General features: G+C 42.6%; 4 protein-coding genes across 6 annotated transcripts in view; all 4 read left to right on the top strand.

Annotated features, from left to right (window-relative positions):
• The first annotated feature begins 2,948 nt into the window (after positions 1-2,948).
• LOC120057205 (amyloid protein-binding protein 2) lies at positions 2,949-18,653 on the top strand. Its single transcript, XM_039005710.1, has 13 exons — positions 2,949-3,303; positions 11,907-11,995; positions 12,181-12,332; positions 12,406-12,529; positions 12,643-12,811; positions 12,911-13,000; positions 15,986-16,053; positions 16,145-16,250; positions 16,328-16,452; positions 16,838-16,923; positions 17,167-17,357; positions 17,633-17,798; positions 17,914-18,653. The coding sequence occupies exons 1-13, from the start codon at positions 3,166-3,168 to the stop codon at positions 18,168-18,170; spliced, it is 1,761 nt and encodes a 586-aa protein (XP_038861638.1). The 5' UTR covers positions 2,949-3,165; the 3' UTR covers positions 18,171-18,653.
• A 5,999-nt stretch (positions 18,654-24,652) lies between these two features.
• Positions 24,653-52,791, top strand: LOC120057206 (ubiquitin carboxyl-terminal hydrolase 32-like). 2 transcript variants are annotated; one of them, XM_039005712.1, is made up of 34 exons: positions 24,653-24,900; positions 30,011-30,138; positions 32,423-32,528; positions 32,799-32,917; positions 33,274-33,433; positions 33,546-33,677; positions 33,768-33,875; positions 38,894-39,009; positions 39,130-39,192; positions 39,290-39,373; positions 39,464-39,525; positions 39,622-39,724; positions 39,833-40,025; positions 40,185-40,348; positions 40,465-40,605; positions 40,713-40,833; positions 41,473-41,627; positions 41,778-41,859; positions 41,946-42,020; positions 44,278-44,416; positions 44,586-44,691; positions 44,843-45,016; positions 45,199-45,373; positions 45,635-45,786; positions 45,891-46,008; positions 46,359-46,564; positions 46,673-46,857; positions 46,978-47,064; positions 47,156-47,276; positions 49,376-49,567; positions 49,773-50,016; positions 50,120-50,511; positions 50,637-50,729; positions 50,870-52,791. In XM_039005712.1, the coding sequence occupies exons 1-34, from the start codon at positions 24,843-24,845 to the stop codon at positions 51,041-51,043; spliced, it is 4,728 nt and encodes a 1,575-aa protein (XP_038861640.1). In that variant the 5' UTR covers positions 24,653-24,842; the 3' UTR covers positions 51,044-52,791. The 2 variants fall into 2 exon arrangements, with proteins under 2 accessions (XP_038861640.1, XP_038861639.1); XM_039005711.1 differs by having other exon boundaries at positions 24,654-24,900; positions 45,891-46,014.
• LOC120057523 (fibroblast growth factor receptor homolog 1-like) lies at positions 52,132-59,257 on the top strand. Its single transcript, XM_039006118.1, has 9 exons — positions 52,132-52,140; positions 55,182-55,320; positions 55,443-55,541; positions 57,959-58,119; positions 58,247-58,384; positions 58,476-58,590; positions 58,682-58,781; positions 58,899-58,998; positions 59,142-59,257. The coding sequence occupies exons 1-9, from the start codon at positions 52,132-52,134 to the stop codon at positions 59,232-59,234; spliced, it is 954 nt and encodes a 317-aa protein (XP_038862046.1). The 3' UTR covers positions 59,235-59,257.
• A 4,724-nt stretch (positions 59,258-63,981) lies between these two features.
• The window catches only part of LOC120057207 (amyloid-beta A4 precursor protein-binding family B member 1-like), a 17,817-nt gene continuing 10,755 nt past the window's right edge, over positions 63,982-71,043 (top strand). For both annotated transcript variants that reach the window (XM_039005713.1, XM_039005714.1), the window contains exons 1-8: positions 63,982-64,106; positions 64,887-65,695; positions 65,857-66,062; positions 66,336-66,398; positions 66,573-66,649; positions 66,753-66,813; positions 70,671-70,817; positions 70,903-71,030. In XM_039005713.1, the coding sequence (XP_038861641.1) occupies positions 64,906-65,695; positions 65,857-66,062; positions 66,336-66,398; positions 66,573-66,649; positions 66,753-66,813; positions 70,671-70,817; positions 70,903-71,030 (1,472 nt within the window). In that variant the 5' untranslated portion in view covers positions 63,982-64,106; positions 64,887-64,905. The remainder of the gene's footprint in view (positions 64,107-64,886; positions 65,696-65,856; positions 66,063-66,335; positions 66,399-66,572; positions 66,650-66,752; positions 66,814-70,670; positions 70,818-70,902; positions 71,031-71,043) is intronic.

A 71,043-nucleotide genomic window follows, 5' to 3' on the forward strand; every position in this document is an offset into this window, starting at 1 on the left:
TTTTGCAGTGGGTGCACTTGGTTTGAGCTTGGCGGCGCGTCGGTTGGTTCGCAATTTCTTCACATCCTATTTCGCTTTTACAAGGTTTGTGGACTTGGGGACATATTATGCACATTTGTCCAGTCTTGGCCACAAGAGCTTGTGGTGCTTTCAAAGTTGCTATTATTCAGCCTCTTAGTGGTCTCTGATCAATTTCTACAATGCCTGCTTGTCAAGGGACAAAAATATAAAAATGTATTTTGTGTGCTGCAGATCTGTTACGTTTATGTTCCAGGGACACACATATTTTTTTAATAAAAAAAAGGAATGACGTCCATAGGACAACGATGAATACTGATGATTCATTTTTTTATTTTATATTATGCTGTGAGTATGTGATTGATTGGTGACTGATTAACTGAGCAAGTATTTTGGATGCATTAAGAAAACACCACACACATTCCACTTCCATCTTCTCGCATCGCCAGATCAGAGTTTGCAATCGCTTTGGCAAGATAGCCATACAGCTGACGTTCCAGTACAGTCTACCTAGTAGCCTGACTGACGCGCGACCCACGTGACTACGCAGCAACGCTGTTTTTATGCCGCCTTCACGCACTTGTCGGAAACTCTGAAGTGTCCGATTGCTAACTGGTTGAACGAGGCACGTGTGTAACTACAACCAGTTAGCAAGTTGGCCATTTCAGAGTTTTCTAGTTCCGACTAGACCTTGAATGCATCATTAGCAAGAGTACGGTCTTCCCCGGTCTATCGACAGAATCCTGTGACGGGATCATCATCTGCGCAGCAGTGAGGGGATTCGATTAATGCCCAGGGCGAACCGGGTTAGCGTTGACTGCATCCGGTTTGGAAACTTGCTACCTCCCTGGCGCGAACCAGGTGCCCGATTTTGGCCGACGGCGATGTCGGCTCAAAACAAAAGTGAAGTAGGTTAAGCACGCATAATGAGTAACGAGTATGATTCTGTTTTCACATGCAAAAGTGATTGCTTTTGATTTTTTTTTAAATAAAAAAAAAGTATATCTGCCTTCCCAATGAAAACTAGTTTGAAAATTAGAGAATATATTTTTGGGAAACGAGATGTATGTTTCTGAATGATGCATCAGTTAGTTACTTTAAGGAGTAGTTCTCTCTGTGGGTCTAACCCCAAGAAGTTCTGGAAAACAGTTAAAGACCTGGAGAATAAACCCTCCTCACAGCTGCCCATGTCCCTTAATGTTGATGATGGGGTTGTTACTGACAAGAAGGACATGGCTGAGCTCTTTAATCACCATCATGATGACAGGATTCCAACATTTCCTCATCTCCCCCCCTTCTAATGCGACTATCCCAGATGCTTCTCCCTCTTTTTCCCATGCCCTGTCCTGGTTTGCTAACTACCTCTCTCAAAGAGCGCAGTGAATAAAGTCAGAACATCTGCTGTCTCAGCCACTGCCTGTCACCAAGGGAGTACCCCAAGGCTCGATCCTAGGCCCCACATTCTTCTCAATTTACATCAACAACATAGCTCAGGCAGTAGGAAGCTCTCTCATCCATTTACATGCAGATGATACAGTCTTATACTCAGCTGGCCCCTCCCCAAATGTTGTGTTAAACACTCTACAACAAAGCTTTCTTAGTGTCCAACAAGCTTCCTCTACCCTTAACCTTGTTATGAACACCTCCAAAACAAAGGTAATGTGGTTTGGTAAGAAGAATGCCCCTCTCCCAACAGGTGTGATTACTACCTTTGAGGGTTTAGAGCTTGAGGTAGTCACCTCATACAAGTACTTGGGAGTTTGGCAAGATGGTACACTGTCCTTCTCATCACATATCAAACCTGCAGGCTAAAGTTAAATCTAGACTTGGTTTCCTCTATCGTAATCGCTCCTCTTTTCACTCCAGCTGCCAAACTAACCCTGATTCAAATGACCATTCTAACCGTTTTAGATTACGGAGACATCATTTATAGATCGATAGGTAAGGGTGCTCTCGAGCGGCTAGATGTTCTTTACCATTCGGCCATCAGATTTGCCACCAATGCTCCTTATAGGACACATCACTGCACTCTATAATCCTCTGTAAACTGGTCATCTCTGTATACCCGTCACAAGACCCACTGGTTGATGCTTATTTATAAAACCCTCTTAGGCCTCAATCCCCCCTATCTGAGATATCTACTGCAGCTCTCATCCTCCACATTCAACACCTGTTCCGCCAGTCACATTCTGTTAAAGGTCCCCAAAGCACACACATCCCTGGGTCGCTCTTCTTTTCAGTTCGCTGCAGCTAGCGACTGGAACGAGCTGCAACAAACACTCAAACTGGACAGTTTTATCTCAATGTCTTCATTCAAAGACTCAATCATGGACACTCTTACTTACAGTTGTGGCTGCTTTGCGTGATTTATTGTTGTCTCTACCTTCTTGCCCTTTGTGCTGTTGTCTGTGCCCAATAATGTTTGTACCATGTTTTGTGCTGCTACCATGTTGTGTTGCTACCATGCTCTGTTGTCATGTGTTACTGCCTTGCTATGTTGTTGTCTTAGGTCTCTCTTTATGTAGTGTTGTGTTGTCTCTCTTGTCGTGATGTGTGTTTTGTCCTATATTTATATTTTATTTATATTTTATTTTTAATCCCAGCCCTAGTCCCTGCAGGAGGCCTTTTACCTTTTGGTAAGCTGTCATTGGGCATCATTGTAAATAAGAATGTGTTCATAATTGACTTGCCAAGTTAAATAAAGGTTAAATAAAAAAATAAAAATGAAATCATGCTGCATTTTGAAAACGACCGAGCGGCGTAGACGTTCGGTCCTCCCGTTCACTTCAGGTATGAACGGGCGTCACGGGCCATACTCCCTGTCTGTTTAGCCCGGTGCGGGTTCAATTAATCAAACTCTCTCAGGAACGAAGCGAAGTACATTTGACTCTGGCGAATCAGACCCCGAGTGTGAAAAACAGGGTGGGGGCAGAGATAGACCTTCGGGCAGACTGCACTGGTTCAGTCCGTATCCTAGGAACATGGCCGATGGTTAATGCTGGTGCTTAACCAGATGAGACAGTCAAAACTGTTTTGTTACATGAGAAGGTACAAGAAAAGAAGTTTAAACTTGGCAAGGTGGTTAGCTAGCTACCGACCGTCGATCGAGCAGAGGGGGTGTTATTGGCTGGAGAAAAGGAAAACAACATGGCGGCCTTGGAGCTCGAATGGATCCCAGAGACACTGTACAACACTGCTATATCAGCAGTGGTGGACAATTACAGTCGATCGCGAAGAGATATTCGTTCCCTCCCTGAAAATATTCAATTTGATGTGTATTACAAGGTAAGTTCTTAGTCTCGTTTGCTAACTGACGTTATACAATGTGATGTTCCCGAGTCGATTCGTTTTAGCTAGCCAAATAACGTTACAGCTAACGTTGCAAACTCGTTACAAAGCAAATCACCTGATTAACTTGCTTGCTAGCTATCCTGCTTAAAAGGTTAACAACAATATTTTCCATTTAGCAGACGCTTTTATCCAGAGCGACTTGCAGTCATGCGTGTATACATTTTTACATGTGGGTGGTCCCAAGAATCGAACCCATTATCCTGGCGTTACAAACACCAAAGCTGGGGAACGATGGTATCTTATTAAGGGGAGAAGAAAAATGAGAAAAAAATTAACATTTTTTAAATTGAGGCTTCGTCATAATGTAAGTGTTTATTATAAATTTATTTATTATGGTAAGCTGAAAAACAATGAAAATGTAGTTTTTTCCCCTCTGTTTAAGGAAGGGGAAGAGAGGACCCGAAGGTCTCCAGTTCGAATCCTGCCTCGGCCAGAAATAACATTTCTAAACAACCACCAAAAGTGTTAATTTTTTTCTCACATTGGTCAATATGAGTTAATGTTACGATTATGGTAGCATAATCGTTATATATGTGTTCTAATGAGGTTGGTTTATGTACTGTACTCCCGCAACCTTGTTTATGCAATTAGTGTCTTAAATGATCAGTTATCTGTTGCAGTGTCTTGTGGACTGCATATTACCTGATGTATTTATAATTACATCATATCTCTGAAACTTTACTCAGAGCCACATATGTTAGTTATTTAAAGTGAATAATGATTGACCTACAATCAAAAGTCATTCAAATAATTGGTTGAAATATAGAACCATGTTTATTAATGTGAAATGTCACACACACACAGTCCCTAGGGACCCAGGGTAATGAGTGGTTATGGCACTGCCTGATTCTGAGTGAATGACACAATCGGATCCAAACATATGACAACATCCATGCAAACAGAGGAGAGAAAAAAAACTCAATCTAAAGGTTCTAGGGCTCGATTTAATCAGATTAGCGTTGGTCAACACCCGCATAGCGGTTGTTTTGGCGGTATCGGAGGTGAAACTGTGTTAGAGCTTTCAAATTCACAAGCAGAACCTTGTTACCTTATCACCTACACTGCCATTGAATGCAACAAAACCACCCAACTTTATATCCAACAAATCCCATGCAGCCGTGTTAGAAACACTGAAATACGTGATGTTCTATAGTAGGCTATAGGCCCTACTCCTGACTAGACTGATAGGCTTTAAATCCCCCCACATCCAAATTTACATGAAAATTATGCAAAAGCCTACACTTTCTAATGCTGTTTTGAACTTCTGATGCAGTAAGGATAATAAAGAAGGGAGTGGTTTATGACACATGAGCAACATTGGGTTAAGGCTTGATCTGATTGAATCAAGCCCCTGGTTGTAGAAATAAGATAAAAAGGACTAGAGTACAGCAGAGTCTAATATGGAAACTATTGATGAGTTGCCACTTCTCAAACAATCAGGTTTTTTGCATGGGTGGAGTTGGCTGGCAGCAGACTGGGCTGTGGGTGAAGCAGGCCAGGTACTGGTGGCAGCAGACTTGGCGCTGGAGGAAGCAGGGTGGACTGTAGTGGGAGCATCCTGGGTGGGGCTGGGAGCAGAGAAGTCAGCAGTAGTGGTGGTGAAGTCATCCAGAAGACTACCAACTGTGGGGTCCGTTGCATAGTTCTCAAAATCAGTCTCCAAGTCGGGGAGGGTCCATGTCCTGCATATCCTCCCCAGTCTGCCTAAGCAGGTAGTCCACACCAATCAACTCTCCTGAAAATGGAAAAAAAGCAAAGCAAAACAAGACAAAAATGTAATATTACTCACAATATCTTCATCATATCAATACACTGACGCGCAGTTTTGTTTCTGCCATGTTTTAATCTATATCATTATATTGGTTAAGAAATTACAGTTTGGTATGTCTTAAGAGGCTATAGCAGAGGAGAGCACTTAAGGCGTCGGCATGCTTCAGTTTGGCTGGCAGCTAGCCTAACCGACCAAGTATGCTTGCATACTCCCTTAAAAGACCTTCGCTTGAAAAAGTGGTACTGTTTGTCCATTTTGAGATGCCATTGCCAATATACACTTCCTCAAAATAGTCATTTAATTTGGACTTTTTTGCAGAGGAGACCTTAGTCGTGCAATTTTACATCTAACTAAGATGTTTGGTGCAGTATTTCTTAATGAAATAATGTGCATGAAAACGGGTCGTCTCTTGTTGAATGACAGACTACTGAAGATTCCCAACAGTTGACCTCGGCTACCAACTTCGACTTGCCTCAAGAAAAATAGTGTGCTCGACTAACCTTAAAAATGGAAAAATAAATGTCACAATGTTGTCATAATATATGCACAATCTATTCAAAAGCATGAGGGCGCCTTTAGAGGCTCTAGCAGAGAGCTCAGTTCCCTGAGAGACAACAGAGGCAGTGGTGGTCTTCACACAGGCTGTAGCAGAAGGGGTCGGGGAGAAATGCGAGGTGGTCTTCACAGAGGCCCGTAGCTGGGGAGAAGAGCGAGGTGGTCTTCACAGAGGCCCGTAGCAGGGCTGGGGAGAAAGGCGAGGTGGTCTTCACAGAGGCCCGTTGCAGGGCTGGGGAGAAAGGCGAGGTGGTCTTCACAGAGGCCCGTTGCAGGGCTGGGGAGGAAGGCGAGGTGGTCTTCACAGAGGCCCGTAGCAGGGCTGGGGAGAAAGGCGAGGTGGTCTTCACAGAGGCCCGTTGCAGGGCTGGGGAGGAAGGCGAGGTGGTCTTCACAGAGGCCCGTTGCAGGGCTGGGGAGAAAGGCGAGGTGGTCTTCACAGAGGCCCGTTGCAGGGCTGGGGAGAAAGGCGAGGTGGTCTTCACAGAGGCCCGTTGCAGGGCTGGGGAGAAAGGCGAGGTGGTCTTCACAGAGGCCCGTTGCAGGGCTGGGGAGAAAGGCGAGGTGGTCTTCACAGAGGCCCGTTGCAGGGCTGGGGAGAAAGGCGAGGTGGTCTTCACAGAGGCCCGTTGCAGGGCTGGGGAGAAAGGCGAGGTGGTCTTCAGAGGCCCGTTGCAGGGATGGGGAGAAAGGCGAGGTGGTCTTCACAGAGGCCCGTTGCAGGGGAGAAGAGCGAGGTGGTCTTCACAGAGGCCCGTTGCAGGGCTGGGGAGAAAGGCGAGGTGGTCTTCACAGAGGCCCGTTGCAGGGGAGAAGAGCGAGGTGGTCTTCACAGAGGCCTGTTGCAGGGCTGGGGAGAAAGGCGAGGTGGTCTTCACAGAGGCCCGTTGCAGGGCTGGGGAGAAAGGCGAGGTGGTCTTCACAGAGGCCCGTTGCAGGGCTGGGGAGAAAGGCGAGGTGGTCTTCACAGAGGCCCGTTGCAGGGCTGGGGAGGAAGGCGAGGTGGTCTTCACAGAGGCCCGTTGCAGGGCTGGGGAGAAAGGCGAGGTGGTCTTCACAGAGGCCCGTTGCAGGGCTGGGGAGAAAGGCGAGGTGGTCTTCACAGAGGCCTGTTGCAGGGCTAGGGAGAAAGAGGAAAAGGTATAAGATTATTATGAAAATGATTTGAGCGTAAACCGTATTAAGAACAAATATGTAATCAAACAAGCTCTTGACAGGTTAAGCTATAGCTGGCACGATACACTAAAAATGATCACCGACCATACCGATCACTTATCGCAAGAATTTGGCTGATATCGTTCATTACGTTAATTAGCCGATATTAGAGAAATGTAAAGCTTGAAATGATATAAGTTTGCGAATATGGGTGATTTGTTATTGGGACAATTTTGTCTTTGTCGCCCAGCTCAATAATTTTTCATTTTTTTTCACCTTTATTTAACCAGATAGGCCAGTTGAGAACAAGTTCTCATTTACAACTGCGACCTGGCCAAGATAAAGCAAAGCAGTTCGACACATACAACAACACAGAGTTACACATGGAGTAAAACAAACATACAGTCAATAATACAGTAGAAAAAGAAGTCTATATACAATGTGAGCAAATGAGGTGAGATAAGGGAGGTAAAGGCAAAAAAAGGCAATGGTGGCGAAGTAAATGCAATATAGCAAGTAAAACACTGGAATGGTAGATTTGCAATGGAAGAATGTGCAAAGTAAAGATAGAAATAATGGGGTGCAAAGGAGCAAAATAAATACAGTAGGGGAAGAGGTAGTTGTTTGGGCTAAATTATAGATGGGCTATGTACAGGTGCAGTAATCTGTGAGCTGCTCTGACAGCTGGTGCTTAAAGCTAGTGAGGGAGATAAGTGTTTCCAGTTTGAGATTTTTGAAGTTCATTCCAGTCATTGGCAGCAGAGAAGTGAAAGGAGAGGCGGCCAAAGGAGGAATTGGTTTTGGTGGTGACCAGAGAGATATACCTGCTGGAGCGCGTGCTACAGGTGGGGGCAGCTATGGTGACCAGCGAGCTGAGATAAGGGGGTACTTTACCTAGCAGGGTCTTGTAGATGACCTGGAGCCAGTGGGTTTGGCGACGAGTATGAAGCGAGGGCCAGCCAACGAGAGTGTACAGGTCGCAGTGGTGGGTATTATTATGGGGCTATGGTGACAAAACGGATGGCACTGTGATAGACTGCATCCAATTTATTGAGTAGGGTATTGGAGGCTATTTTGTAAATGACATCGCCGAAGTCGAGGATCGGTAGGATGGTCAATTTTACGAGGGTATGTTTGGCAGCATGAGTGAAGGATGCTTTGTTGCGAAATAGGAAGCCAATTCTAGATTTGATTTTGGATTGGAGATGTTTAATATGAGTCTGGAAGAAGAGTTTACAGTCTAACCAGACACCTAGGTATTTGTAGTTGTCCACATATTCTAAGTCAGAACCGTCCAAAGTAGTGATGCTGGACGGGCGGGCCGGTGCAGGCAGCGATCGGTTGAATAGCATGCATTTAGTTTTACTTGTATTTAAGAGCAGTTGGAGGCCACGGAAGGAGAGTTGTATGGCATTGAAGCTCGTCTGGAGGGTTGTTAACACAGTGTCCAAAGAAGGGCAAGAAGTATACAGAATTGTGTTGTCTGCGTAGAGGTGGATCAGAGACTCACCAGCAGCAAGAGCGACATCATTGATGTATACAGAGAAGAGAGTCGGCCCAAGAATTGAACCCTGTGGCACCCCCATAGACACTGCCAGAGGCCCGGACAACAGGCCCTCCGATTTGACACTGAACTCTATCAGAGAAGTAGTTGGTGAACCAGGCGAGGCAATCATTTGAGAAAACAAGGCTATCGAGTCTGCCGATGTGGTGATTGACAGAGTCGAAAGCCTTGGCCAGGTCAATGAATACGGCTGCACAGTATTGTTTCTTATCGATGGCGGTTAGGATATCGTTTAGGACCTTGAGCGTGGCTGAGGTGCACACATGACCAACTCTGAAACCAGATTGCATAGCGGAGAAGGTATGGTGGGATTCGAAATGGTCGGTAATCTGTTGACTTGGCTTTCGAAGACCTTAGAAAGGCAGGGTAGGATAGATATAGGTCTGTAGCAAGATTAAGCTACACTGAGTGGACAAAACATTAAGAACACCGTCTTAATATTGAGTTGCACCACCTTTTGCCCTCAGAACAGCCTCAATTCGTCAGGGCATGGACTACAAGGTGGTAAGTGTTCCCCAGGGATGCTGGCCCGTGTTTCTCATGATCTTTTCAAATTGGCTGGATGTCAAGAAATGTGGACCATTCTTGATACACACGGGAAACTGTTGAGTGTGAAAACCCAGCAGCGTTTTAGTTCTTGACAAACTCAAACTGGTGTGCCTCACACCTACTACCATACCCTGTTCAAAGGTACTTCAATATTTTGTCTGCCCATTCGCCCTCTGAGTGGCACACATACACAATCCGTCTCAATGCTTAAAAATCCTTATGTAACCGGTCTCCTCCCCTTCATCTACACTGATTGAATTGGATTTAATAGGTTACATCAATACAGGATCATATCTTTCACCTGGTCAGTCTGTCATGGAAAGAGCAAGTGTTCTTAATGTTTTGTACACTCAGTGTATATCATTTTTACCCAAACAGGCTTCCTAGGCACATGCTGAAATTATAAAGGAAGTAAAGAAATAAAAATGTATTTGAATACTGACAATACGGTCATGTGAGATTTAAAACGTGACAATAGTTTTTCTCTATGTTTTGATGAATGTTAGTTCTAGGTGTTAGTTCTAAAAGGACCATGGTGCATGATGTAGTAAGTAAAAGGCCACTCGCAGACAGCGGTTTGGGGCACTTGCAGACGTTGTTTATGGGTGGGGACACTCAGAGGCTGGTCCAAGTGTGGGGGCACTCACAGAGGTCGTAGACAACTTGGCCAGGCTACAGACAACTAGTGTCTGTTTAAAATATATATATTAGTTACATTTGAAGGTTGTACTGTTATAAAAACCAATCAAATTTTATTGGTCACATACACGTGTTTAGCAGATGTTATTGCTGGTGTAGCGAAATGCTTGTACTTCAAGTTCCGACAGTGCAGCAATATCTAACAAGTAATATCTAACAATTTCACAACATGTACCCAATAAACACAAATCTACGTAAAGGAATGGAATAAGAATATATAAATATATGGACGAGCAATGTCAGAGCAGCATAGACTAAGGAGCAGTGGAAACGTGTTCTCTGGAGTGATGAATCACGCTTCACCATCCGGCAGTCTGACGGACTAATCTGGGTTTGGCAGATGTCAGTAGAACACTACCTGCCCCAGTGCGTAGTGCCATCTGTAAAGTTTGGTGAAGGAGGAATAATGGTCGGGTTGTTTTTCATGGTTCGGGTTAGGCCCCTTAGTTCCAGTGAAGGGAAATCTTAACGCTACAGCATACAATGACATTCTAGACGAGTCTGTGCTTCCAACTTTGTGGCAACAGTTTGGGGAAGGCCCTTACAGGTTTCAGCATGCACCCGTGCACAAAGCGACGTCATTACAAAAATGGTTTGTCGATTGGTGTGGAAGAACTTGACTGGCCTGCGCAGAGCCCCAACCTCAACCCCATCAAACACCTTTGGGATGAATTGGAACGCCAATTGTGAGCCAGGCCTAATCCCCCAACATCAGTGGCCAACCTCACTAATGCTCTTGTGGCTGATGAAAGCAAGTCCCCAACATGTAGTGGAAAGCCTTCTCATAAGAGTGGAGGCTGTTATAGCAGCGAAGAGGGGACCAACTCCGTATTAATGCCATGAATTTGGAATGAGATGTTCGACGAGCAGGTGTCCACATACTTTTGGTCATGTAGTGTAAAACGGTATGTTTTCTAGATGAACACACAGTTCAAATGTCACAGGCCTATGCATGTTTTGCCATTTAACTCTTGTCATAACCATACCACTTCTGCCTCGGAGCTGGCCTGTTGCCTGCATTGGCAGGCCAAACCCCTGTGGTGGCAAATGTCCGCAAGCAGGACATTCACTTATAGGGCTTATGGGTCTTTTTAGGCATCTGAAACCAACAGGATGAATGTATCACACTACCACAAGAACAATTAGCAAACCTAATGTGAACTAGGCTAATGCAGTCAGCCTAAAAGAATACACTGTGTTATTGGAAAACAAGTCCGTATTCAAGCAAGTAGGCTCATTGCAAATTTTTAAGCTATGCTATATCATGGACTGACTGATTAAAAAAAACATTACATAGATGTGTAAGTTGCATTCGCTAAAGCTGTTTATAACTAGAAGTTTGTCCCCTGGATATCAAAGCATTATCTAATTTAGCTGGCATAATCTAGCTAGCTAGTCAAAAGAAAGTCAGGTGACACTGACAGCTCCCCCCATTGAAAGTGGATGCTACTGTGACGTTACCAAATGATATGTGACCGTACTGTAAGCTGTTTATACATGGCTAGCTAGCCAACAAACTTAGCTAGCTGAAAATAATTTACCCAAATGGGCAATAACCTTGTTAACGTTAGCAGATTGCATGATATTTTAGCTCTCACAAACTTTGGCAGTACTCTTGCCTATGAAAACAAATGTTAGAGCTACTGTAATGTTACTGTACAGTTACCATGCTAGCTAGCTTGCCAGACAGCTAAGCTAACCACTTTCCACAGGGTGATGAAAGTGCACTGTGATCTTGATGCTCCTTTACGGTAAATATTGAGGGTCTTATTCTGGTGACATGACGATACCTGACTGCTGTTTTGACAAATAAAAAATATTCTCGCTCTTATCCATAATAATGTCATCATGTAAGCTAGCCTACCCACACAGTCTACCTGCACTGTACCCACACAGCCTATCTGCACTGTACCCACACAGCCTATCTGCACTGTACCCACACAGCCTACCTGCACTTTATCTGCGAGCTGTTGGCTAGAGCACACGTGCCAAGACCAGAGTAGACACGTTTGCTATTAAACGCAACTTTTTGAGGAAAAACTATCGGTTGAGTTGAAAATGTAAGTGTACACAAAAATGTGTTTCCATATTTCGGAAACGCCACTGGTGTGAAAATGCGCACATTTTCTTTATGCATATTTTAGAATATTCGCATGAAAGTCTGTGACCAGTTGGATGGAAACCTAGCTTCTGACACTCCTGTGCCTTTTTTGCTATCCTAACTTTGTCTTCATGTTTCTCCAGCTGTACCAGCAGGGTCGGCTCTGCCAGCTGGGAGGGGAGTTCTGTGAGCTGGAGGTGTTTGCCAAAGTTCTAAGGGCATCTGACAAAAGGTACTTTGCTCGTGTGTATATACATTTCATATTCTGTATGGTAATCTGACTTCATGATCATGTGAAGCAAAAGGGATATGATGATCCTCGAGCCAACCTTGAATGTCAGTGTCACACATTTTGACCGGTTCTCATGTATGTTTGTATCACGTCGTCATGCCCGGTCTTTGTCTGTGTGCGTGCAGACACCTCCTGCACCATTGCTTCCAGGCCCTGATGGATCATGGGGTGAAAGTGGCTTCTGTCCTGGCCAACTCCTTCAGCCGCCGCTGCTCCTACATTGCAGAGTCTGATGCCCATGTGAAAGAGAAGGCCATTCAGTTTGGCTTTGTTTTAGGTAGGCACCCGCACCCATCAACTTTCTTTACCATTTTGTGTCTGATTGTACTAATGTTGACCCTGTCCTGTAGGTGGCTTTCTGTCTGATGCAGGTTGGTATGGTGATGCAGAGAAGGTGTTTCTGTCGTGTCTGCAGCTGTGCACACTGCATGACGAGGTGCTTCACTGGTACCGGGCTGTGGAGTGCTGTGTCAGGTCAGTGGGTCACAGAGCGTTAGTATATTCGGCTCCAATTCTAGTTCTATGGCTGGTTACTCTTAGTCTGTATTTTTCCACAAAAGCTTACCAGATTCACTAATTTCTCTTAGGTTGCTTCATGTCCGGAATGGCAACTGCAAGTACCATCTTGGTGAAGAGACTGTCAAGCTGGCCCAGTTGTATATGGACAAATTGGCCAAACATGGTCATCAGGCCAACAAAGCTGCGCTCTATGGAGAGCTGTGTGCGCTGCTCTTTGCTAAGAGCCACTATGATGAGGTATGTTGCCTGGTAAAGATATATCAATTGGTTCTGTTAGATTGTTTTTGGTGTTCTGGTTTTTCATGTAGATCTCATCACTGATATTGTCTTTTGCAGGCCTACAGGTGGTGCATAGAGGCAATGAAAGAAATCACAGTGGGTTTGCCTGTTAAAGTTGTGGTAGATGTCCTGAGGCAGGCCTCCAAGGTACGAGTGTTCCCTTTTCCTGTGTTATAGACATGTCTATGAATGTATAAATAAATACTTTTTGAGATGTCCCCATACTATTGTCACTGCAGTACTCTGTTAGTCATAGATACTGCTTCGGACTTTAGTTAGTAGGGATGTAACGATTCACCAATACGCATTGGTCCCAGATACAAGTGCTTTGGTCTGCGGACCCCAAACCGATCCAAATGTAGCATACATTGCTCAGAAAATCGATTCAAACGTTACGAATCGCATTCACATTTGTTTTTTATGCTGGTTCACTAACATTTATTACATTAATTCTGTGCTATTCAGGCCCCTTGACTTTTTCCAAATGTTACAGCCTGATTTAAAAATTAATTTAAATTTACACAAAAAATTCAATGGCCTACACACACAATACCCCATAAAGTCAAAGTGGAATTATGTTTATTTATTTTTTTACAAATTAATTAAAAGCTGAAATGTCTTTAGTAAATAAGTATTCAATCCCTTGTTATGGCAACCTCATCTGTACCTCACACATACAATTATATGTAAGGCCCCTCATTCGAGCACTGAATTTCAACCACAAAGACCAGGGAGCTTTGCCTCGCAAAGAAGGGTACCTATAGGTAGAAGTGTAAAAAAAAAAAATCTAAAATAAAAATCAGACATTGAGTATCCCTTTGAGCATGGTCAAGTTTTTCATTATACTTTGGATGGTGTATCAATACACCCAGTCACTACAAAGACACAGGCATCCTTCTTAACGCAGTTGACGGAGAGGAAGGAAACCACTCAGGGTTTCACCATGAGGCCAATGGTGACTTTTTTTAATGGTTGTGATAGGAGAAAATTGAGGATGAATCAACAACATTGTAGTTACTCCACAATACTAACCTAAATGACAGTGTAAAAAGAAGGAAGCCTGTACAGAATAGAAATATTCCAAAACATGCATCCAGTTTGCAACAAGGCACTAAAGTAATACTGCAACTGTGGCAAATTTGTCCTTAATACAAAGTATTATGTTTTTGTGGCTAATACAACACATTGCTAAGTACCACTCTACATATTTTCAAGCATAGTGGTGGCTGCATCATGTTATGGGTATGCTTGTCATCGTTAAGGACTATGGAGTTTTTCAGGATAAAAAATAAACGACGAGCTAAGCACAGGCAAAATCCTAGAGGAAATCCTGGTTCAGTCTGCTTTCCACCAGATACAGGAAGGTTAAAACACCTTTCAACAGGACAATGACCTAAAACACAAGGCCAAATCTACTCAAGTTACTTATCAAGAAGAAAGTGAATTTTGTTGCCAAGTTATAGTTTTGGTTTAAATCTACTTCAAACTGGTTGTCTAGCAATGATCAACAACAAATTTGATGGTGCTTGAGGAATTTTGAAGATAATAATGGACAAATGTTGCACAATCCATGTGTGGAACGCTCTTAGAGACTTACCCAGAAAGACTCGCAGCTGTAATCACTGATAAAGGTGCTTCTACAAAGTATCAACTCGAGGGCGTGAATACTTATGTAAATGAGAGTTATGTATTTCATTTAAAGTTTGCAACAATTTCTAAAAACTTGTTTTCACTTTATCATTATGCGGTATTGTGTGTAGATGGGTAAGAATCTATTTAATCAATTTTGAATGTGTAACAAGTCAAGGGGTATGAATACTTTCTAAAAGGCACTGTACCTCATCTTCTGTGACAACCAATGCATCCGCTCTCCTTCAGTGTCGAACTGCATGTAACTGTGCTGACGGTCATTGATCTACAAGTCATTTTGCATGCAGAACAACCCCAGGCAATAACAGTAGACTAGTCAAACTGCGCACTGTACCCAGCTTGTCGTGCTGACCAATGCGAGGTTGGCGGCCTGATCTTGCACATCTGCGCAGCACCTTCAGTATTCAAATGCTAAAATGTCATGCGTGATATTAAGCTTTATTCGTTGAGTGCATTCGGAAAGTATTCGGACCCCTTCACTTTTTCCACATTTTATTACATTACAGCCTTATTCCAAAATAAATTACATTCATTATTTTCCATGTCAATCTACACACAGTACCCACCCCATAATGACAAGGCAAAAACTGTTTTTTTGTCATTTTTTTTAAAAAAGAAAAGAAAAAAAAAATACATTTACATAAGTATTCAGACCCTTTTCTATGAGACTCGAAATTGAGCTCCGGTGCATCCTGTTTCCATTGATCATCCTTGAGATGTTTCTACAACTTGATTGGAGTCCACCTGTGGTAAATTCAATTGATTGGACATGATTTGGAAAGGCACACACCTGTCTATTGTCCATAGGATTCCGAGACAGGATTGTGTCAAGGCACAGATATGGGGAAGGTTACCAAAACATTTCTGCAGCATTGAAGGTCCCCAAGAACACAGTGGCCTCCATCCTTCTTAAATGAAAGAAGTTTAGAACCACCAAGACTCTTCCTAGAGATGGCCGCCCGGCCAAACTGAGCAATCGGGGGAGAAAAGGGCAGTCTGGTCAAAGCTCCAGAGTTCCTGTGGAGATGGGAGATCCTTCCAGAAGGACAACCATCTCTGAAGCACTCCACCAATCAGGCCTTTATGGTAGAGTGGCCAGATGGAAGCCACTCCTCAGTAAAAGGCACATGACAGCCCGCTTGGAGTTTGCCAAAAGGCACCTAAAGGACTCTCAGACCATGAGAAACAAGATTCTCTGGTCTGATGAAACCAAGATTGAACTCTTTGGCCTGAATGTCAAGCATCACCTTTGGAGGAAACCAGGCATGAATGTTTATGCAACAAATATTAGTCTATCGCATCTATTCATTTTCTAATTAAACCAAATCTTACCGAATCATTTCAAACTAAAATGTATGGTTCCTGTATCGTATCAGAGCCCATGTACTGTATCTCGATACGTATCGAATTTTCTGGGAAAGATGCACATCCCTAGTAGTTTGATCTTAGTGTGGTTTCATGCCTTTGTGTTTGGACCAACAGGCCTGTGTGGTAAAGAGGGAGTTCAGTAAGGCAGAGCAGCTGATAAAGCATGCTGTTTTCCTGGCACGGTAAGTTAGGTTCACCACACTTTTTGTTTGTGTGTTGTAGTCCTTGTCTCTGTCTCCTTCAGTAATGTCTGTTTCCTTATTGTTTCTGCAGTGAGCATTTTGGACACAAGCATCCCAAATATTCAGACACTCTCCTTGATTATGGGTTTTATTTGCTGAATGTGGATAACATCTGCCAATCAGTTGCAATATACCAGGTGAGTGAGTCAGTCTGAGATGTCGATAGACAGCAGAGTATCAGATGTGTGATATTGAAACTGTGTTAATATTCCAGACGGCTCTAGATATCCGGCAGTCGGTTTTCGGGGGAAAGAATATCCACGTGGCCACAGCACACGAGGACCTGGCATACTCCTCCTATGTCCATCTGTACAGCTCTGGCAAATTTGACAATGCGCTGTGAGTAAACAACCAGGGGTACTAGGACCCCTGGGGGTACTTGGCCTATCCACAGGGGGTATTTGAAGACTCATGAGACCATAGCTTTACTGGTAAAATGGACATGAGGGGTTACTTCTAGTGAACTCCAGGCAGAGCAAAATTCAGTTGGTGGTACAGTAACCGAGAAAGGTTGGAAACCACTGCTGTAAGGTACTTGTTGTCCATTTGATGTTATGTATGTACTTTTAGTCTCTCTTGTATTTGGAAGTTCATGCAGGCCAATTGCAGTGTCCCTCCCAAAAGTGATGTTCCTGCCTTATTTTGTTTCCTAGGAAATGTTTGTGCTTTAGCTACTGTGGCACATCTGTTTCTCTGCTGTGCCCCCTGGGTATGTTGTGTACAGATTCCACGCAGAGAGGGCCATAGACATCATCACTCACATTCTCCCTGAGGATCATCTGCTACTGGCCTCCTCCAAAAGAGTCAAAGGTAAAACGGCTTTCACAACCATCTGTTTACTCCTGTCCCACGTTGTCCGTGATGGGCACGAGGATGTCTGTGACAACTGCTACCGAGTCAGTTACGGAAGAGGAGTTGTTTTATTTTGGAGGAGAGGTCCGTGTTATTTGGATTAGATCAGTTGATACCTTTTCATCTTTCATTTCCTGACTAACTTGAGGTGTACGTCTGACTCTCTGTACCTCTTCTGACTGTGCTGTGCTGCTCACTCAGCTCTGATCCTGGAGGAGATCGCTATTGACTGCCACAATAAGGAAACGGAGGAGAGGCTGCTCCAGGATGCCCATGACCTCCACCTCTCCTCCCTCCAGCTGGCCAAGAAAGCCTTCGGGGAGTTTAATGTTCAGACAGCGAAACACTATGGCAACCTGGGCCGCCTCTACCAATCCATGAGGAAGTTCAAGGTCAGAATCAGATCATCCCTCCCTTCCAACCCCTGAGACAAGTGTCTGTAGAAAGCATGCAGAAGGTGACCTGTGACACACTTTCATCATAAACTGCCGTCCAAATGTTCTCCACAGTGTTTACGAACCCTGTGACCCACTTTTGGAGCAGGAATCTGCTCTCTAAGTAGGCTAAAATGTCACAGAGGCTCTGGGGTTTAATGGTAGCTGAAAAGCTGTATACAGACCCCAAGGCTGTGGATGACTGGGAGATCTCATCTGTTTCTGTTTTTTAGGAGGCAGAGGAGATGCACATCAAGGCCATCCAGATCAAGGAGCAGCTTCTGGGTCAGGAGGACTATGAGGTGGCTCTGTCTGTGGGCCACCTAGCCTCTCTCTACAACTACGACATGAACCAGTATGAAGATGCTGAGAGGCTCTACCTGCGCTCCATCGCTATCGGTCAGTCACTAGGCTAGATGGGGTCTATTTTACCGTTGTACTCTTCTTTTGTAATCTATTCTTCCTCATCGTTCTATTCGATATTCTTACCAGTATGTGTGTTTCTCCCCTGCAGGTAAGAAGCTGTTTGGCGAGGGCTACAGTGGACTGGAATATGACTACAGGGGCCTAATTAAACTGTACAACTCTGTGGGGAACTATGAGAAAGTCTTTGAGTACCACAATATTTTATCCAATTGGAACCGGCTGAGGGACCGGCAGTTTGCTGTGGCTGATGCCCTGGAGGACGTCAACACCAGCCCCCAGGCCACAGAGGAGGTGGTGCAGTCCTTCCTACTGTCACAGAACCATGGGGCCGGACCACCTGCTTAGGCTTCCTGCACAGACACATGCACACACATGCCCACACGCAGATAGAAACGCTAAGGTGTTCACAGCTCGCTTAAATCTATTGAACACACCCTCTCCACATCAAGTTACACAGTTGGCCTTGCAATCTGCCAACTGGCTTTAGGGAAATGCACTATGGCCTGTGGAATGCATCTGATCCAGTCTTTTTGTCGTTCTCCTGTGATCTAGCCTACAGAGAACATTTGATGGGAGGATTCACTTGCTATACACTTTGCATTAACTAACACCGCTTTCATCACCGTCAGTCTTCTGTTAGAGGAATTGAGTCCAGGGGGGAAAGAAAACAATGAGAACATAGTGTTTTATAGAATAGTACATGGGTTTTGTTTTTCTGCTTCATTTTTGGTCAGAGCTTGCCCTTTATTGACCATTGATGTCTCCTGTAAGCATGGATTCAGCACCTCTTGGCTTTTTGCTTTGGTCAATTATAAAGAGCCAGAGTGACTTCTTCTGGGTGCAATCCTTCTGTTATTGTGCTAATGTCATGAGGGAGTTTACAACACCTTTCATCCGTGGACCAAATCTTCAGTTCTATTTCTTTTTGGAACACCTGTTTCTGCCTCTAAAGATGTTGTTGGTGCAGTCCTTCATGCATGCGTTTAAAGGTTGTCTGTGATTTGATGAATTTGAAATGCACCAGCATGTGTATTGAATTGAAGCACAATTGTGCTCAATAGATTCGTTGTTGGACCACTGACTTATGGAATATTTGAAAGTGTACGTTAGAGTACCTTTTGTGGAATTAAAATGGCAAGTATTTATAAGGAATTTCATGAAGCTAAACCAAAAACAAGTCAGCTAAAACCTGCTATTGAGATGACTCCCTCCCTGTCTTCCAGTGCAAATGCTCAGACTGAGACCCTCAAAACACACCGTTAACAATATAATAGGTCTCGTGTTTTCATTTTAGAATGAGATGGTAAAGGTAGTAGTGCTAGTGAAGGGTTACCTAGTGCAAAGTTAAGTAATAATGTACCCCATTTTGTATGGACTAGGTAAATAGAACTTATTCCCTTGCTTTTAAACATGCATGTCTGTCTCATGGCTGTTAATTTTACATGTGCTGTTATAGTCCTACTGAAGTCCAAGCCTTAGCCTTAAAGGACGATCAGCCCAAGGTGCTCTTGCTCTGGTTAATAGCATGCTTGCTTTCCATATGCAGACAGAGACAGGAAGTCACATGTTTGACCTGACATGCACTACATGGCCAAAATGATGTGGACATCCCTTCAAATTAGTGGATTTGGCTATTTCAGCTACACCCGTGCTGACAGGTGTATAAAATCAAGGACACAGCCATGCAATCTCTAAGGACAAACATTGGCAGTAGAATGGCCCATATTGAAAAGCTCAGTGACTTTCAACGTGGCACCATCGTAGGATGCCACCTTTCCAACAAGTCAGTTTGTCAAGTGTCTGCCCTGCTATAGCTGCTATGGTCAACTGTAAGTGCTGTTATTGTGAAGTGGAAATGTCTAGGGGCAACAACGGCTCAGCCACGAAGTGGTTGGCCACACAAGCTCACAGAACAGGAGTGTAGTGCATAAAAATGGTCTCCTTGGTTGCAACGCTCTCTACCGAGTTCCAAACTGCCTCTGGAAGCAACGTCCGCACGAGCTGTTCGTCGGGAGCTTCATCAAATTAAGCTTCATGAAATGGGTTTCCATGGCCGAGCAGTTGCACACAAGCCTAAGATCACCATGCGCAATGCCAAGCGTTGGCTGGCGTGGTGTAAAGCTCGCCGCCATTGGATTCTGGAGCAGTGGAAACGCGTTCTCTGGATTGATGAATCATGCTTCAGCATCTGGCAGTCCGACGGACTAATCTGTTTGGCGGATGCCAGGAGAACACTACCTGCCCCCAATGAATAGTGCCAACTGTAAAGTTTGGTGGAGGAGGAATAATGAACTGGGGCTGTTTTTTGTGGTTTGGGCCAGGCCCCTTAGTTCCAGTGAAGGGGAATCTTAACACTACAGAATACAATGACATTCTAGATGATTATGTGCTTCCAACTTTGTGGCAACAGTTTGGGGAAGGCCCTTTCCGGTTTCAGCATGCCCCTGTGCACAAAGCGAGGTTTTTATCGGCGTGGAAGAATTTGACTGGCCTGCGCAGAGCCCTGACCTCAACCCCATCGAAAACCTTTGGGATGAATTGGAACGCCAACTGCTAGCCAGACCTAATCGCCCAACATCAGTGCCCGACCTCACTAATGCTCTTGTGGCTCAATGGAAGCAAGTCCCTGCAGCAATGTTCCAACATCTAGTAGAAAGCCTTCCCAGAAGAGTGGAGGCTATGATAGCAGCAAAGGGGAGACCATATCCATCTTAATGCCCATGAATTTGGAACGAGATGTTCGAACAGATGTCTACATACTTTTGGCCATGTATTGTCTCTTCAAGCTAAGACTGATCATGTTGTTCTCAAATCAAGGACACCCAGTCCTTCTGAGGGAAGACCGCCAGCACTGTTTGTCAGCCAGCTTTACTCAACAGCTTTGTTGTGAAAAGTATTGCACCATGGGTGATGAATTAGGATGAACCGAGTTCAAGCTTAGAGACAGAAGGTGACAGGGAAGGCCGTTCTGAGGCAGATCAAGGGACAGCCATCTTAAAATCTGAACAGGTGAAGCAAATGGACATTCTCAAATGTCAACCCTTTTACCCCCAAGTGCTTTGCCTGTGTACATCTGAAAATAAAAACATTTTAGATTTAGGAAATTGGATGTTCAAAAAAGTTATCCACCTCCTTGTAAACTGGGGTGGCTGGTATATGGTTGTCTATGTCCCTAGTTTTGTTTACAAGGCTTTAATTGTTTCTGGTGAATGTTACTGTTTGGGTCTGAATATCTAATGGTATTTGTGATTGCTGCACACATGAATTTGGGGCTGAGCCTCCCTGTCCTTTACATCTGTCAGTGTCAGCAAGACTGCTATAAGATTCATTGAAGACGTCTCTCTGGAACAAGGCATAGCTCTCAATCAGGAGTTTCATCTTTGTATGTTATAGGTGGAACATCTATTGAGAGTTGATCAGTTCTAGACACGTTTTCCACTGAAATTGGAGCAAATGCAGCCCATGTAGCTTTTTTTATTTAGTTTTTATTACGTGCTGTCTATATCCTCACATGCATTGCAAGGCGCCAGCCTTTTGTAAAGCACATTTATTTCCACACTAACATTTTAACCGTTGCTCACTCAAACTCCCATGTAAATAGAAGATTGTCTAATTCTAGAAGTATAACTATGGGCAAGTTTCACAGACCTACATTAAGCCCACTCTTGGACTAAATTGTACTTTTGAATAAGACTATGATAACTGTTATGGCTAAACTTCATTTGAAAAGGTTTGCATCAGAAACGACCCTGTATTTCATCCATAGTTAGTTAAACAATGTTCTTGAAATTAAGGTCTTTATTATCGAATGGTAATTTGGCCAACTCCTGGAATCATTTAATCTTGGTCTGTGAAACTGGCCCTAAATGTGTTTTTAAAAGAGGAGGTTACACACAAACACATTTTGAGTTTAGGTATGACTCAGAAGTATTTGCAGAACTAGATTGCAGATATTCCATACATGCTGTATCAGAGTTTTTAAAGAACTGTGCTGTGCATTAATCTTTTGAGATATTGTATTTATTGTATACTGCGTGAAGTGCTGCCTGCTGCATAGGTGTGGATACAGTCCTCCTAGTAAGAGTGGCTTTAGTGGTTGTTCATCATGACATCCATGGCTACCCAGAAAGGTAAGAGGAAATTGGTGGAATGTGTGTACTGAGAACATGTAAATAATTTTCATTTTATGTACTGCCTTCTGCAGTACCCCTAAATTTGAACAGATGGCAACAGTGACAGACAGATGGCAACAGGTCAGCCCATTATTCTGTCATAGGATGGGATCTTTAAATGAAATTGCACAAACAATATGAAATGAAAGGACTTTCAGTAATCTCCTTTTGTTTCATATCAACACTACTGTGTTTTTGTACATTTTTTCATTAACATTTTACAAAGCTCTGAAAAGATGAAGGAATATTGACATGTCTATGAATTAAAAAGATACATGTAAATGTCGACATCATCATTAGTGTCAGTGCGCTTTTTTATGGATAGATCAACGTTATTTGGCTTGTGTAACGCAATGCACCACCATTAAATGATATTAAACTTGTTTGTACATTATGAATCTGTGTCGGTTATTCTTTGGCAATAACACAAACTTACTAAAGTCAGTAAGTCTTGATTATGTAAACTTGCTGAAATATTTCAAGGGCTTTGATGAACTGCATCCAGCTGCAGCCCCGTAGCAGCCTGTAACTAAAACTAGCCTGTCACTAAACCAATACTATCGCCGTCTACTGGCCGTGGTTAATCCCTACCACATACATGCGAACTCCTTTTTTTTCTCGGTCCTTGCAGTCCGGGAATCCTTGGGACGTCCCCACCCCATTTAAATTGAAAGGTAAAATGATAATTTCCCTTTATAATCATCCTTTCCTAGCTTCCTTTCCTACTTTATTAGCATCCTTTCATCCTTTCCTAATTTAGGGAATGAAACTATGTCCCTTTCCTTAGCTCCTTTCCTTGTTACCTAGCTCCCTTCTTCCTTTCCTAACTACTGGCCGTGGCACAAATAGAACATTGAGCCAGATGTTTCATCGGATTTATAGATCTGAAGTATCCTGCTGGCGTTTCCACTCACCACCAAATATGGTGATGATAGGAAGCCCAGTGGTCGGCAGTGAGAGAAGATGGAGCGAGATGGATTTTGGCCGACTTTCTACTCATTTTCTCATCGATGAAACATTTGATTTCAAAACAGTTTTCTATTCCCAAAACGAACATTTGTTGCCAACAGAGTTGACTAAGTTTTGTACACCTTACAATATGCAAAAGTAAAATAATAATATATATATATATATATATATATATATATATATATATATATATATAAAAAAATAAATAAAAAAGGATGTTGTTCAGAATCAGTGCAAGCGCGAATTGAGTTATTGCACATGCGCACTTCACAGAGTAGGCGCTCCCTAATGTCAATATAAAATACATGCTAGATTAGGACCTGCCCAGGCCTGTAGGAACGAGCCAATAGGCACTCGCCAGCTGCTCGTTCTGCCAACCATGAAAGAAGGAAAAGAAAGGGACGAGGAAGAGAGGAAAGGGTTCTAGGAAAGAAAATTAGGAAATTAAAGGAAAGAGAATAGGAAGCAAGCAAAGGGAGCTAGGAAAGGAGGAAAGGAGCTAGGAAAATAAAAAAGATAAGAAAGCGAGATTGGGAAGGAAGCGAGGAAATGGGGGTAGGGGAGAATAGGAAGCCAGGAAAGAAGGAAAGGAAGCTAGGAAAAGAAAGGAGATAGGAAAGGAGTTAGGGAAAGAAAGGAATCTAGGAAAGAAGCGAGGAAAGGAGGAAAAGAAGGGAGCTAGGAAAGGACAAAAGGAAAGGGAGAGTGGAAAGGACAAAAGGAAAGGGAGCAAGGAAAGGAATCTAGGAAAGAAAATGGAAGAAAGGGAAGAAGGAAAAGGAAGAAGGAAAGGGAGCTAGTAAAGGTGGAAATTAGCTAGGAAAGGAGATAAGGAAAGAGAACTATGGATGGAGTTGAGGAAAGGAAGCTAGGAAAGAAAAGGAAGCTAGGAAAGGAGGAAAAGAAAGGGAACCAGGAAAGGAAATGGAGCGAGGAAAGGAATCTAATAAATAAAAGGAGGAAAGAAAATGAACAAGGAAATGAAGCAAGCAAAGGTAAAAAGGAACTAGGAAAGGAGGAAAGGAAGCTAGGAAATGAAAGTAATCTAGGAAAGGAGGAAAAGAAAAGGAGCTAGGAAAGGAGGAAAGGACAGGGAGAGAGAAAAGGAGGAAAGGAAGAAGGAAAGAAAGCTAGGACAAGGGAGCTAGGAAAGGAAAAAATGAACTAGGAAAGGTAAGAAGATAAGGAAAGAGAGATTTGGAAGGAGGAGAGGAAGCTAGGAAAAGAGAGGAAAGGAATTTCAAGAAAGAAAAGGAGGTGTTTACATGTATGTGGTTGAGATTAACTATGACCAGTAGAGAGGCAAGGAAAGGAAGAAGAAAATGTAGTTAGGAAAGGAAGCTAAGAAATTAGGAAAGGCAAGGGAGCGAGGAAAGGAGGAAAGGAATCTAGGAAATAAAAATTCACATCTATGTGGTATTTATTAACCACGGCCAGTAGATGGGTATTGGTTTAGTGACCGGTTAGCTTTAGTGACATGCTAGATTTATGGTGTTTTCAAGACAAATGGGAACTCGAAAATAACCGAGGTCAAATCATGAAGTCGGTGATCTTCGGGTTGGAAAGTCGGAGCTTTAGAAATATCGTTTTTTCCCCGAGTACCTAGCGGTCTTGAAAGCACTGATTTAGTTATCCGAGGTCCCAGTTGTTTTGAACGCGGCAATAGTCACTGCCTGCTGCAGCTGGATACTATTGGCCTTGACAGGTGATCACGTGACTTTTAGTCGAAGAGGCATCGGCAAAGCTTCGGTATACGCAAGGCTAGCTAGACATAATTAGATAGTTTTGACCGCAGTGTACAAGCTAGATAAACGAACAAAGCAGTTGCTAGCTGCCTTTTATATTTGTAAGGCTGCTGCTATGAAATGAGGAAAGCATGGGAGCCAAAGAGTCAAGGATAGGTTTCCTTTCGTATGACGAGGCTATCAACAGAGGTAAACATAATTGACAATTTGCTAACCTTGGCTAGCTAGCTGTCAACATTAGCGTTAGATTCATTAGCTAGCTGGCTAACTTAGCTTATGCTAGCTCTGTTGGATGGGTAATACGTTGCTAACGTTACTAGCTAGCTAACGTTAGGGCAGGCAATGAACTAGCTAACGTTAGTGGACTAAGGTTTAATTTAAATGGGTAGCTAATACTGCTAGCTTCAGGCTAGCATTAACGGTAATAAGACGCAGTACTGCGGTTAGCTAGTTTACATACTATTCTTTTTTTTTTACCACAAAAAATGTACTTTACAGTACTGCCCTCGGGATCAGGATAGGTTGATGATGACATAGGTATTGGGGAGAGGCCAACGACCGGAAAATAAGGCCTAGAGCTACTGGTAGCTAGCTGTCTACAGTAACTGTCAGTGCCCTGTCATCTAGAAGTGCATGAATGACACCACCAAGTAGCAGCTGCACTGAGAGGCTAACGCTAGCTGTTTGTTGACATTGTCAATTTTACCCGTTTTCTCCCCAATTTCGTGGTATCCAATTGGTAGTTATAGTCTTGTCTCATCGCTGCAACTCCAGTATGGACTCGGGAGAGGCGAAGGTCGAGAGCCGTGCGTCCTCCGAAACGCAACCCAGCCAAACCGATGGTACTGGGTCAATTGGGTCTCCCGGTCGCGGCCGGCCACCGCAGACCCTGGACTCGAACCCAGAATCTCTAGTGGCACAGCTAGTACTGCGATACATTGTCAATTTAATAACGTTTTTTTTGCATACGTTTACTGGCAAGAGTCATATTCAACGGGTGTTGGGCGTTAATTATTAAGTCTGTTATTCTTCGCTCTGGCACGCTCGGACAAAAGTGCTTTTAAATCGGAGTATTTGTATTTATTAGGGATCCCCGACTCTTCCTAGGGTCCAAGGCACTTACATTACATATAAAACAGTACATCATATAACATAATTACACCACTATATATCTACAATGCAAAATGTATAATACCACCATGCAACAATATTACAATGTACGTGTGTGTAGAGTGCAAAGATAGTCAGAGTGAATTTATCAACAAACCCTGTGTCTTTCTGGTGTTCTAAGTTTTCAATTTATCATATTCATGGTATGTTATGATATTCAGGCCTAGCCTAGCGCTGGAACAGCAACTGGCCATATTTTAATTGTTTTTATTTGTATTTAACTAGTCAGTTAATAATTATTTCTTATTTACAATGATGGCCTACCCCTGCCAAACCCTACCCCGGACGACATTGGGTCAATTGTGCGCCGCCCTATGGGACTCCCAATCAGTTGTGATACAGCCCAGGATCAAACCAGGGTCTGTAGTGATGCCTCTAGCACTGAGATGCATGCCTTAGACCGAGGCACCACTCTAGAGCCCTACCGGTAGTTAGAGCTGACAGAGCTAACTAGTAGTAGTTATACTGACGACGATGATGGTGTATGTGTGTGTCTGCCAGTACTGTATCGTTGACATTGTCTGTCTGGTGCTGTGCCAATGTTTCATTTTATCATATTCATGATGATAAAAAAAAAAGTTTTAAGTAAGAATATGCATTGGTCTGAAGACGAAAAAGAAAGGAAATTCACATGAGCACCACAATGTCTATTCCACCCAGGTTCTACCAAGTTTTCCAGCACACCACTTTGACCTACTACAATAGCTATGTTGGTATTGTGCTTCAAATTACGTATGAGTAGGCAGGTTGCTTAGAATTCAAACCTTCTCAAACAGCCTAATTTGAACTCTTAGAGGAGGTGCTTCCACAATAATGTGATTTGTACCGCATACAAGGTAAAGTATTGGATTCTTCACACACCACAGTTTGACATTATCCCATTATGCTACTTTTTCATACTTTTTTAAAATTAATTGAATGCAAGCTTTGCTTTTATACTTACAATACCATCAGGCTTGATTGAGCTGTTTTTTCTTGTAGTAATGTGGTGCCTGCCTGTATTTCCTTAAACCTTTATTTTAGCAAAACATGTAATCATAATAACATCCTTTTTTTGGTCAGTAGTTGCCCATCATAACAGAAAGTGGTGGTGTGTTGAACACAGTAGCTCAGATAGAGCCTGTCTGTATTCCTGATTTCTGTAACTGTTAGCTTACCTGTGTAATATTTAATTAAGCTCAGAATCACTTGTGTTTCAAACATGGTTATGTTTTATCAATTGCTGTGCTGATCAATGGAAAGTTCATTACCTCTGTCAAAATAATATGTAGCTTCAAGTTATGTACTTCTTTTTGCAATAAATATGGGGACGCATCAACAATACGCATTTATAATAGGCCTATATCTAAAAATACATACGGCGAAATGTATTTCTATTAACAAGGTAGTTAACCCACTGTTCCCCAGTAGGCTGTCATTGTAAATAGGAATCTGTTCTTAAATGACTTGCCTAGTTAAATAACTAAAATAAATATATACAGTACCAGTCAAAAGTTTGGACACCTACTCATTCCAGGGTTTTTCTTTATTTGTACTATTTTCTACATTGTAGAATAATAGTGAAGACATCAAAATTATGAAATAACACATGGAATTATGTAGTAACAAAAAGCGTTAATCAAATCAATATATATTTTATATTTGAGATTCTTCAAAGGAGCCACCCTTTGCCTTGATGACAGCTTTGCACACTCTTGGTATTCTCTCAACTAGCTTCATGAGGTAGTTTTCTAGAATGCATTTCAATTAACAGGTGTGCCTTGTTAAAAGTTAATTTGTGGAATTTCATTCCTTCTTAATGTGTTTAAGCCAATCAGTTGTGTTGTGACAAGGTAGGGGTGGTATACAGAAGATAGCCCTATTTGGTGAAAGACCAAGTCTATATTATGGCAAGAACAGTACAAATAAGCAAAGAGAAACAACTGTCCATCATTACTTTAAGACATGAAGGTAAAATTTCAAGAACTTTGAAGGTTTCTTCAAGTGCAGTCGCAAAAACCATCAAGCGCTATGATGAAACTGGTTCTCATGAGGACCGCCACAGGAATGGAAGACCCAGAGTTACCTCTGCTGCAGAGCCTCAGAAATTGCAGCCCAAATAAATGCTTCACAGAATTCAAATAACGCATATCTCAACTGTGTGACTCAGGCCTTCATGGTCGAATTGCTGCAAAGAAACCACTATTAAAAGACACCAATAAGAAGAAGAGACTTGCTTGGGCCAAAAAACACGAGCAATGGACATTAGACTGGTGGAAATCTGTCTTTTGGTCTGATGAGTCCAAATTTGAGATTTTTGGTTCCAACAGCCGTGTCTTTGTGAGACGATGAGTAGGTGAAAGGATGATCTCCGCATGTGTGGTTCCCACCGTGAAGCATGGAGGAGGAGGTGTGATGGTGTGGGGGTGCCTTCCTGGTGCCACTGTCTGACTTATTTAGAATTCAAGGCACACTTAACCAGCATGACTACCACAGCATTCTGCAACGATACGCCATCCCATCTGGTTTGCGCTTAGTGGGACTATGATTTGTTTTTCAACAGGACAATGACCCAACACACCTCCAGGCTGTGTAAGGGCTATTTGACCAAGAAGGAGAGTGATGGAGTGCTGCATCAGATGACCTGGCCTCCACAATCACCTGACCTCAACCCAATTGAGAGGGTTTGGGATGAGTTGAGCCCGCAGAGTGAAGGAAAAGCAGCCAACAAGTTCTCAGCATATGTTGGAACTCCTTCAAGTGTTATTTCATAGTTTTGATGCCTTTACTATTATTCTACAATGTGGAAAATAGTACAAATAAATACCCTTGAATGAGTACATGTGTAAACTTTTGACTCGTACTGTGTGTGTGTGTGTGTGTGTGTGTGTGTGTGTGTGTATGTATATATATATATATATATATTTACGGTTGTTATTTTCATGACAGTCTTCATCAATAACCATCGGTTATTAGTAATTTTGCCATTTCCTTTGGGTCGCAGAGATGCATCTTCCTACAATTATCGATAAGTTACAGGGCCTAAAATTAACACCTGCCAAATGCGAGTAGATTTTGGCATTGATGGGTCAGATGTCTATTTCACCAGCCACGTTGGCAGGTGGTCAGGGCTTCACCTGCAGTCAATAAGTCAAGTATGAGCACACTTTATAGCTAAATTAATGCAGCAGTTTTCAAAGTGTTTGTCGTTTTGTTTCGTAGCTGGAAGTGAATCTCACACAAATACTAATCCTATGATATATATCCCACCTTGTGCAACGCGCAGCAACACTGCCTGGCTGGGGAGCTGTGTGCACTGATTGATGGGCTGAAGGTACATTTTTAGAAGCGCTGTGCACATGCATAAAAGTTGGTCTAATTTACTCACGTACTAAAGTGAGACTTTGTTATTGTGTTTCTTGGTTATTTACCTTTGTTTTGTTCACAAGAAAGATTGTTTTTCAATGTTTGCTTCAAGTGCTAGCATCGGCTACTATTTTATTTAACCTAACTAGGCAAGTAAGTTAACAAATTCTTATTTACAGTGACGGCTTACCCCTTGTTCAGTGGCAGAACGACAGATTTTTATCTCGTCAGCTCGGGGATGTGATCCAAAAACCTTTCGGTTACTGGCCCAACGCTCTAACCACTAGGCTACTTGCCGCCCCTAGTCAGATTCTTTATCTAATAGGCACACTGTCACTGAGGACTCGAGCGGCTTGAGTGACCTGCCCTTGTTGCCACGGGAACCTCCCCAAAAAATTAAATAAAATGTATCAATTTACCACATCACTTTTTACTAGTAATACATTTATTGTGTAAGAAACATTACAAAGCATGCTCATCTTTTTTGGGCGGGGGGTTGTGTGTAATTATGTCCCCAAAAATATTTTGGCTGATGAAAAATCTGTTTGTGTTAGGCCCTGATTTTAGTTATGATGGTTGCTATTGTAATACAATTTAACAGCCATGGTGGTTGTGGGTTGGGGTAAAGGAGTTAAGCAGATAGCCTTTGCTTGTATTGGTGACCATGGTTTGATGCTCTGCCGTGACCATGGTTTGATGCTCTGCCATAACCATGGTCCGTGTTTCATTTACAGAAAAGCGATTTATATTTTCTAAACACTTACGGTTTCTCTCTCCCTCCCAGTCACTGATGTGGAGCTCCAGCGTCTGAAGGATGCCTTCCGCAGGACCAGTGGCCTGTCCTGTTATATGAGCCAGCAGTGCTTCCTCAGGGAGGTGCTGGGAGACGTCGTACCACCCAGGGTTGCTGAGGTGAGCCTATTTCAACTGATAGAGGACCCCAGTCTGATGGGAGGGATTGTAGCCTATTGTGCTCTTCCGATGTTAGTTCACATTAGCAGCAAACGGGCTTGACTCTTCCTAACAGCTTTTGGAATGTGGTCCTGCAAGTCAGAGCATGTGATGATTGGGATTCGCCCTTTTTCTTCATAATTTCACTTATGCTTGACAGTGAAATTATGTCGAGCATAACTTTTGCCCTCAGAACAGCTTCATTTCGTCGGGGCATGGACTCTACAAGGTGTCAAGCGTTCCACAGGGATGCTGGCCCATGTTGACTCCAATGCTTCCCACAGGTGTCAAGTTGGCTGGATGTCCTTTGGTCCCCCACCCATTCTTGATACACACGGGAAACTGTTGACCAGGAAAAACCCAGCATCATTGCAGTTCTTGAAACAAACCAGTGCGCCTGGCACCTACTTACATACCCCCTTCAAAGGCACTTAAATCAGGCTCAATGGCACACATACACAATCCATGTCTCAATTGTCTTAAGGCTTAAAAATCCTTTAACCTGTATCCTCCCCTTCATCTGTACTGATTTAAGTGGATTTAATGTGACATCAATAAGGGATCATAGTTTTCACCTGGATTCACAGGTTATGGAAAGAGCAGGTGTTCTTAATGTTTTGTACACTCAGTGTATGTCTAATCAGTAGTCAAATTTTGGTTACCCAAGTGACTAACAGAGATGTTTTTATGTAAATGGAATGTTATAGAAGGGTCCAGACACTTTTTGTTGTTGCAATTTCCCTTGATTTTGAGAAACTTACCCCAACCACTAATTCAATTCCAAATCCTCGTTGTGCAGTATGTGGGCTCAAAAAACATGAACAAATGCTTCAAAAACACACAAATACATCCTTTTAAAAACTGAAACGCTCTCAGTATAGTGACACAGGTCTTTAGATGTTGTACACATGGAAATGGTCATTCCGAACTTTATCCGCATCGTTTTATACCATTTTGTGCACATCGAGCTGTTTCCCCTATCTAACATTATCCGTGTAGCCTACTGTTAGGATAGACGGTGAGGTATTGCTCGAGTCACAACAACATTGAATATAACGTTGCGGATAAAGTTCTGAATGACTCTTTCACGTGTACAACATCTAAAGACCTGCATCACTATTAGAGGTCGACCGATTAATTGGAATGGCCGATTAATTAGGGCCGATTTCAAGTTTTCTTAACAATCGGATATCGGTATTTATTATTATTTTTTTAAATTTTTACACCTTTATTTAATCTTTATTTAACTAGGCAAGTCAGTTAAGAACACATTCTTATTTTCAATGACGGCGTAGGAACGGTGGGTTAACTGCCTCGTTCAGGGGCAGAACGACAGATGTTTACCTTGTCAGCTCGGGGGATTCAATCTTGCAACCTTACAGTTAACTAGTCCAACGCTCTAACCACCTGATTACATTGCACTCCACGAGGAGCCTGCCTGTTACGCGAATGCAGTAGAAGCCAAGGTAAGTTGCTAGCTAGCATTAAACTTATCTTATAAAAAACAATCAATCAATCATAATCACTAGTTAACTACACATGGTTGATGATATTACTAGTTTATCTAGCGTGTCCTGCGTTGCATATAATCGATGCGGTGCGTATCGTTGCTCCAATGTGTACCTAACCATAAACATCAATGCCTTCCTTAAAATCAATACACAGAAGTATATATTTTTAAACCTGCATATTTACCTAAAAGAAATCCAGGTTAGCAGGCAATATTAACCAGGTGAAATTGTGTCACTTCTCTTGCGTTCATTGCACGCAGAGTCAGTATATATGCAACAGTTTGGGCCGCCTAATTTGCCAGAATTGTACGTAATTATGACATAACATTAAAGGTTGTGCAATGTAACAGGAATATTTAGACTTATGGATGCCACCCGTTAGATAAAATACGGAACGGTTCCGTATTTCACTGAAAGAATAAACGTCTTGTTTTCGAGATGATAGTTTCCGGATTCGACCATATTAATGACCTAAGGCTCGTATTTCTGTGTGTTATTATGTTATAATTAAGTCTATGATTTGATAGAGCAGTCTGACTGAGCGGTGGTAGGCAGCAGCAGGCTCGTAAGCATTCATTCAAACAGCACTTTCGTGAAAAGAAAAAAAAAGATTTCTACGACAGTGGTCACTCTACAAAAAACAACAACCTGTCAAAGAAAGTAGGTCAGGACTGGGCATGAATGAGTTGACATGTTTACCTGAACTCAACCCAGCTCCCTTCCCCTGTCTCTAGGTGATATACAGCTCATTCGGCGGGACCCCTAAAGGCCTGCACTTCAACAACCTCATTGTTGGGCTGGTTCTCTTGACTAGAGGACGTGATGAGGAAAAAGCTAAATGTGAGTATTGTAAGACAGACTTATGAAACCACTACAGATGTTTGTGTTGACCATGTAATTTCAAGAATAATCATAGAATAATATAAATAATTGAATAGGATCTCTGTTAGAATAATATTTAAACAAAGTTTAAACCATCTTCACATTTAGTTTTTAGAGTGGTATGTAATTTATTTTCTTGAAAATATCTTCTGTGATTCATCCCCTTGTAAATATCACATGTGACTGAGTTGCATAACAGGCTAAGCTTCTTTTGTGGTTCTCCTTCAGACATTTTCAGTCTGTTTGCCAGTGATTCGGGCAATCATGCAACGCGAGAGGACATGGAAAGCATGCTGCAGACCGTGGATGGAGAGATCCCACTTTCTCTCAGGAAGTGTTTCTCAGAGGTCCGCTCGTATGCCTTAGTTGATTGAATATGTATTTTACTGTTTTTAACTCAACTTTTGACAGCCATGTTTTCACATATGACCTCCAGGGTGGGTGCAAATCTGTTATTACCATTCAGTGGCCCGTTACTTATTAGGCTACCTTTTTGTTCTATTACTAGGTCTATTTTTATCTGCAACATCTGTTCACTACAATAATGCCACATCCTAATCTATCCTCATGCCTTATCTAATTGTAAACTGCTGACAGGACTTAGCACACCTAGGCTTTCTTATCTGTTTAACCAAGTGCACAGGGCTGCTAATGCTACTTAACACAGAAAGATAATTGCACCTTTTGTTATTTTCTTTACCAGGGTGAGAAGGTAAATTATGAGAAGTTTAAGAGCTGGCTCCTGCAGAACAAGGATGCTTTCACCTTCTCCCGCTGGCTCCTGTCCAGTGGGGTGTGTGTCACTCTGACAGACGATAGTGACACACCCACCTTCTACCAGACCTTGGCTGGAGTAACACACTGTGAGTGACGCTCATCCTGAGCCTTTGGGAGATATACTAAACAATAGCCTAGGCTAAGGGTCCGATATGATCACTAGTCTTGTCATGCCGCTTATTGATTTTTCTCTTGCAGTAGAGGAATCGGATATCATTGACCTGGAGAAGAGATACTGGCTGCTGAAAGCTCAGTCTCGGACCGGCCGATTTGACCTGGAAACCTTTGTCCCTTTAGTTTCTCCACCTATTCATGCATCCCTAAGTGAAGGTAAGAGAATACACATGATTTATTTATTGGATACTTATTTTGAAGGCAATCGTTACTACTTCCATTTTCAACGTTTCTCTTTGTGTCCAGGTTTGTTTCATGCCTTTGATGAAAACAGGGACAATCACATAGATTTCAAGGAAATCTCGTGTGGCCTATCTGCTTGCTGCAGAGGGCCTTTGGCAGAGAGACAGAAGTGTAAGTGGATACACAAGCATTAATCCTTGCTGTTTGTCATTTCTTCATTATGTTAGCAATGTTTCTATTAACTTGTCCAGTGTTTTTTTTTTACAGTTAGAAAATACATACGAGAATTGCCTGCTACAGTGCGTTTCTATTAAACTATCTTGTGTCGATTCAAAACAGCTGGATGTAGTGACGTCACACCTAGGGCTGTTATGGTGATGTGACTGTTATGGGGACACCAGTAGTCACGAGTCATGACCGCAGTCAAATTCCATGTGATCGTTTGTCACGTAATTAGGCTTCTCCAAGCTCTGATGCTGCCGATGGTCATTAGTAGCCTACTAAACTTTCTAACTGCCTGGTACTCAGCACTCTATTGTTCCTGTAATCACTCGCGCAAATGTAATAGAAAATCACATTTGATTTGTCACATACACATGGTTAGCAGATGTTAATGCGAGTGTAGCGAAATGCTTGTGCTTCTAGTTCCGACCATGCAGTAATATCTAGCAAGTAATCTAACCTAACAATTTCACAACAACTACCTTATACACACAAGTGTAAAGGAATGAATAAGAATATGTACATAAAAACATATGAATGAGTGATGGCCGAACGGCATAGGCAAGATGCAGTAAATGGTATAGAGTACAGTATATACATATGAGATGAGTAATGTAGGGTATGTAAACATTATATAAAGTGGCATTGTTTAAAGTGGCTAGTGATACATTTATTACATACATTTTTCCATTATTAAAGTGGCTAGAGTTGAGTCAGTATGTTGGCAGCAGCCACTCAATGTTAGTGATGGCTGTTTAATCAAACACTTCATGAGTGCCTATGAGCTCATGTTGGGCAACATTTCTATAGGCTATGCAATTGCGTGAGAAAACAGAGGATCCCATCAGATTTCTATAGGCTAGACCTACTATATTTATTTCTCAACTATTAAGCACATTGCTTCGCTACAACAGGAGTAGAGCCTACCTGCTGGCATGGAAAAGGAAAAAAATGGAAAAGCGTCCTCCATTCGCAACTTAAGTACATAATTGTTTTTTTCCCCCCATGCCCCCTAAAATCATAATTATTATCACACATATATGTAAAGACAACATTAAATTAAGAATAGTTTGATAGGCTAATATTGTCACCCATCACTTGTGAATGATGCCCAGCTTGTGCAAGAAACAGTGCATATCTTTTTTTATTTACTTTTTCAAATCATAGTCACACACCTCATGTATCCTAACCTATAGGCCTATATGTTTTGAGAAGGTCTGTATCACAACTAAAGAGGCCAAATAACATATTTATAAATTAACCACATTAATCTGCTTTATAACCGGTGTAGAGCCTAACTGGCATACAGTGCATTCGGAATGTATTCAGACCCCCTGACTTTTTCCACATTTTGTTACGTTACAGCCTTATTCTAAAATTGATGAAATTGTATTTTATCCTCATCAATCTACACACAATACCTCATAATGACAAAGCAAAAACAGTTTTTTTTTTTAAATATGACATTTACATAAGTATTCAGACCCTTTGCTCAGTACTTTGTTGAAACACATTTGGGAGCGATTACAGCCTATAGTCTTTGGTATGATGCTACATGCTTGGCACATATGCATTTGGGGAGTTTCTCCCATTCTTCTCTGCAGATCCTCTCAAGGTCTGTCAGGTTGGCTGGGGAGTGTCGCTGCACAGCTATATTCAGGTCTTTCCAGAGATGATCGATTGGATTCAAGTCCGGGCTCTGGCTGGGCCACTCAAGGACATTCAGAGACTTGTCCCAAAGCCACTCCTGCATTGTCTTGGCTGTGTGCTTAGGGTTGTTGTCCTGTTAGAAGGTGAACCTTCTGAGGTCCTGAGTACTCTGGAGCAGGTTTTCATCAAAGATCTCTCTGTACTTTGCTCTGTTCATCTTTCCCTCGATCCTGACTAGTCTCCCAGTCCCTACCGCTGAGAAACATCCCCACAGCATGATGCTGGCACCACCATGCTTCACCGTAGGGATTGTGCCAGGTTTCCTCCAGACGTGACGCTTGGCATTAAGGCCAAAGAGTTCAATCTTGGTTTCATCAGACCAGAGAATCTTGTTTCTCATGGTCTGAGAGTCTTTAGGTGCCTTTTAGCAAACTCCAAGCAGGCTGTCATGTGCATTTTACTGAGAAGTGGCTTCCGTCTGGCCACTCTACCATAAAGGTCTGATTGGTGGAGTGCTGCAGAGATGGTTATCCATCTGGATGGTTCTCCCATCTCCACAGAGGAACTCTGAAGCTCTGTCAGAGTGACCATCGGGTTCTTGGTCCTGACCAAGGCCTTTCTCCCCCGATTGCTCAGTTTGGCTGAGCGGCCAGCTCTAGGCAGACGAGTCTTGGTTCTTCCGTTTAAGAATGATGGAGGCCACTGTGTTCTTGGGGACCTTCAATGCTGCAGAAATGTTTTGGTACCATTCTCCAGATCTGTGTCTTGACACAATCCTGTCTCGGAGCTCTGCTGACAATTCCTTCGACCTCATGGAATGTTTTTTTTTGCTTAGAAATGCACTGTCAACTGTGGGACCTTATCTAGACAGGTGTGCGACTTTCCAAATCATGTCCAATCAATTGCATTTACCACAGGTGGACTCCAATCAAGTTGTAGAAACATCTCAAGGATGATCGATGAAAACAGGATGCACCTGAGCTCAATTTCGGGTCTCATAGCAAATGCTTATGTAAATAAGGTATTTCTGTTTGGTTTTTATACATTTGCAACAATTTCTAAAAACCTGTTTTCGCTTTGTCATTATGGAGTATTGTGTGTAGATTGCTGAGGAAAAATAAGATTTAATCAGTTTTAGAATAAGGCTGTATGTAGCATAACAAAATGTAGAAAAAGTCAAGGGGTCTGAATACTTTCCAAATGCTTGTGAGATTCAAGTTTGGGCAAGATAATTTTCACCATAAAAATGCCCCTTTATAATAAAGCATTACATGCATAATCGCATTTGCCATCACTTGTTTACCCGCTATTTGATTGCATACTGTTACATTTATGCTTATAGCCTACTGCGGGTGTGCGGAGCGCGGTGCTTATGTGAAGGAATAGCCTAATAGTTGATCAACATTTTAAGCTAAATGGTCAGCCTCATTGCTTTTAAAAAAAAAAATTGATACTAGTGGTTGTATTTAATTTGGGGAGCTGTCGCATCCCACTACTGTCGCAGAGATATGTTTGGAATATTTATTTATTGCACAGAAAGACAATAGAATAGGTCAACTTTTGTACTTTGGGGGATAGTAGTTCGACATAGGCTTGTGCTTTTGCTATCCGTTAGGGCTACTCATCTTATTGGCTGATGAAAAGTAGTGAACAGTTCTAACATCTTCAATATGCGACTTGGAATTTGAGGGATGCGCGCAGTTGCGTCCCAGATGTGTCTGTCTTCATTCATTTGTAGCCTACTTAGGTAAAATGCCTGTCAAGAAGGACATGATCACGTGACGGGCATTGGCTACATCTGAGAGAGCCATGTGACTGAGCGGTGCTTCGGAGCACGGCAATCGGCAGAAGGGAATTATAATTAGCCTATTATATTCAGCCCAAGGGCACAATGGCTGTACAATGATTGGATTTTTTTAGGTAGCATCACGGCCACACAAGGGAGATGCCGCCGGGACATTCGAGGCCTGGAGAGAATATTATCAAGTGCTTGTCAAATTGTGAATGAGAGACTGAAGTGTGTGCAGCGTACAACTTTTTTCAAATCATCATTAGTCCCATCATGTAGCCTTAGAATGTATTAAACATCAAAACATTTAGCCCAACGTTTGTATCATAACTTAAGTTGCATAAATAACTCTAAATTAAGCATATAGGAGGACCAGTTTCTTTGTTACCTGCTCAACACAGAATAGCCACATGCACTTCCTATGAAATATCCTTTATTTTATTAAGCTATGCTCAATTGTATTCTTCATACTGTAAAATATTTTATTTTTTAAATGATGCCACGGAATTCTAAGCAAATATTGTCTGCTAAATGAACTAGTGTTGCCTACAGCCATATGCCATAGCCTTATCAGGGCCTAACATAAGGACAACTCAAAGTATATGCTATTCTGTTCTTCTGAAATGGACTATGATGGTGGAGGCTATATTAAATGGATTTATTTGACTTTTTAAAATGTAGATGTGCCAAAGGTCCGCATCAGTGTCTTGTTGGTTATGCTTGGAAGCCAGGACATGCTAAACGTGTTTATGCTAATTAATGGTCAATTACAGTGAGACCGGCAGTTATTTGCTTGACAATCACCAGCTGACAAAATGTCATGACTGCCACAGCCCTAGTCACACCTAAAATAAAAACGTTGTTTCTCAAAAAACTACAGTGTTGAATAAAAATGAAGTGTTTCCATTACCCATTTAGGCAAATTGCGCATTAATAAATTGTTGACTGCCTGCCTGTATGCCCTCCCACCTGTCTGTATGTCTCAGGTAGCCTGCGAAAGCCAGCATGGAATGCAAGAATTGATGAATATTTGCCATATTGTAATAATTCTCACGTGACAACATATAGCCACGGTCCGTAAGATGGTGAAACTTGCACTCCTGTAGATCTGAAATAATTCAGCCAACAAGAAAAGCATGGCGAAGGAATTCAGGCATTATTGAAAGTCAGGACAATCCTTGTCCTGCAATGGAACATCATTTTTATAGATGTTGCAAGCAGTAGGCATTAGAATTAATTGTGGAGTGGCGTTTTATAGTTGTGTGGTTAAATTATGTGCCCCGCATACCTTAAATTATTCAGCAATCGTAATTTATTCTAAAAACACAGTTTTCATAATTTGTCACAAATAAAATTAGACAAAATTGAACTGCTAAAAATGTTGAAATTTCTCATATCGGTCAGTTGCATTACACATGGCGCAAGGATTTTGTTTACGACATTGCTTTTGTCGAATAAACCTGGGTCAATGGAAACCTGCCTATTGACAGTTTCAATGTGGGACTTTCCCCTTGTTTCTTCTCCCCAGTCTGTTTCAAAGTGTTTGATGTTGACCATGATGGGCTTCTGTCTCGGGAGGAAATCACAGAAATGGTTGGAGCATTACTGGAGGTGTGGAAAGACAATCGCACAGACCCTCTACCTGTAAGTACCATTTGGCCAGACTGGACATATGATGGACATAATGTAGAAAATGATAACTGTTGTAGTGTTAGTTTGTTTGTTTTACCCTGTTTCATAACCACTTACACTATGTCCCCTTAGGAAACGCACAGTAATGTCCATGCCATTGTGGAAGACATCCTGAAGGAGCATGACACCACTAAGGTATTACCTTACTGCATGCATTGCTTTGAATTCTTACATATTTCTTCAATTTTGTCAGAAGATGTTGAAACTGGAATTTTGTTGTTTTGTTCTTAAGAAAGGGCATTTGACCCTGGAGGATTACCAAATATGGAGTGTGATGAGTGCACTTGCCAATGAGTTCCTCAACCTGTTGTTTCAGGTAAGAGCCAGCCACTGTGTTTCTACTTTGGTCATCATTATGTGCTTTTCTGCTGGTTCACCAGTCTTCTGCTCTCCTGTTGGTCCCTAGGTGTGCCATATTGTCCTGGGGCTGCGGCCTGCCTCGTGTGAAGAGGAGGGAAAGATAATCAGGTGTGTGTGTGTCACCATGTCATTGTCCTCTCCTGCTGTCATACACATGCCCCTCATCAATCTACCACTCACAAACTCATTGACTTGTGTCTGCAGGGGCTGGTTGGAGAGAGAGAGCAGACACGGCCTCCAGCCAGGAGACTACTGGTTCCTCATAGCAGTGCTGTGGTGGCAGCAGTGGAGGGACTACGTCAAATATGTAAGCAAGGCTTTTTAGCTGCTTGACACCATGATCATCTGTTTCTCATAATGTGCCCACTCTACAGTATAATTTCTTTGCTGTTGTGGTTGTTGGCGCCTCGTCCAGGACAACACGCACATCGTGGTGGAACAGCCGTCAGTGTTTGGCACAGGGAAGAGTGGTGTAGGGGCCCAGACGCAGGCCAGGGCAGAGCAGGGCCCAGAGGGGGAGAGCATGGCCAGCTCCCACAGCTCCCCAGAGGAGAAGTTCTCAGACAACATCTCCAGTGCATCAGAGGCCTCTGAGACAACCAGTGGCAGTGAGTGGCTAAGAATTCTCAGTATTGCATTTAGCAAAACAGTTGGAAACTAGTATAGCTTAAGGAAATATTCCACTTAGTTGTTAACTATTGCATACCTGAGAGTGAGTCTTCCATTGAATGTCACTGAAAACAATTAAAACAATTTGCTCTCTTTAGGCCTTCTACCCCTGGGCTCGACTGCTACGGATATTTGCTTTGCCCGGCAGCATGAGACCCCAGATGTAGACAACCAGTGCTTCCTGGGGGCTGATGTGAACATGGCGGTTCTAAGGCCTGGGGCCATCGACAACCAGCCTCTGGTCATGTCGGAGCCCTTAAAGGTAAAGGTAGACACCACCACCACCAACAACACTGTGGAAGTATGTTCCTATTCCTCAAACTGACATTACCATATTGTTTCAGTTTTAAACCTGTCCCTCTTGAACTGTTCCCCCAGGCTCCCACATTGACCATGGAGGGGGGCCTACTGAGGCGCTCCCCATCCCTGATTCTAAGCAGGGACTTTGAGGTTGTGCCAGAGCCGGTGTGGAGGGCACTCTTCCACTGGTACGGAGCCAACCTGAGTCTCCCCAGGCCGGTATGTACATTTTAACTTGTTGATTTTCCATGTACAGTTATTAATCCTGATATTGTGTTAACCTCATATTCCCGTCCCCTCTCCTCTCCTCCTGTGGGCATTCCCAGGTGATCAGACACACCAAGACAGACTGTGCTGAGCTAGAGCTGTTCCCCCGACACCTGCTCTTCCTGAGGCAGCAGCAGCCCCCCGCCCGCACCCCCCAGAACAACGTCTGGGTCAATATGGGTAAGAGCTTCCCCTGCATGTGTCTCCAGCACCTCTCCAAAGGCGGGACAAGAGTAGCACAATGGCCTAGTGACTTTCTGCTCCAAGAGTGTGGCAGGGTCAGTGCCACACTGTGAGTCTATTTTTACATCCGTGTTGTAATCTGATTATCTGACAGTCAGACCTTTTTGTCTGAAGCGTGTCTGATTAGATCATACTCTACATTCAACTAATTTCAAAAAGTTGTACTATTTTTGCATTTCTTTAATTCTAGAATAGTTTGTCCTGTTGAATAATAGTTCCCGTGTGTGCAGCTTGTGAGATCAGCTCTCTATTCTCTCTCCACACAACCAATAAATCATTTTTTTTTTGTGGCCTTTACGTGGACGTCACAAGACTGGTGGCAGCACAGGGTCACATTAATCTCAGTCATGTGAGATCACTTCTGTGTGGGGAAGTGGGTGCTCACTATGCATACACCCTTTTTTTCTGTGACACGATCCACTGACGTCAATTCATGATCTGCTCGGATCTCAAGTTGGGCCTCAATGAATGGCAGAGCCTTTGGCCACAGCAAAATATTCTGGAAATGAGCTAACACAAGCGTTTACAGTTTTCCATCTGAACTGTAATCAATGGTGTCTCCCGGTCCATCCCCAGGTAATGTCCCCTCTCCTAGTGCCCCCTTAAAACGTGTGCTGGTCTACACGGGCTGTTTCAGTAGGATGGGCACCATCAAAGACATCCATGAGTACCTGGCCCAGAGACTCCGCATCAAGGAGGAAGACATGCGCCTGTGGCTCTTTAACAATGAGGTGGGTGGGGACTCAGAAGGTTGACCCATCATCAACATACACACGCACAGTAAACACTCAAGCTCCGATACACACACAAATTATCTCCACATTTTATTTATTTTTTTACAGTTCAATCTCCAATATCTTTCAAAACAATGTATTCCACAGAATTATCTGACCCTTCTTGATGATGAAGACCATTCCCTGGAGGGGTTGAAGATCCCAGATGAACAGTACATGGTCATAGAAGGTATGTATCATAATGAATCTCTGTGTTAAATGGATTCATCATGTATTGTCAGGATGAGTAGATGAAGGTTTCTTTGTATTCATTAGTAAGGAGCAAGGACATGAGCTGGCCTGAGGAGATGTCCTTCATCGCTAACAACAACAGGATGAACAGACACAATGGTAAGACCATTACTGCATACAGCTACACCAATAGTACTACTATTGTGTGATCCTTATTGGGTCAGTCCACCTCAAAAAGCACAAGAAAGAGGATTTTGACCCCCACCATCTCAATTTCTGTAGTTGGAAAAGGATAAGAGTAGCATTCCTGAAACATTATTTTGTTGAAATATAATTTGATCTCTGAGAAATGAAGCTAATTGATTGCACCCAAATTGGCCATTTTTTATTTATAGTATTTATTCTGCCCTTGAGTTGCGTTCCCATGCAAAACTAGACAGATAGCTAACAACTAAGTCTTCAATAAAACTCCCAAGGCGTGACTTTTCTTGAATGAATATATTGAAAACGTTTAAGTTGTAAAACTGCAAAATACAGAAAAGAATATACTTTAGTATTCAATTCAGACCGACATACTGTAGCTGTACATTATACATTTGAAGTTGCATGAATAGAAAGCACGTGCTAAGGTACCATGCATCTGGCATGATGCCAAACCATATAGCTAATTGCTACTCATATGGTAATTGACTAACTCCTTTCATTACTCTAATAATGTACAACCATCTATGTAGAATAACAAAGCATATTACACTAGAATCGGTAACAAAACTACAGTATTGTATATTTTACAATTCGTTTGCATGACGCACGAGCAAAGTAATACAGCTAACGGCATACATGAAAAGCATTGCAATTTGTGTGAGTAAATGCAACCAACCAGAATTGATATGTAAGAAACTCTATCAATAACAAGATTATCATCATTAGTTAAATGCTTGAATCGAACTTACAAACAAATATTTTCCAAGGCTGAAGCGTGACAAGAAATAACTACACTGTAAGACTTGCACCGTAGCGTTGTTTTTAGCTGCTTCTATGCGTGCAGAACGAATTCTCTACTTCCTGTTTGCGTACATTCTAAGTACCAGAAATCTCCACTAGGGGGCAAATAACACCATGGAACACAATGAAAATCCATCTTAACCATTTGTAATAAAATAATCTGTTACCTTCTAACAGGATGGCAGCACAGTATTCATATACCGAACATCTGATTTTTGATCTGATCTTCCTAACAATGAGTAAGACATGAGGAATTCAATACAATGATCAACAGCCACCCACAAGCAACATAGGGATAGCCCTCAGAGAACTGCCATTTGTTGGATTATTCAAAGAGAATTGGGTTGAAGCATTAGGTTGCTAAGAGAAGGACAAACTGAATTGCTTTCATGGAGGACTGGCTTAACGATTTATTTTCACCATGAGCAAAAGCTATTGATTTTCTACCCAAAATTGCAACGAACATTTTGTGATCCATTTAATAAACACAAGAGACCAGAAAATTTGACAAAAGCGTGTGGCCATAGCAGGAACTGCGGCATCTAGTGGGAATAACCTGGTACTTTCACACTAATTTATGGTAAATAATGCAAGCAACTTCAATGGCTAATTCCTCTAAACGGGAGGGGACATCGCCAGATTCACAGGGAATACATTACGTAGGATGAAGAATCAATACGCCAAGCCTCAGCTCCGTACTGATACTGTATATACTGGTTGTTGTGGTGGTGTGTGTGGGGGGGTCCGTGGGTGGCTTTTGAGCTTTTTATTGTCTTTCAATGGTAGGAAGAAGTTTGGTCCAAATTGGATGTTGGGTACTATATTAATTGAATATATTATGTATATCCTATACATTTAAAATGGCCAATTTAGGTGCAATCAATTTCTCAGAGATCAAATTATATGTCAACAAAATAATGTTGCAGGAATGCTAATCTTAGCTCCCGAGTGGTGCAGCAGTCTTAGGCACTGCATCTCAGTGCTAGAGGCATCACTACAGACCCTGGTTCGATTCCAGGCTGTATCCCAACCTGCCGTGATTGGGAGTCCCATAGGGCGGCGCACAATCGGCCCAGCGTCGTCCGGGTTTGGCCGGGGTAGGCCGTCATTGTAAATAAGAATTTGTTCTTAACTGACTTGCCTAGTTAAATAAAAATATGTTTCTAACTTTAGAAACAATTTCAGAATAATCTGTGATGGTGGGTGTCATGGCTTGCTGAATTGACATGGAATGACTCTATTAAGAATTTAACACTAACTGAGCTGATAAGTACTTTGATATATTATAGATAAGCCTGTCAGACAATACTCGTTTTGCTTTCACTCAACATTAAAGGGGTTGTACTGACTGTTGTAGAAGCTTTTGATGGTTAAATAGCCTTCTCAAACTGTTGCCTCCTCCTGTTCACAGTCCCTACTGAGAAAGGTGCGACTGGACTGAGCAACCTTGGTAACACGTGTTTCATGAACTCCAGTATCCAGTGTGTGAGCAACACCAAGCCTCTCACAGACTACTTCACCTCAGGAAACCACCTCTATGAGCTCAACAGGTATATGTGTGCATTATCTTAGATTTACAAGAATGCATTCTTATTATAAAATAATGTATTTTTATTATACATGCTTATTATATACTTTGAGCAAAACGTTGGTTAAATAAACCCACAGCAAGCAGAGATGAGTGTGCAAGTTTATTTGTACTGTTTCTCTTCATAACAGGACCAATCCCATTGGGATGCGTGGTCACATGGCCAAATGCTATGGCGATCTGGTACAAGAGTTGTGGAGTGGAACACAAAAGAACTTGGCCCCTCTGAAACTCAGAGTACGTCCACAAACAAGCCTTCAACTGACACCCCCCCCAATAACACTAGAGTCTACCAACCTAAAAAGTACAGTCTTTCAACCTAAAAAACAAGAGTCAAATGGTTGTATTTTCCCTTCTGTCCTTGTCTCTCCCCTGTCCCTTCCGTCAGTGGACGATAGCGAAGTACGCCCCGCGGTTCAATGGCTTCCAGCAGCAGGACTCCCAGGAGCTGCTGGCCTTCCTGCTGGACGGCCTTCACGAGGACCTGAACCGCGTTCACGAGAAACCCTACGTAGAGCTGAAGGACAGCGACGGGCGGCCGGACTGGGAGGTGGCTTCTGAGGTCAGAGTTCATAGACACTTTTCCTATTTTCATAGTGGAGCAATCCAGAAACCAGGCCCTGGGTGAATTACCTCATGTATCTGTTGAGTGTAAATGATTTGTGGGTGTAATATTAGCTTTCTGTGCCATCTTGAACTGCTAGAAGTTGTCTGGTGTGAGGATGTGGTGTTGTGTTCCCCCAGGCGTGGGAGAATCACTTGAGGAGGAACCGCTCCATTGTGGTGGATCTGTTCCATGGCCAGCTCAGGTCACAGGTCAAGTGCAAGACCTGTGGCCATGTCAGTGCACGCTTCGACCCCTTCAACTTCCTCTCTCTCCCCCTACCCATGGATAACTCCATGCACTTGGAGATCATAGGTGAGCCTTATAATGCAGTGTATACAGTACTACAGTTCAACATCCAGAAAATATTTCCCAAAACATCAAAGATTACCATCATATTGGAGATATTTGTCTCAGCATGTCTGTCGCCTGTCCACCCTTTCCTGTGCTAGCCTCAGAGCTTTACAGTAAAAGTGTGGTTTTGAATAGAAAGCTCCTTTGTTCCTGTTGTCTTGTGAGAGAAAGTATATTGGATCCCGTGCCTCTGCAACACTTGTCTTTGTTTCCTCTGTCCAGTCATTAAGCTGGATGGGTCATGCCCAGTGCGGTATGGCCTCCGGCTCAATGCGGATGAGAAGTACACAGGCCTGAAGAGACTCCTGAGTGAACTCTGCTGCCTTAACCCTGAGCAGATCCTCCTGGCTGAAGTCCATGCCTCTAACATCAAGGTAGAGCTATCACCAGCCATCATCTGTCCTCATCACTGTCCATCCAACCATCACTCTGTTCATATGCACATAGACTAGTGAAAGTCTGTCTACCCAATTTTTAGAATTTTCCACTGGACAACCAGAAAGTGCGTCGGGCGGTGAGCGGCTTTCTGTGTGCGTTTGAGATCCCGGTGTCAGGCGTATCCACATCTGTGGTGTCGTCCCCCACGCAAACAGATGGTGATGGTATACCGATTTGGTTCTTCTGTTTATCAGTTTATTCTTCTCTTTTCAAAGGCATTTTTTTGTTAAGTTATTCAATCAAAGCCTTTGTCATATAAGGCTCTTTTTAAAAGCAATCAGTGAGAAGTGATGAAAGGGATTTAGAATGCATAGTAGCAACCAAGAATGTTTTAGAATTTCAAGAAATGCACAGGTTTTAGATAAGTGATGGAAAGGTAGCTACTTTGACACGGAACAATATAACAAAGCTAAATGACCATCACAGTAGCTGTCAACACTGCTGTTATGTCTTATTTAAGCCTTCACTGACAACTTGACAAGCTGTTTGTTCTTCATGTCGTCTCCAGAAGCTCCAGCGCTAGCAAATGGGAATGCTGCCAAGGTAACTGAGAGTAACTCTCTGAAACTAGGAATGATCCCCAAGGGCATGCCCAGCACTGTAGTGCCCTGTGTCACAGAGGGCAGCCTTGCCAATGGTCTCCCCAACGGCCACGTGATGCACCCTCTGGACAGCCCCTTCGCTGGGTACATCATCGCCATCCATAGGAAGATGGTGAGAACTGCAGGATGGGCTAAAGATGGAGACAAGATTATCAGTGCATCAAGATTAGCCAAAGTCTATATAATGCTCACTTCTAAACTGTTTTTGTTTGTTTTGTAGATGCGGGCAGAGTTATACTTCCTGTCCAGTCAGAAAAACCGACCCAGTCTGTTTGGGATGCCGTTGATCGTGCCGTGTACAGTCCACACCAGGACCAGGGACCTGTATGACGCTGTTTGGACCCAGGTGTCCCGCTTGGCCAGTCCCTTACCCCCTCAGGAGGCCAGCAACCACGCCCAGGACTGGTCAGTCTCTCCAGACCACTCTGTGTGTTCTGTCAGGTGGCTTTGCAGTGCTCAGTCTTATCCTAATGGCACAGGTGTGTGATACTGTTCTGTGTGTTTTTGTTTGTTGTGAACACACAGTGATGACAGCATGGGCTACCAGTATCCCTTCACCCTGCGCGTGGTGCAGAGAGATGGCAACTCTTGCGCCTGGTGTCCGTGGTACAGGTAATTGTCTGCCCTGTCAGTACAACATATCACAATACGGTTGAAGATGGAGAAGGCGTTAATTGATACCCTCTGTTGGTGTCCCCCACAGGTTCTGCAGAGGCTGCACAGTGGAGTGTAACGATGACAGGGCTGCTGTGGGGAATGCCTTCATGGCTGTGGACTGGGACCCCACTGCTCTACACCTCCGTTACCAGACCTCTCAGGAGAGGGTAAGAGAGACATGAGGCTGGGGATAAACACAGCAGTGGGACCCTAGAGGTCATATCAATATATTTATTCTAGGGATGTAATGATTAAAAAAAAAAAAAATGTTTACCTTTATTTAACTAGGCAAGCCAGTTAAGAACAAATTCTTATTTACAATGACGGCTTACCATGGCCAAACCTGGATGACGCTGGGCCAATTGTGCGCCACCCTATGGGACTCCCAATACATACTGATTGTTTCAACCAAAACTATCAAAACTACTGCTGATGGTGAACCTGAACAACTGAAATAAAATCTTATGTAAGTCCCGATCAGCATGTAGCCTACCTATAGCCAGATGAGCGTAGTCTCCCTGGCAGTAGCTTAGGTTACTTTTACTCCGGGAAAAAGAAATTCAACAGCGCATTTGATAAGAATAACCTAGCAAATTACATTGGTTGTCGCTCAACTAATAAAGCCTAATATTGCACAAGCCATTTTACAAACATATAAATGCTGAAGGTGACACGCAGATGTGCCAGATCAGGAATAAGTCTTCCTCTTGTTGGTCTACAAGTGAAGCTGGGCACAGTGCGCAGTTTGACTAGTCTACTGTTATTGCCTGGGGTTCTGCATGCAAAATGACTTGTAGATCAATGACTTAACACAGTTACATGCTTAGTTCAATACTGAAGGAGAGAGGACGCATCAGTTGTCACAAAAGATGAGGCATTTTCAGAAGGTAAGAAAAATAAAATGTTATTTGACCTGCGATTTGTAACATTTGAATAGATTTTCTGACCGACGCATGCTACATTGGATCAGTTTGTGGTCCTGCGGATCGATGCATCTTAAACACTTGGACCGGGGACCGATGCATATTGGTGAATCAGGTAGCCTAGTGGTTAGAGCGTTGGACTAGTAACCGGAAGGTTGCAAGATCGAATCCCTGAGCTGACAAGGTAAAAATCTGTCATTCTGCCCCTGAACAAGGCAGTTAACCCACTAGGCCATCCTTGAAAATAAGAATTTGTTCTTAACTGACTTGCCTAGTTAAATAAAGGTTGAATAAAAATAAATGTATTGTCATTTTTAGATATTCAGGGTAAAGTTGATAATTTCATAACAAGGACAGCAATCACTTTTGCTACCCACATGGTCGAAGCGAGAGAAGGGAAGTTCACTCCGAGTCTGTCAACTTCCAAACAGTCTAAACCATTCGATTATGAGACAGAGGTGAAATCCAAAGTTGTGCTATATATTAATTGGTTATGTCATAGAAAATGTAAGATAAATATTGATGCATTACTAGCTCTAACACTTTAATCTGCAAAAAGGACATTAATTAGTGGTTGATGCTGATTTCAGATCATAAGTGGGGGGGAACAAAAAGCAAGCATTGCACCCCCTAACTGATAGTGGGGTGGCAGATGCCCAGTTTCCCTTACGGCTCAGGTCAGGTGCCTATATACACCATAGACCAGCTGTATTCAAACATTTTCAGCGGGGAACACATTTTTTTCTGTCGGAAATTCTGCCGACCCCCCCCAACCCAAATCTAATGGCACACCCCTAAAATCTGTCTTAAAAAAATAGATTTTCACATCAACAAATAACCTTCAATTCATTACATGTTCATCTTAAGAGAACCAATACATACATTTACTAAATTAACTTTCTCACTAACGTTTGTATATTGTCCCATAAAATAACCTGTACTTTTATTTTTTCAACTGATCTCTCCCCCCCCAAAAAAAACCATTTTTATTTGCCGACCCAACGGCAATTCCACCGATCGCGACCCCGACATTAAATACCATTGCCATAGACACATACATTTATATATACACACAGAGACACACACACACAGAGACAGACAGATGTCAGCTCAGAGAGGCCCATCAGCAGCAGATTTTACTGAATGTGTTTATGCAACCAATGTTAATGTATCACATCGATTCGTTCCTCTAATCAAACCGAATAATTTCAAACTAAAACTTATCGTTTCTGTATTGGGAGCCCATGCATCGAATCGTCCTGAAAAGGAAAGATGCACATGCCTAATTTATTCCATATCTAATGGAACAACGACATAGACTAAGTAATGAGTGTGTCCTGTAGATCGTGGAGGAGCACCCCAGTGTGGAACAGAGTCGCAGGGCCCAGGCAGAGCCCATCAGTCTGGACAGCTGTCTGCAGGCCTTTACCAGTGAGGAGGAGCTGGGAGAGGATGAGCTCTACTACTGCTCCAAGTGCAAGACCCACCGCCTGGCCACTAAGAAACTGGACCTGTGGAGGCTGCCGCCCATCCTGGTCAGACATACAGCTCGTTCCCTCTGCATTAACTCCCCAGTCCTCTCCCTATTCATCTTAGTGTCTATGGGCAACAGTTGAAACCTATGCAAAGAGAAAGAAAGAAACCCCCAGTCCAACAGCTTGAATGCCATGTCTGAATTGCAAGACTGCACAGGACATCACCCACTCTAATATGCTTTTATTCTGTCCATTTGAATTACAGATTATTCATTTAAAACGTTTCCAGTTTATGAATGGGCGGTGGATCAAATCCCAGAAGATTGTGAGGTTTCCCAGGGAGACATTTGATCCCAGTGCTTTCCTGACCCCGAGAGATGCAGACCAAAGCCAACAGAGCTGGAGGGACGGGCTAGGGGAGGAGCTACACGACACAGAGGGAGGAGTATCAAAATCTGGGGGTGGAGACACTGTCTGTAACCCCACCCTAACTCTCAACAATGGGAAAGGTTTGTAAAGAGTCTTGACTGGGGTTTCAGATGTAGCTGTCACATCCCACTTATTCCTTTAGAGAGGCTGGTGTTCATCTATGAAAGTATGTTCTATTTTCAGAGTCTCTGTGCTCAGGGAGGATGGCCAGCACTCCCCTCAGCAGAGATGTCAGCCCCAACTGCAGCCCACAGAGTGAGGACAGGAGGCAGGGCCGTGGACGGGTGTTGCCCCTGGAAAGCAGGTACCAGCTATCCCTCAGTAAAGAGAGTCTGGACAGTGGCAGGGAGAGCCCCATGGAGCTCGAGGCCAGCGGGGTGGGGATGGGGAGCAGGGGAGAGGGCCTAAGCGACTCTACCTCTGGAGAGGACACGGCCAGGGACTGTGACAACACAACGTCTGTGTCTGAGCTGGAGAGCAATGGCTACACCGAGGACAGCATAGATCTGGAGGCCTCCCAGGACCAAAGAGACAAAATCTGCTTAGACCCCATGTACAACTTGTATGCAATTTCAGTAAGTATTAAATATTAGTTTTTCTCTAAGAATATTGCTCTTATAACCTGAAGACACAGGAGTGCAAAGTGACTATCTACCACCTGAAATATCCTCTTAACCACCAATCATTTTTGTGTCTGCAGTGCCATTCAGGGATCCTTGGAGGAGGCCACTATGTGACATATGCCAAAAACCCAAATGAAAAGTGGTACTGTTACAACGACAGTAGCTGTAAGGTAAGGGAAGTCATGAGTTTGAAATGCTGTTTTTGGAATACAATCTCTGGTATGTGATGCATTGTCCATTTGTCATCTATAACTCAGTTATTTGAAGTTCACAAGTATAAACCAAGCCGCACTGTGTTTTCTGTGTTCAGGAGTTGCGGTCAGAGGAGATTGATGCAGACTCTGCCTATATCCTGTTCTACGAGCAGCAGGGAGTGGATTATTCTCTGTTCATGCCCAAAACTGACGGCAAAAAGATGGCTGACACAACTAGCATGGACGAGGACTTTGAGTCTGATTATAAGAAGTACTGTGTTCTTCAGTAATGAACTGTTGATGTGTCAATGTGCTGCTGGTTCATCGACATGCTTGTGCTAGAAAACCACCTTCCTATTTGAATCTGAAATCTCTCAGGTTGAGATGAGCTGAACCTTAGAAATCATCCCTGGTGGTTAGAAGTGGACCACAAACCATTTTTACACCACCTCTTCTTAGTGGATAGACATTTTTTTCAAGCAATGGTACTCAAGTTATTTCGCGCTAGCGATGTCAAACAAAACGGAGGGCTGTGTATTGGTTTGTTTCAGCATCAACACCTTGTCGGAGGGTGACCATGCTTAGGCCCATGGTGCTGGTCCTAGGCCAGATGTGACAAGTGTGTGTGTGTGTGTTTGTTTGTTTGTAAACCAATGCCAGTGGCAATATGTGTAGACACTAGACACATTTGATTGGTATTCTCTGTAGTTAAAGATGTTATAATACAATTGATCTAGTGAAATGTAACTGAACCCCCCCCCCCCCCCCCTCATTGAAATCTACAAAAAATGATTGCAGTAGAAGCAAGTGTTCACTACCTCATCATACCCTGCTTTGGACAGTAGTCAAATCCATAGTCACAATTCTAAAATGTCTCTTTAGAAAATACCCTTTTTTGTTGTCTTCAAATGTAAAGGAGTCAGACTCCGGACCGATAGGCCTGGATTAAATTCAGTGTTGCTGAACTACATTCATGTATTTGCATTGCAATGTATCTGTCTTTGGTGTTCATCATGCCAGGTCTGCTAAGAACAAAGCCTCAGACCCCTTTACCTATCTGAGACAATCTTCCTGTAGCGTCTTCTTGTCCCATTCTGTGTGCAGGTCCATTCCAACAACATATCAGTCTGTGCCATTACAACATTGTGATGTTATCACATCAACAGTTGACTTTCATTATAGTAGCTACCAGTAGGCCATGTCATTCTTTATTATTGTGCCCAATTTAACACAATTCTTTATGCAAGTAATGAGATCACAACTTCAAAGAGCATAAGTTGTGGATAATGTTGCATCTTTCTGAATGCCATAGGTATGATGTATTTGATTTAGGCAGAGGGACATTTCTTACAGTTTTGAGTGGTTGCACCTTACCGTTATGCGACAAGTGAATAGATAGCTTTTCCCCCACGCGCTTCGGAAAACATGTATTTATTGTAGCTATGTTGACATGCACTGTGAAACATTGTCACTAGGAGTTCAATTAATCTAATCGTATGAAGACACAAAAATCTAACTATTTAGGCCCTGAGCTACATCTGTTACAATCCACAACTCTCATTTCTGCTCTGTCTTTAAAGGCTTGTTGAGGTGTATGCTTTTATTTGGTTAATCAATTACTGATTATAACATCTGGACAGAAACCTACCCACTCTACCTGACGTATGATGGTAGTATGGTAAGCATTCTGATGTCTTTACATTTTTAACCTTAGCTAACTGCTGCGGTGGTCATTTTCAGTATTGTCCCTCTGAAAACCTTGATACAGTGATTACTACTGAATGTTTTTTTATTTTTGGCTATTTAGTTGTAATGTTTTCTTTTGATTTATTATTAATTTAATGTAATTTTCTAAAATGTTTATAGTCTAAATTTACTTTGCACTGACCCATGTGGGAAAATGAACATGTATTGTACATAAATACTTTTGGAAAAAGGATGTATTGGAATATGAACTGTAAAGATCTGTCTTGTATATGGCGTGATTAGGTTATCTAACTATTAAAGCAGGCAGCCAATAAAATACACAGCTTTTGTGTCCCTTTTCATGTACAGTCTTATCAGGATGGGTAACATGAGCAATTGGATGGAATGTACATTTTATATTGGTCATAACTTAATAACATGTCCAGCAGCCTAGGTAAAGCTAGACAACATATTCTCAGGGCCACATACTTTCGATAAGCACAGCTCAAATAACTGTCAGGAGAAAATACATTTTAGTACTATTTCTGAAAACAAAGGAAACCACAAAGAGGCCATGTCATCTCCACCTCCCTTACAGCCTCGAACTCTGTGTGGGCTTTGTCAATCTATACTCAAACCTTTTTACTGTTGGTGAAAGTGAGCTTTGTGCATCAGAACACAGCATGAAAATGCCTCCCACCCATAGCACTATCTGACACACACTTCCCTTGATAACCGTTAATCATATTGGAGTCCAATATGGTCATGTTTCATTAGAAATGATTAGTGGCCAGTTGTAAAATGTTAACCAACTGCCGTTGTCACCCAACAACTCATATAAGTACATGAATATAGAATGACTTGAAAGCTTGACTTATCCGGCGAGACATAGTGATGCTGATGACAAAGCCGCTCCTTCCTGTGAGTGAGGGACGACAGGAAGCCACATAACAAAGTGAGGTGAAGAACGAGTGTAAGTGGTCATCTCAGTGGTTGCAATAGAAAATATTTCACATGAATTTGGACAGAAGTTGCTTGAATATCTTACCAGCTTGGGCACTGGGGGTGAGGTGTACTCTCTTTCTCCATACAATTTAAATGTGTATAACTCTGAAAAAAGTAATAGCTCTTTGCCTACTTTAGAACCCTTTCAATGTAATTTGTTTCATACCATTTCATATTTTTGCTCTTTAGTCCTCAGATGAAGGCAACATACACACTCAAGAACAGAAAAATGTCATATCGGAATGCAACAAATAATCACACAGAAACTTCCCTCATCAGGAACTCAAATATAACAAATGATTTTGGTCATAAATTCTCAGATCCTATAGTAGGTGAGTCGTGTAATCATATATAATGTGAGATGGAAAGCTTACTGTTGACAGTTTCTCAAGCTCTGATGTAACTGGTGAACATGTATTTTCTCAGGTGGCAGATTAAACGGGATGTTCTACATTCTAATCAGTATTTCTGGGTTTACTGTCACCATTGTCATTTTAATGGCAATTCTGTGGATGAGGAAGTAAGCTTACACCACTTGTAAAGATATCAAACATTTGTACCTTTCCTAAATACAGTATCGGCAGTAGATGAAACTGTTCCATACTGGATGCAACCTTACTATACCAAATACACCTGATAACATACAGTACAAGTCAAAAGTTTGGACACACCTACTAATTCCAGGGTTTTTCTTAATTTTTTACTATTTTCTACATTGTAAAATAATAGTGAAGACATCACAACTATGAAATAACACAAATGGAATCATGTAGTAACCAAAAAAGTGTTGAACAAGTCAATCAATATTTTGTATTTTAGATTCTTCAAAAGTAGCCACCCTTTGCCTTGATGACAGCTTTGCACACTCTTGGCATTCTCTTAACTTTTAACTCTTTTAACTCTTAACTCTTAACTAAATTTTGTATCAAGACTGCCAAAATGTGCCCAATTTGTTTATTAATAACTTTTCATGTTCAAAATTGTGCCCTCTCCTCCAACAATAGCATGGTATTCTTTCACAGTAATAGCTACTGTAAATTGGACAGTGCATTTAGATTAACAAGAATTTAAGTTTTCCTCCCATATCAGATATGTCTATGTCCTGGGAAATGTTCTTGTTACTTACAACCTCATGCTAAGCGCATTAGCCTACATTAGCTCAACTGTCCCGTGGAGACAGAACATCGATCCCGAAAAAGTAAACTTTTTTTGGTTGCTACATGATTCCATGTATTATTTCATAGTTTTGATGTCTTCACTATTATTCTACAATGTAGAAAATAGTAAAAAATTAAGAAAAACCCTGGAATGAGTAGGTGTGTCCAAACTTTTGACTGGTAGTGTATAATACTACTAACATGCTTCATATCCTTTCCAGGTATCGTACTTTGATTCACACCATTCGAGAGCTGCAGGGTGTTGAGGGTCTATTGGGCAGAGCTCCTCCATCTAACCCCCCATTTAGAAGTCCCCTAACCTTGAGGAAGTGTTTGGGGCATGAGGCTAGAAGCCATCCCACACGAGAGCTTGTCTCCGTCACTCTGGGACAAGAGTCACAGGACACCAGCTTAACCACTCCCCTTGAAAGGCAGACAACCAAGTCTGCTTCTAGGTCTCTCTGGAGACCACGGCAAACTGTAAACTTACTGTGTAGAAAAAGCAACGGTGTAAAAAAAAACATTCTCATATTTGAATTTAGCTGTGAAATGGTGTAACAGTGTGGACCTAATTTCCCAGGGTTCCTGCTTCAACACGTCTGGGCTAGGTCTACAGCATATCATCAAGGCAGGGAGGGAAGGGGTGTACTACAAGGCTAAGATGATATGTGGCACCTGCAAGGGCCACTTCATTGTCACCTGCAAGATTATCAAAGAGGGTTAGGACACATCCATCAAGCTCACTAACACATTCATCATCAATACCAAAGAGACATTGCACTTTAATCATTACAATAATATCAATCACAGAGTAATGCCCTCCAACCCTCACCATCTGTAGGGGCTACTCACAGGAGAGTAGCCAGAGAGGTGAGCATCATGAGGAAGCTGGGTACCCACAAGAACGTGCTGCAGCTGCTAGACTGGAACATCACACAGGGTAGGAGTCACATACTACTCAGCAAAAATATAAACGCAACATGTAAAGTGTTGGTCCCATGTTTCATGAGCTGAAATAAAAGATCCTAGACATCTTCCGTACGCACAAAAACCTTATTTCTCTCAAATGTTGGGAACAAATTAGTTTACATCCCTGTTAGTGAGCATTTCTACTTTGCCAAGATAATCCATCCACCTGACAGGTGTAGCATATCAAGAAGCTGATTAAAAAGCATGATCATTACACAGGTGCACCTTGTGCTGGGGACAATAAATGGCCACTCTAAAATGTGCAGTTTTGTCACACAACACAATGCCACAGATGTCTCAAGTTTTGAGGGAGGGTGCAATTTGCATGCTGACTTCAGAAATGTCCACCAGAGCTGTTGCCAGAGAATGTAATGTTCATTTCTCTACCTTAAGCCGCCTCCAACGTTGTTTTAGAGAATTTGGCAGTATGTACAACTGACCTAAAAACCGCAGACCACGTGAATGGCATTGTGTGGGTGAGTGGTTTGCTGATATTAACATTGTGAACAGAGTGCCCCACGGTGGCGGTGGGGTAATTGTATGGGCAGGAATAAGCTATGGACAACGAACACAATTGCATTTTATCGATGGCAATTTGAATGCACAGAAATACAATGACGAGACCTGAAACTTTTGTGAGGCCCATTTTTTAAAGGTGTCTGTGACCAACAGCTGCATATCTGTGTTCCCAGTCATGTGACATCCATATAACATACAGTGGCTTGCGAAAGTATTCACCCCCTTAGCATTTTTCCTATTTTGTTGCCTTCCAACCTGGAATTGTATAATTTGTATCATTTGATTTACACAACACGCCTACCACTTTGAAACAAACAAGAAATTAGACCAAAAAAAATGGAAAACTTGAGCGTCCATAACTATTTACCCCCCCAAAGTCAATACTTTGTAGAGCCACCTTTTACAGAAATTACAGCTGCAAGTCTCTTGGGGTATGTCTATAAGCTTGGCACATCTATCCACTGGGAGTTTTGCCCATTCTTCAAGGCAAAACAGCCCCAGCTCGTTCAAGTTGGATGGGTTCCGCTGGTGTACAGCAATCTTTAAGTCATACAACAGATTCTCAATTGGATTGAGGTCTGTGCTTTGACTAGGCCATTCCAAGACATTTAAATGTTTCCCCTTAAACCACTCTAGTGTTGCTTTAGCAGTATGCTTTGGGTCACTGTCCTGCTGGAAGGTGAACCTCCGTCCCAGTCTCAAATCTCTGGAAGACTGAAACAGTTGCCCTCAAGAATTTCCCTGTATTTAACACCATCCATCATTCCTTAAATTCTGACCAGTTTCCCAGTCCCTGCCGATGAAAAACATCCCCACAGCATGAAGCTGCCACCACCATGCTTCACTGTGGGGATTGGTTCTCGGGGTGATGAGTTTGCGCCAGACAGCGGTTTCCTTGATGGCCAAAAAGCTCAATTTTAGTCTCATCTGAACAGAGTACCTTCTTCCATATGTTTGGGGAGTCTCCCACATGCCTTTTGGCAAACACCAAACGTCTTTGCTTATTTTTTTCTTTAAGCAATGGCTTTTTTTTGGCCACTCTTCCATAAAGCCCAGCTTTGTGGAGAGTGTGGCTTAAAGTGGTCCTATGGCCAGATACTCCAATCTCCGCTGTGGAGCTTTGCAGCTCCTTCAGGGTTATCTTTGGTCTCTTTGTTTCCTCTCTGATTAATGCCCTCCTTGCCTGGTCCGTGAGTGTTGGTGGGTGGCAGGTTTGTTGTGGTGCCATATTCTATAATGGATTTAATGGTGCTCTGTGGGATGTTCAAAGTTTCAGATTTTTTTTATAACTCAACCCTGATCTGTACTTCTCCACAACTTTGGCTCTGACCTGTTTGTAGCGCTCCTTGGTCTTCATGGTGCCGCTTGCTTAGTGGTGTTGCAGACTCTGGGGCCTTTCAGAACAGGTGTATATATACTGAGATCATGTGACAGATCATGTGACACTTAGATTGCACACAGGTGGAATTTATTTAACTAATTATGTGACTTCTGAAGGTAATTGGTTGCACCAGATCTTATTTAGGGGCTTCAATTTTTTCCCACTTTTTTTTAAACAAGTTATTTTTTTTCCTTTCACTTCACCAATTTGGACTATTTTGTGTAGGTCCATTACATGAAATCCAAATAAAAACCATTTAAATTACAGGTTGTAAAGCAACAAAATAGTAAAAACGCCAAGGGGGATGAATGAATACTTTTGCAAGGCACTGTATGAACTGCAACTCAGTAAAATCTTAGAAATTGTTGCATGTTGCGTTTATATTTTTGTTCAGTATCGTTTATTTAGCATTGATTGTTTCTGCATCTTGTCCCATGGCAAAAAGTGGAAAGGTGGTTTTGTGTGTGTTTTATTTCCCTTTACTCCAGCTCCTTACATGCTGATCCTAGAGTCGGTGAGCAGTGGGACACTGCGCAGTTTCCTTCAAGTGAATCAAGACCAACTGAGCAGGGACAGTCAACTGCAAAATCTCTTCACCACAGCAGCATATCACATTGCCCATGCAATGAGACACCTGTGCTCTAAAATGGTACATTAAAATAATTCTAAAAATCCATCAACAATGTCATATATTCAATTTTCTTCCTGTGGTCACCACACATACATATTTGACTACAGTCCCCATCAGTTCTGTTCCACAATTGTTCATACTCCAGGTGGTGCACTGTGACCTAGCCCTGAGGAACATTATGGTGAACCATTTTCCCAGAGAGGTGAAGCTGGCAGAGTTTGGACTGGCCCAAGACCTGACTCACAAAAGGAGCTATCGCAGCAGCTGCAAAGGGGACTACATGGTGAGGAGGACTGTACTGAAGTCACCCAGACATTATGACCAGAGCATAAAGCTATCTCTAACTTGGCTGTTCTTTGTGCTTCGGTTCACAGCAAAGTGTGCCCCTGCGTTGGTATCCCCCAGAGTACTTCAGAAAAAACAACTACTACAGCTTCAAAGGGGATGTCTGGGCATTTGGCATTGTGCTGTGGGAGATGCAAACATTTGGTAAGATGGAAAGAGCACCTGAGATGAACTGAATGAAATGTATTCACTAATGTGTTAATAATGAGTCATTAATGATTCATCTTAATCTTAGGGACCTTACCATATCCTAACCTGGAGGCTCCAGAGTTGGTGGTGCACTATGTCTGCTCTGGACAAAGGAACTCAGTCCCAGAGACATGTAGGCCAGAGATGTGAGAAATGGTCCCCTTTCTGGTTCATTTTTACATGTAATATTTCCATGAATATCGACTGCTTTTGTCTATTTGCATGATACTGGTGTGCTAGTAAATTGGCCCCTTTACTTCTAGACTGCAGACGATTAGGGACTGTTGGCTGGAGCCGAACACCCAAAGGCCCTCCTTCAACGACATAGTCAGAGACCTGGAGAACATCCTGGAGGATGATGAAGTAAGTGTGGCTTCTTCAGTTAGCATTCCTTCTGCATCTCATATCCTTCTCTGTGGATTCAAATTATTTAAGAGGCAATCTGGGCATGCAACATTTTACCTTTTCATGCAGTTCCTTGTGTTTGTATATTGTCTGCACTGCAGGATTACGTCAAAGTGGACGACGGAGTCCTAATGGCCAATATTGAATTTGGCGACCAAGGTCAAATCCAACCCACTCTCCTTCACGGAGACTAAATATGTGTAAGTCACTTCAAGTAGCATAACATGTTTGGATGTGCATGTTTGCAAAATCTGTTTTTTTCCCTTTACTGTGTAAAGTACTTAAGTAAAAATACCTTAAGTGCTACTTAAGTAGTTTTTTGGGGTATCTGTACTTTACTTTACTATTTATATTTTTGACAACTTTTACTTTAATTGCACAACATTCCTAAAGAAAATAATGTAATTTTTACCCCTTACATTTTCCCTGTAACCCAAAAGTACTCGTTACATGTTTAATGCTTAGCAGGACAGGAAAATTGTCTAATTCACACACTTATCAAGAGAACATCCCTGGTCATCCCTACTGCCTCTGATCTGGCAGACTCACTAAACACAAATACTTTGTTTTGAAATGATGTCTGAGTGTTGGAGTGTGCCCATTGCTATCAGCAAATTTTAAAAACAAGACAATTGTCTTGTCTGGTTTGCTTAATATAAGACATTTTAAATGATTTATACTTTTACTTTTGATACTCAAGTATATTTTAGCAACTACATTTACTTTTGATACTTAAGTAGATTTAAAACCAAATACTTTTAGAATTTTACTCAAGTAGTATTTTACTGGGTGACTTTCACATTTACTTGAGTCATTTTCTTTTAAGGTATCTTTACTTTTACTCAAGTATGAAAATTGGGTACTTTTTCCACCACTGGTAGTAGGTCTACTACAATGAAACGATATAAAATAATGCATCCTAAAAGGCCTACAGATCCCCTCAGGTACAAATAATAAGAACATTATTCACATGATACAGTACCTAACTGGTGCACAGGATTTGGTTCCAATGCAACATTTTCATTGTGTGTGTTAGAAAAGCTGTACATGTCATTAAATAGGCTACAATTGTTAGTGATTTTGACATTCTTTAAAACAATTTATGTGTAGCATAGCCCAGGACTCAGGGTTTTGTCCAGAGGTTCATGCAAGAATTAGGGTTAGGCCTACTAAGATTTATGGAATTGAAATAAAGGGGAGTAGCTAGTTAGCCAGCTAAGTTCTTGAAAAAAGACACCACAAACACTGCTTGACAGTCTGGAGACCCAATCCCATGCCTATCTTTGGCAGCAGTGGGTAGTAACGCTCTACAAGTAACATGTACTTAAAGCTGCAATATGTACCTTTTTGGGTGACCCAACAAAAATTCACATAGAAATGTGAGTTATAGATCTGTCATTCTAATTGAAAGCAAGTCTAAGAATGATATGTCTAAGAAGCGGTAGATCTGTTCTTTGTGAGCTATTTCTATGCTCCCCATTTTTTACTTTCGTTTTTGTGTCTTTTATTTTTGGTTTTGTACACCAGTTTCAAACAGTTGAAAATACAATATTTTTGGTTATGGAAAAAATATTTCACAGCGGTTCAGATGGTACAATGATTCTCTAAACTAAACGTGTTTGTTTTGTCACATAAAATTCAATTAGGCAAACTATTAGAATTTTAGCAACCAGTAAATGGCAGAGCGATTTCTGCATAGTGCATCTTTAAGCACATTTTCCCCTTACAAAAAAAGACTGCAGTTTTGAAAATGCAGTACAAGTGCAGCAACTGCAGTCGACTGTGGTATTTTGGACGCAGTAATTTCAGAATAACTGCTGTTAAACTGCACGGAGACTGCAATCTTTTTAAGTAAGGGTCACTAGTCACTATTACTTTTCTAGTTACTCTCTGTGGGCTGTACTTGAAGTAGCATGTTCCCGGGAGGGACATTATGTTCACTGTCAACAACTGGTGCTGGTCATAGTGCTGGCAGGCTGAAATAATAAATGAATGTCAAATCAATTACACTAAGTTGTTGTTCTTTCTGTTTGCTGTTACAGTTTACCATATGGTATAACAATTACCAAACTAAATTTGTTAGTTGGCAATTCTGCCACTCTATCACCAGTTATTATGCTGTTATTAGTACTGCTGTAAGATTTGCTAAACATTTGTTGCCCTTTCTTTGTTAGTCTTTGTTAAGGGAATTATGTTCCCCAGGTTCATAAACTGAAGTTCAATGAAATACTCTCTGTAGCCCAGAGTTTGTAAGGTTCTGGTTGAAATGAAACAGAGGCCAGTCACAATAGTCCGAATGTTTATTCCCGAGAGCTCTGCCAATCATACCATGCACATAGGTATATATACCTCACATTTCGTCATAAATGTCCCTCCTCCTCTCTGACAATGACAATGCTGTTTTACAAGTCTTCTCCTATGCCTACATTGCTTATCATATGCTACAACATGTTACACAATCTACTGCAAGCCCAACGGTTTCTCCCCTCCCTGGATGGGGACGAGACATATTTCCTGTTAGTTTCACAGTGGTCACAAGTTGTCTGTTAAGACTTCCTCTTTGCCTATGTATAAACATTCTTCATCAGACAGGGTAGAATTCTGTTAGTTACAGTCCTATCATTACTTTTAAATGTATACATCATTTAGTCATTATACATAAAATCCTTAACAGTCTTACTGCACGATTTCTTGTTTTTGTCATTTTTAAGCTTCTGTATTGCCCTCTACAGCATATTACGATTCCTAGGGTGCATTTCGTCTCCCATGATGCAACGCTCCGCCTAGTTAGCCTGCAGTTAGCTTAGCTAGCTGGCTATCAAGCCCAGATTAAGCTTAGTCTAAATATATTGCTTACAGTATGTCATAAATTATGAGTACATTTCACATTACTTTCGGGTTGTAAATATATGATAATGCTTGCATTATGCTGAATATATGTTCATGTAATTGTCATCAACCAACTGCAATAGACTCAAAAATAACCTCCCTCTGCAACTAGATCCTGGACATCCTGAAGGGCCTCCCCCAGGTGGTAAGGGTAGGCAACAACACATCTGCCACGCTTATCCTTAACACTGGGACCCCTCAGGGGTGCATGCTTAGTTCCCTCCTGTACTCCCTGTTCACCCACGACTGCGTGCCAAGCACAACTCCAACACCATCATTAAGTTTGCTGACGACACAACAGTGGTAGGCCTGATCACCGACAATGATGAGACAGCCTATAGGGAGGAGATCAGAGACCTGGCAGTGTGGTGCCAGGACAACAGCATCTCTCTCAATGTGAGTAAGACAAAGGAGCTGATCGTGGACTACAGGAAAAGGAGGGCCGAACAGGCCCCCATTAACATCGACGGGACTGAAGTGGAGTGGGTCGAGAGTTTCAAGTTCCTTGGTGTCCACTTCCCCAACAAGCTATCATTGTCCAAATACCCCAAGCCAGTTGTGAAGAGGGCACGACAACACCCTTTTCCCCCTCAAGAGACTGAAAAGATTTGGCATGGGTCCCCAGATCCTCAAAAAGTTCTACAACTGCACCATCTAGAGCATCCTGACTGGTTGCATCACCACCTGGTATGGCAACTGCTCGGCATTGCACCGTAAGGCACTACAGAGGGCAGTGCCTACGGTCCAGTACATCACTGGGGCCAAACTTCCTGCCATCCAGGACCTCTATACCAGGCAGTGTCAGAGGAAGCCCAAAGAATTGTCAAAGACTTCAGTCACCCAGTTTACAGATATTATTAGACAAAGACAGCCTGAGCAACAAATTGCAGGGAGTTCCATTATAATCACAACTACAGACAGGTTATTATAAATCGCTGAAAATGACTGTCCATAATTTAAAGTCACCTCATGGATTGTATTCAAAAACGTCACAGAGAAGCAATTTCCGGTTTTCCTCATCACTAAACAGTTAATAGACATGAAATCATAAAATTACACTAAAACTGTGTTGGACATCACAAAATGCTTCATAATAACCAACCAAATGTTAAAAGGGGCTGACTTGTCCTTTAAGTAGTTTTCTGACCAGATACTACTTTATGCTTACGAGTAGTTTCTTAAGAGGGCTACCTTTACTTGAGTAAATTACATCTAAATAACATATTTTCTGTACACTACTCACCTCTGATCTTTGGCTTGTCTGACTATCATTATTTACAGAGGACGAAGCCCCTACACACTGTTATAAGATCAGCTTTAAAATGTTTTCCATAACAGCAAAGGTTTAAATGTAGGAATGTAACGCTGATCCTAGGTCTGCATTGTCAGTGGCCTGCAGCTGCGCCTACTTTTTCTTAAAATTTTCTTTATTTATTATTATTATTTTTTGTTGTTGTATTTTTTGTATTAAAAATGAATAAATCATAATACAAAAATCAACTTACATTGCTACATCAAACATGTCTAGCAAACCAAACACAGGTATTAACAATACTCAAACATACAAAAAATAAAATTAAAATAATACAAAAAATAAACAATTTAAGTGCAATTATATTCACTCTGAAAATATCTTATTATAATGCTTCATGAAGATGTTATTCTTGTTGTTATTCACTAGGGTTAATGTTTCAATAAGATAATTAAATTCAATCAGAAAAATTGGTAATTTTGGTATAGAATTTTGGAATCTTTGTTTGTGTATAAAGTAGTTGGCAACAAGAATAAAAAAATTAACAATCATTTCAGTGGTTTTGTTATCATTGCAATAGTAACATATTATATATTTTATGTTAAAAATATAGGCAGTGTTCATAATGGTAAATAAGTACTTTGCAAGGTTTTCCCAAAATTCTGACACAAATTTACATTCAAAGAACAAGTGAGACAGATTCTCACCTTCTTTTTCACAGAAAACGCAGATATCATCAATAGCCACAAATTTGGAAATCATGCAGCGGATAATTTCGAATCTACGGAATGACGTTCACGAGTGACGTTTTTTGCTGCTGTTGCGGTTCACAAAATTGTTTTCGTTCCACGACGTCTTCAATGTCGCAAACCATTACATTTATCTATTTACCACTGAAATAAAGGCGTGGAAAATACAATTCAGGGTAAGTTACCATGTCGCTGGCACCCAAGACAAGGGTGTGTTTATAACTGGAGAATGATAGTGCTACGAGAGTCACAACTAACGTTACTGTAGCTAGCTAGCAAACAGCTTTCTAGTAACTCGAGCTAACTAGCTAATGTGATGCATTTGACGGCTTCTAGGCTATTATACAAAATATAAATATATAGCTAGCTAATATGTGTGCCATACGTGGTTTAATATAAGTATTGATAGCTTTTTCTTCTTAAATTTTGGCAGCTTTAGCTAGCAAACTAGGCAGCTAAGTTAGGTAGCTAACGTTAGCTAACAAACAAATATTCCAAACATTGTTTATGTAGGGCAAACTAGCTCGCAAGATGACATGTCCTCTGCCCCTCATTTTTTTGTGCATAGTAGCATTTAACTTGCTTACAGGCTTGCAACGAGCTAGACATGCAGTGGGCCTTTACGAGCTAACGTCAGCTAGCTTAACATGTAACGTTAGTGTGGGCTTTTACCTAACTTTAGCTATTCTATAGTTTGTGTTGCTTGTACAGCCTTGGAGCCCAACTGGGAGGAGCTGAAATCACTGCATGCCAAGCTTTGCTAGTAGTTAACGGGTTGCAATCATATTCATGCTACATTTTAGAAATCAGATGAGACTCAAATTAGATCTATTTAATGCAGACCATTTAAACACTGATACATGAACTCTGTCTCCACACAGTTGTGTATGCTGTCGTAGACAAACACCCTTGTTAGCCTTTAGGCCTGATTTTCTGTTTCCCCCACTTCCCAACAGTGGCGCTAAGCTCTCTGCCATGTCTTTGGAGAAGACCTCCGACCTGGCCAATGAGAACACATGCTTGCCATCCTCGCTGACCCTTGACCTCCGCTCCCCTCAGTTTGATTCTGACCTGAGCAAGAAGGCCAAAGGCACCACCACCTCCTCCACCAAGAAGCGCCACAACTATGCCACATCCACACCTTTGGACCTGCTGAATGGCACCATGGGTAGCAATTGCATCGATGAGGAAGAGTCCAGTCAACAGAGAGAGGAGGAGAGGGTCCGGAACCAGGAGAACGAGCAAGGACAGCACTGCACCGGGAACAATGCCAAGTGGCTCAAGGAGGGTCAGAATCAACTTCGCAAAGTGGCAGAGAGGCAGCAGGACCAGAATATAAATTCTGACCAGGATTTGAATCACAACGAGAGCCCAGATGGAAACCCCAACCATAACTCTTTAGTGATGGACCAGCAGGAGGAAGACAGTGAACAGAACCCTTCTTCTAAGACCCTGAGGTCCCTCTGCTCTGACCTGAATGAGCCTCTGCTGATCGACACCTCAGAGACCCCTCATGGGAAGGAGGAAGAAGAGAAAGAGGACGGGGATGAGGAAGAGTCTCTACTACTTCCAACAAGTGGAGAGAAGGACACGGACTCGTCTGAGGCGCAGAGTAGCAGTGAGTCTCAGACATATGACAGTGGAGAAGTGAAGAACACATGCCTGCTGTTTCAGGGCAGAAACGCAGCACCCAGTGATGAGGACTCCAGTTGCATGTCACTGTCTCAGGGCAGCACAGCCAACAGCACGCCAGACAGTGACCCAGGTAAGCGGGGCAACAAAATATCTTAACAATGGATGGGCTTTGAATGTAGGTTTTTGTGTAAGATTTGCACTTTGTTTTTGTCACAAACAGGAAGTGGGACACAATCCAATTGTGTTCTGGGTTATCTTATATTTATCTCACTGTTCCTCCTTGTTGTATAGAGTCTTACTGGGACCGCAGTGCATTTGAGACGGACACAGACCTGCCTGCAGGGTGGATGCGGGTCAGAGACGAGTCGGGTACCTACTACTGGCACATCCCCACAGGCACCACCCAGTGGGAGCCCCCCTCTCCCCTAGAGGAGGGAGAAGCCCCAGAAAGACCCTCCAGTACCTCCCCTGCCATCACTCCCAACGCGGAGCCAACGGTGAGAGCTAGAGGATAGAGCGATGGGGGCTGTGTGTATGTGTTGAGGACATTGTTCTTGCCATGTGATAGAAGACTACATTGTTCCACATACTGTATCAGGACTGTGAAGAAAAAATTGTCTGAGCAAGTGGATTGTACGTGCATTGACCCATCTGCCGGTACTCAATGCCTGCCCGTGCCGCACAGTCATTGTATTTCCATTAAGCACCCACTGCTAGTGCGAACTGATTTAGTTTTCTAATTGGGCCTTGTCTCTTTTTTGTATTTTCAGTTGATGTGGAATAGTCTCACCCAGTCCCGCCCCAACAGGTTTAATGACGAGGAGTTCTGGAAGGTAAGGGCCAACTACTTGAAACAAGCCCAAAATCAATGCAGTTTTAAAACCTTTACATAAACATTGAACATTGAGATGTTCAATGTTAAGGTATCAACTGCTTACGTAGACATTTGTAGAAATTGTAGACATTTGATTGGTGATTTTGACTTCTTACTGTTGTTTTAAATTCAGGAGGAAGATGCCATGGCTGATCAGACCCTGAAGGATTTTGAAGGAGCCACATTGCGTTATGCCTCTATCAACCTCAAGTGAGTCTCCCACCCCCACCATGTATGGTGTCTGTTATCATTAGATGCTCCTGACTTGTGTAGATGAAAACTAACTGATAGTCTGATTCCTTTCACCTCCTAGCTGCTCACAATCTGAAGAAAAGGAAAAGATGAACTCGCTCATCAATGACCCGGAGGCTAAGGTATGTACTCTCACTTGGACACATGGACATAACCATCATTCCACTCCAATCCCACACATATTTTTCTCTGTCAACATTCAACCTAAGGTCAATCGCTCTTTCTCTGTCCTCATGTCTTTGTGTGGCTTTATTAATAAGTGCATCGACAACATCGTCCCCAAAGTCACTGTACGAACATACAGTGCATTCAGAAAGTATTCAGACCCCTTGACTTTTTCCACATTTTGTTACGTTACAGCCTTATTCTAAAATGTATTAAATAAAATACAAATCCTAATCAATCTACACACTACCCCATAATAACAAAGAAAATACAGGTTTCTAGAAATGTTAGCAAATTTATAAAAATAAAAAAAATACCTTATTTACGAAAGTATTCAGACCCTTTGCTATGAAACTTGAAATTGAGCTCAGGTGCATCCTGTTTCCATTGATCATCCTTGAGATGTTTCTACAACTTTATTGGAGTCAACTGGCAAATTCCATTGATTGGACTTTATTTGGAAAGGCACACACCTGTCCATATAAGGTCCCACAGTTGACAGTGCATGTCAGAGCAAAAACTAAGCCATGAGGTTGAAGGACTTGTCCGTTGAGTGTCGAGACAGGATTGTGTCGAGGCACAGATCTGGGAAATGGTACCAAAACATTTTGTCAGCATTGAAGAACACAGTGGCCTCCATCATTCTTAAATGGAAGACATTTGGAACCACCAAGACTCTTCCTAGAGCTGTTAGCCCGGCCAAACGGAGCGATCGGGGGAGAAGGGCCTTGTTCAGGGAGGTGACCAAGAACCCGATGGTCAGAGCTCCAGAGTTCCTCTGTGGAGATGGGAGAACCTTCCAGAAGTACAACCATCTCTGCAGCACTCCACCAATCAGGCCTTTATGGTAGAGTGGCCAGACAGAAGCCACTCCTCAGTAAAAGGCACATGACATCCAGCTTGGAATTTGCCAAAAGGCACATAAAGAACTCTCAGACCATGAGAAACAAGATAATCTGGTCTGATGAAACTAAGATTGAACTCTTTGGCCTGAGTGTCAAGCGTCATGTCTGGAGAAAACCTGGCACCATCCCTACGATGATTCATGGTGGTAGCAATATCATGCTGTGGGAATGTTTTTTAGCAGCAGGGAATACAATCCTGACTAGTCTCCTAGGAAAGATGAACGGAGCAAAGTACAGAGAGATCCTTGATGAAAACCTGCTCCAGAGCACTCAGGACCTCCGACTGGGGCAAAGGTTCACCTTCCAACAGGACAACGACCCTAAGGACACAGCCAAGACCACGCAGGAGTGGCTTCGGGACAAGTCTCTGAATGTCCTTTAATCGCCCAGCCAGAGCCCGGACTTGAACCCGATCAAACATCTCTGGAGAGACCTGAAAATAGCTGTGCAGCGATGCTCCCCATCCAACCTGACAGAGCTTGAGAGGATCTGCAGAGAAGAATGGGATAAACTCCCCAAATACAAGTGTGCTAAGCTTGTAGCGTCATACCCAAGAAGACTTGAGGCTGTAATTGCTGCCAAAGGTGCTTCAACAAAGTACTGAGTAAAGGGTCTGAATACTTATGTAAATGTCATATTTCAGTTATTTTAATAAATGTGCAAACATTTCTTAAAAGTTTTTTTTTGTTGTCATTTTGGGGTATTGTGTGTAGATTTAGAATAAGGCTGTAACGTAACAAAATGTTGAAAAGTAAAGGGGTCTGAATTCTTTCCAAATTCACCTTATCCCAACCAGAAGCCATGGATTACAGGCAACATCCACACTGAGCTAAAGGCTAGAACTGCCGCTTTCAAGGAGCTGGACACTAATCGGGACACTTAAAAGAAATCCCACTACGCCCTCCGATGAGCCATCAAACAGGAAAAGCATCAATACAGGGCAAGGAATGAATCTTCCTATGTCGGCTTTGACGCTTGTCAGATGTGGCAGGGCTTGCAAACTAACACGAATTACAATGGGAAACCCAGCCATGAACTGACCAGTGACGTGACCCTACCAGGAGAGCTAAATGCCTTCTATTCTCGCTTCAAGGCAAGCCACACTGAACCATGCATGAGAGCACCAGCTGTTCCGGGCGACTGTGTGATCTCGTTCTCCAAAGCTGACATGAGTAAGACCTTTAAACAGGTCAACATTCACAAGGCCGCAGGGCCAGACGGATTACCAGGATGCGTACTCCGAGCATGCACTGACCAGCTGGCAAATGTCTTCACTGACATTTTCAACCTCTCCCTGAACCAGTCTGTAATATCTACATGTTTCATGCAGAACACCATAGTCCCTGTGCCTTAGAAAGCCAAGGTAACTTGTATCAATGACTATCGCCCCGTAGCACTCACATCTAGCCATGAAATGTTTTGAAAGGCTGGTCATGGCTCACATCAACAACTTCAACCCAGACATCCTGGACCCACTCCAATTCGCATACTGCCCCAACAGGGCCACAGATGACATAATCGCTATTGCACTCCACACTGCCCTCTCCCAGCTGGACAAGAACACTTATGTGAGAGTGCTGTTCATTGACTATTGCTCAGCGTTAAACACCATAGTGCCCTCCAAGGTCATCACTGAACACCTCCCTCTGCAACTGGATCCTGGACTTCCTTACAGGCCGCACCCCCGGTGGTGTAGATAGGTAACAACACATTAGCCACGCTGACCCACAACATGGTGTGGGCCCTCGGGTGTGTGCATTGTCCCCTCCTGTACTCCTTTTTCACCCACGACTCTGCCCGCGAACGACTCCAACACCATCATTAAGTTTGCTGACGACATGACTGTCAACGACGATGAGACGGCATATTAGGAGGTCAGTGACTTGGGAGTGTGGTGCCAGGATAACAACCTCTCCTTTTAACGTCAGCAAGGCACAGGAGCTGATCATGGACTACAGGAAACGGTGTGCCGGGCACGCCCCATCCACATCGATGGGGCTGTAGTGGAGCGCGTCAAGAGCTTCAAGTTCCTTGGTGTCCACGTCATTAAGGAATTCATATGGTCCACACACCAACACAGTTGTGAAGAATGCACGACAATGCCTCTTTTCCTTCAGGAGACTGAAAGATTTGGCTTGGGTCCTCAGATCCTCAAAGTTCTACAGCTGCACCATTTTTAGAGTATCTTCACTGGCTATATCACAGCTTGAATGGCAACTGCTTGCCATCCGACCGCAAGGCGCTACAGAAGGTAGTACGTACGGCCCAGTACATATGGGCCAAGCTCCCTGCCATCCAGGACATCTATACCAGGCGGTGTCAGAGGAAGGCCTTAAAAATGCTCAGACTCCAGCCACCCAAGTCATAGACTGTTCTCTCAGCTACCGCACGGCAAGCGGTACCAATGCACCAAGTCTGGAATCAACAGGACCCTGAACAGCTTCTACATCCAAGCCATAAGACTGCTACATAGTTAGTGCAGGAAGCGATTTGACTATCTGCATTGACCCTTTTTGCACTAACTCTTTTGACTCATGCACACACACTGGACTCTACCCACACACTCACACATACCTACACTGACACTCCTACATACTCTCACACACAACACGTACACACAGGCATACTGTCGCGAAACACACACAATCCTCACAGAAGCTGCTACTACTGTTAATTATCTGTCATGTTGCCTAGTCACTTTACCCCTACCTATATGTACATATCTACCTCAATTACCTCGTAGCCCTGCACATCGATTCTGTACTGGTACCCCGTGTATGTAGCCAAGTTATTGTTACACATTATGTATTTATTCCACGTGTTTTTATTTTTGCATTGTTCGTAAGCATTTCACTGTTAGTCTTCACCTGTTTGCGAAGCATGTGACAAATAAAAATTGATTTGAATAGGTTTTTGCAGTCCGGTCTCTGGGCTGGGTGGAGATATCAGAGGAGGAGATGGCTCCAGGGAAGAGCAGTGTGGCTGTCAACAACTGCATCAGACAGCTCTCCTACCACAAACACAACCTGCACGACACGGCTGGGATCTGGGGAGAGGTTAGAGAATGGCTTGTGTGTGGGAATATAACCTCGTAATGGTAGAACAATGTTTAGAGAAATGTTGTGTAATGTTTCCACACAGGGAAAAGACATGCTCCTTGTTCTGGAGAATGAGATCTTGAACCTGATAGATCCGTTGGGCCAGACTCTGCTGCACACCCAGCCTATCGTCAGCATCCGAGTGTGGGGAGTGGGCCGGGACAACGGCAGGCCAGTCCCCTGC

The sequence above is a fragment of the Salvelinus namaycush genome, chromosome 12 (genome assembly GCF_016432855.1).
Source record: "Salvelinus namaycush isolate Seneca chromosome 12, SaNama_1.0, whole genome shotgun sequence".
Lineage (NCBI taxonomy): Eukaryota > Metazoa > Chordata > Actinopteri > Salmoniformes > Salmonidae > Salvelinus > Salvelinus namaycush.

Bases quoted from the DNA above. Each gene is read 5' to 3' on its own strand.
- LOC120057205 (XM_039005710.1), top strand. From the start codon at position 3,166: ATGGCGGCCTTGGAGCTCGAATGGATCCCAGAGACACTGTACAACACT. The intron at 11,996-12,180 runs GTACTTTGCTCG...GTGTGCGTGCAG, and splicing joins CTAAGGGCATCTGACAAAAG to ACACCTCCTGCACCATTGCT. The intron at 12,333-12,405 runs GTAGGCACCCGC...CCTGTCCTGTAG, and splicing joins TCAGTTTGGCTTTGTTTTAG to GTGGCTTTCTGTCTGATGCA.
- LOC120057206 (XM_039005711.1), top strand. From the start codon at position 24,843: ATGGGAGCCAAAGAGTCAAGGATAGGTTTCCTTTCGTATGACGAGGCT. The intron at 33,876-38,893 runs GTAAGTGGATAC...TCTTCTCCCCAG, and splicing joins TTTGGCAGAGAGACAGAAGT to TCTGTTTCAAAGTGTTTGAT. The intron at 45,017-45,198 runs GTCAGAGTTCAT...GTGTTCCCCCAG, and splicing joins ACTGGGAGGTGGCTTCTGAG to GCGTGGGAGAATCACTTGAG.
- LOC120057523 (XM_039006118.1), top strand. The intron at 58,782-58,898 runs GTGAGAAATGGT...CTTTACTTCTAG, and splicing joins GAGACATGTAGGCCAGAGAT to ACTGCAGACGATTAGGGACT. The intron at 58,999-59,141 runs GTAAGTGTGGCT...TCTGCACTGCAG, and splicing joins ACATCCTGGAGGATGATGAA to GATTACGTCAAAGTGGACGA.